Raw genomic sequence first — 65,700 nt, forward strand, 5'->3', positions numbered from 1 at the left:
TTTTATTTTTTGTATTGCTTTGTATTGAAGTGCATTCTAAACTTGGATCAGAATAGAATACAATTAAATTCTATTCAAGTGCTAAGCTGAGGTTAAAATCCTAAAAAAAACTTATTAAAATCTTTTAAAATAATTTTATTTTCTATTCTGTTTATTTCATTTAGTTGTTACAGCGCCTCAAAGTGTCTTACGCGGGAACACAATTAATTCTATTCTATTCTGTTCAATTCTATTTTAAACTTTGATTAAAATGGTTAAAATCCTTTCTATTTTTAAATGTTTTAATCTGCTGTATTCTACACATTTAATCAATTAAATATAAATGGTGTTTTCAAATGCTTTTATATTATTTTAATTTTTATTCTTTTCTGTTTGGCTTCTTTATATTGTAGTCTATGTTATTTACTCTTTTCTGTTCATAATTTTAGTGCACTTTTATTTTAGTTGCAACCAACAACTAACTCACAAAGTACGTTAAATAGGGACATAAGATATATTCTATTTTTTCTATATTTAAAATTCTTCTGTTTTGCTCTATTTTTCTGTCTCATTCTATTCTCCTTAAACTTTACAGTGTTGTGTCACTTAATTTTGTCATAAATACTACAATTTAAAACGACTTATTTTTTCTACAGACATTATTATTCTATTATATTCTATTATATTCTAGCGCTGTTGTTGTTATTCTGTGACCGGTTTTGTTCTGTTCTATTCTGTCTGGTTTGCACTGTTCTCTCATCTGTTCTGTAAGTTTTATACAGCTTTCCAACTTGCTTGTATAGCAGCTTGTTGCCAGTGCACGGACTGCGTTTTGCTTTAACTGTAAATTGATCTCCTCCACAGTGGGTGTCACTGGGCCCGAATGCTGCCCCGAGCTGCCCACAGGTCACTCTTCACTGCCACTCAGAAACGCATGAAACTCTGAAACCCGACACCCAAGGACAGTTGCGCAACCCATAACCGCTTAGCAGCCTGTTGCTAAGGCTGGCTTTTTATTCGACTCGAAATGAATTAATGAGTGATAATGAACAAGTAAACAACTAAATATATATATAAATTATAAACTAAATAATAACAATAATAATAATAATAATAATAATAATAATAATAATAATATGCATTAGTAGCCATAAAAAACGAAACTAAAATACAACTATTTTACTGAATAACTTTTACTTTTGACTTCATTGTGCATGTAGCCATGTTCGTTTCTCTTGTCCAGCAGTCTGTGATTTCCGAGTCCTAAAGGTGCTGATATTCCTTCTTTTTTCGGCATATTCCACCTTCTTTTTTCCAGAGGTTTGTGGCAGGCTGAGCAGATGTGCGCGAAGAAGAGATTGTGAGTGCATATCTTGGAGCAGCGGGGGTGCAGAGGCAGTAAGTACACCTCTTTGGAGAACATATAGTATTACCGAGCCTGATCATGATGTAGCACTGCCATTTACGCGGTGACTGGAGGTGAATTATAACCATGCGAAATCCGGGACTTCGGGCTAAATAACTTATGCCTTTTGAATTGAGATCTGTAATCCTGTTTTAGTTGCACGGCCATACATTCACAAGTATGGGTGAAAACTTCCCTTCAGTGCAGTCATGCTCCCCTTCTCTGGAGGGTGAGTGCATTTGTTTAGGAACTGGCGCACAACCAACAGCCCTTTGCCTCTTAGAAATTGTCTCAAATACAACTGTACACTCTTAAAAATAAAGATGCTACAAATGGGTCAATGTGTGGTGCCACAGAAGAACCATGTCTGGTTTCATAATGAATCATATTGTTTTAATAGAGATGTGTGAATAAAGAACATTGAAAGTGGTGAGCCAAAAAGGTCGTTGTTGTATGGAACTGACACCTGAATCCTTTGTAGCACATGTATATTTCATGTTATAGAGTGTATAAATAATAACAATGAGGGTGCATGCAAATAAATAAATTAACAAATAAATAAAGGTAGCCAGGTTTATCCAAAGTTTGTGACTGCTTATGCCATGTCTCCAGCCCAAATCCCACTCACCCACCCACCCCACCTCCAAAAACCCAGAAATGTGTCTGCACAGAGAAATATGAACCAAAGAGATGATGAATTGCATAACAGAAACACTTAATAGCTGAAGGGCACATTCCGCCATTCATTATCATTGGCCCACGGTGATGATGTATGGCTCACTTATATCAGTGTGATGTTCCCACAAAAACATTTCATTAGCTTTTAGTTTGCATTATGCTTATTGTTGCATTGGGCTACACTTAAACTTGGAGCTGTAGCATTGATTGATGTCCCTTTTGTACTGATGTGGTGATTGGCCTATCCAGAAAACAAGACTGCCAATATTGGCCACTCAGTTTTGTCTGAATGTAGCCAAAAGGAAGATAAGTAATATGACAATGTATGTAATTGAATTGGTTTGGCCCTGTGGACACTGTACACTTGATTAAAATGGGGTGGACGTAGGCTCAACCAATCTCGTTCACACATGATAATGGGGATGGGACGGGGGTCTTTATGGGTGAATCAGAAGATTTATATTTATAAGGGGTATGATATTTATTCCAGTGAACAGAAATAGGATAGTTCTTTTTGATGTTGTGATGATATCACGGTATGATATGATGACTTTAATCATATAGTGTTTTGTAAAAAAGGGAATACATATTTGTTTTGAGCTCATTTCTTGGATTGTCTTGGGCTCTTATTCACCACAAAAAGGTTATTTGGGTTCTTTACCATAGAAAAAACATTTATGTTTTCATGGATATGTTTATAATAGAATTGCTTGTAAAAGGATTGTTTGTGTAAGAACGTTTACCCCGAGTGAAGGTTCTTTAAGTCATGTAAAATATTCTGCACAGTCACACTGTTACACAGTTAACCTTTACATACATTGTCAGACAAACCAAAAGTTGTCCTTCTATTGCATTGTTCAAGCAACCCTTTGTAACACATTTATTTTATGAGTGTGGACAGGTTATTGTCTAAAGCCTATAACATGGCTTAGAGTTTAAAATGATGACTGTGAGGTGAGTAAGAAACCCCAAAACAACCAGATGACTTGTACAGTCAACTTCTTTCATTGTACTTCATAATCATTAAATCTGTATATACGTTTCATAACAAAAAAGGGGAAAACGTCAGTTATTCTGCACTCATGTCAATATTCCCAATGTGAATGTACATATCACCAAATATATACACTTATACATGTACTCTTTTAGACAAGAGTAGAATCTGCAAAAAAAGGAAAGTAGGAAAAGAGCTTGAGACCTTGTTTTTTATCTGGCTAATTGCTTAAATCTGCTTTACGCTAAAACCCAGCCTACAAGAACCACAGAATACACAGTGATGGAAGTCGTCCTCACATCCTCTCTCTGGTTCATGTCCCCTACCAGACGCACATTTTTATCACCAGTAGAAAGTCCTCGTTACAAACTATACGAACAAATTAGAGAGGAGGAAATGTAAGATCAAAGGAAGCGAAATAAGCACGGGGTCGCTCGACTCATTCATGCAGCTGCTTTGAGATTCAAGGCCAACAAGCGTATCTTACATTGAAAGAGGGCTCCCATTCAGGGTGCAGGTGCGAAGTGCTGTGGTACATTCTGTCACATTATGTAGAGGTTGTTAGAGATCAGGGGCTGTTTCTCTCATTGGGGAGAACTCGTTCATCCATGAAAGTAAAATAACTCAGCGCCTGCGATTGTGGGATGGTGGTAATCCCACCACTCAGAGACTGATTCAATCAAGGCACCTCATAAATTAGCCATGTCTCCCTCTCCATCTCATTCTCTTTCTCTCTCCATTGCTGCCCTTTTTAATGTTGTCTCGACAACACGTTATGGGTGATGATGTAGGTCACAAGTCTATACTTCTATTAGTATGTGTTGAATTGGAACATGGTTAAGTTGTTGATGTGGAAGTGCAAGTTTGATATGGTAAATGTCATTGATGTGCAATGGAAGGATTAACATAAAGTAATATAAAAAGATTGAATTTGCAATTAGTCCTGCATCAGTATAGCAACATACTGTATATATGAGTATATATATATATATGTATATATATGAGTCGCACTCAAATAGAAATATTGATCAGAACTTATGCTATGCTTTCATTTTTCTACCCCAGCCTTTCTGGCTGATGGCAATTCTTCAATTGGCAAAGAACGTCTATGATCGGTATTAGCTAATATTGCGATGGTCGCTGTCCCATTTGCAAGTGCTGAAAAACTTGTCATTTTGTCTAAATGTATTATATATTTTTTTTTACTTTGATGGCAAACCTGTCAATTAGGCAACAAATCAATGTAGAAAAAATAGCTTTTAAATTACAAGTTTATATTACCACTTCTCTGTACATCTCAGAGGCATGGCAATGTTCATTCACATTGCTCTGTATGTAGTCTTTCATATAGCTATTGTCATGCAAAAACCTCTAAACAGAAAAATGATAACATTACAGGAAACTAAAAAAATGCAATGGAAGTCAACATATAAGGATTATATTTCAAGTAATTCCTAATTAATTCTCAGTGTACATGATGATGTATTGTTCAATTGGTTACACGCAAAAATACAATATTTTACATAAACACAATTGCTAGGCTGGAAGTTTATTGACATAACATTTTATGTTGGTGCAACCACTTTAATCTGCCCATTTAAATGTAAATGCTAAACATAAATTTAAATAAACGTTTCAGTGTTTATTTAGATCCCAGGCTATCTGTCTGCTCTGTCATGCAATAATGTGCTGTAAGAGATTTTTGAAAATGTGTTTTAAAATTTAAAGACTATTTAAAAGCACATACCATATCATACAATGTGCAAATCCTTCTGTAAAAGGTACCAGATGATAATATAGCAAGGAAATCAAGATAACCAACTCTGTAACCCTTTACTCTCTAGACCTTTTATTTAGGTATGAATTATTTAGATTAATGTTCAATAACTACTATAAACTATATGGTACAAACTATGTAAACTGTGATTTGATGAACGCCAGGAGTCCTGGGAGTCCTATGGTCCATAAAGCATATATATATATATATATATATATATATATATATATATATATATATATATATATATATATATATATAATGTCTACTTAAAAGCTGAATCAGATTCAGCTTAACAAGAAGACCTGGGACGTTGACGTTGACTAATGTATGCATGCAGCTTAACGTGTATAGGCTCGTACAATAATTATACCGTGTCTGCTTTTTCTGACAGTGTTTCTGAAAACATGTTAGTGCTGTTTTTGGAACCAGTTTAAACACACGAGACTGAAACATTGTGGCGTACATACGCTTTACAGGAACTGTAACATCTATTACACTTACAAGGAAAGTTAAACCAGGGGCCCCATTGCAGCATCCGGTGATTTAAAGGGGAGGGACAGGACTGTCTGAATTAGTGCTGTTTCTCAATCAGAGTTTTGTGTTTTAGCCTACTTTATGTATTTATTGCCATTGCACCTGTCCTGTCATTCTGCATGCGAATTCAAGTCACCCCGTGTCGTGTAATTATGACATGAAATAGAAAGCTGAATAGTGAGAGGGGATGCTTTTTTTCTAGGGAACCGCTAATCCCCTATTAAAGGGGCTTTGTTAAATAATGCAGGACGGTTTCCGGAAGTCGGATTATCGCCTTCATTATTTTACAAAGAAATGATATTTCACACTCAAATGAGCCTTAGCTTTCCAATATAACAAAGAACCAAACTAACCACTTCTATTTCCACTCAAGAAGCCATTTTTCCACCAAGGGGAAAGGCAATAAATGACCACCATTGTTTATTAGCTTGCTACAAGTGGAATAAATTAATTTAATTAAAAAAGCAGCAGCCAGTCAGATTAAATACAATTTTGGTAAACAATGTTACTGCAACAAAGTTGCTAAATATTGATTTGTTTATTTAATTAATTATTTCTTAAAATGTTATTTTCACTGTTAACTGTTAATAAAAAATAGAAAAGGGTGCTGCAGAAAAAGCTCCTGTTCTTTTCATTTTTGTATATATTTACCAAAAATCTTGTAATCTAGTTGTAATCTAGGCACGTGCACGGGCAACAAGAGGGAGGATAAACAGAAAGTAAAAAAAAAAAAAAAAGAAACATCTTCTCTCTTGCGTTTATTTACGAAGCAACACTTTTTTTCTTCCTCCTCGGTAACATACACTTGATTCTACTCGCATTCGTTTCCCTCTCAGTTTGATGGGTGGAACTAAAAGCTTGAGACGCTTTTTGAAAAGATGGGGGCGATCAAATTGGTGACAAAGAAGTCTTTCCGTGTCATCAACGTCGTTTAGACTACATGCAGGAATCCTTCTGATAATAACCAACACTTCAAAGGCTCCTCGCTTCAATTGAGACCAAACTATCCCTCTCTCCATTCATGCACAAGAGCTGGTACTATGGAGGACTCAACTGTTTAGCTATTTCTCGTTGTGTTTATTTTTTTCTTCTATTCAGAGGAGCACTGGATAGTGCAAACAACAAGACAATTACCAAAGGAGACGAACTAAAACGTATCTCATCGTGCAATGCGTATCCACCCACAGCCTCGTGGCATTCAAATGCATTACGCTTGAGTGAAAACGAAGGAAGTTGGAAACAACTTTCTAAGCCCTGCCTGTTAAACTTAGCTGTTATCAGCTTAAAAATGGAGAAATATCGATGTTGTAACGGATACATAGATAGATAGATAGATAGATAGATAGATAGACAGATATAAAACACTTGATTGTATTTCCATTGACCTCTTGTCGGTTCTTGTCGAAGCAAAGCTAAAAGAATTCTTTCCTATGAATAAAAACATATATTAGGGTTTCCGACCCCATGGGCTGCAAATATTGCATTCTTTAAAGCAGTCTTTTGAGTCCACCTCCCCGGCCCCCATATTATTTGAGTCTGACTCGGCGATTGCCATAGAAATCCTAACTCACCATGAAGATTCACCGTCGTGAAGAAATAGCTCTTTGTATAAAACGTTCTTTGATGTCTGGGGGAGAATACGCAAGCCTTTCATCAAATGCTATCCACGTAATCGGAGTATAAAACAGGGCTACCTATGTGTATATAAGAAATATAAAGGGATATAAAAGCGAGGCATGGCCATGGAAACTGAAAACTAGGGGAGGAAGCTACACGATTTGTTTTGTCCCAGAATAGGCAAGTCATTACTATTATTTACAAAAAAATGTAGAACATCAATCAATAAATAAATAACGATATGTTTTTCCTATTTGGGATAGAAAAATTGTACATGCTTTAATTTACCATTTTCTGATCTTTCCTTTTCAATTTTATTAGCCCTTTGCAGTGTTCTGCTGCTGGCATAAGTAGTATCAGTTTATGTCACTTTGAAGCTGAAGTCTACTCGTGATTATTTTTGCATGTCATTGTACACAGTTTATTCAAAATACTGACAACTTACAAGGCATTTCGGTACACATTTTAAGGTCTCCTTTTATAATTGTTTTTTTTTTGTAAAAATGAGTTGTTGACGCGATTTACAAAAATCACAAAATGCAAAATGTTCACATTTATCAATGACTAATAATAAATGAAATGTCATATCAAATACAGTAACAATACTTCCATCAAACTGTCTCGGCTGCAGAAAGCACAAGAAGATATTGTCTACGTCTTTATGAAATTCAAATTATTCAAATGATACCAAATATTATTATAATTTTTTTTACAAACAATAGTAGCAAACATTTAAAAATATCTGAAATACTTAACCTTACAAAATTACCGTTGACACATACACATTAAAACGTTGTTATTTACAAATGTACACTTTTTTAAGTTGAAGCACTTTGGTTCGATAATACAAAAAGAAATTCAATACTGGTTCAAAAATAAATTAAGAAGTTATTGAAGTCAAATTAGAATTTACAAAATAATACACCCACATGCGGACGATCGACCAGTACACCATTCAGGGAAATGGACACTCGTGATATCAGTTCATAGTCAGCCATGTGGGAAACAAGTTGGCTACCTCAGCTTGTGGTTTGGCTGTGACATTAGCTGTCATTGCGCCAGTGCATTGTACGGTTGGGCCACGAAAACACAGGCCAGCGTTCCTGACTGTCCTCAGCCTGGGAGAAAAAGTAAGAAATTAAGCTGCAAAGTCACTTGGCCAAGGGAATGTTCTGGAGTCAGCGGTCTGAATTCCAGAACGCATTGGAGTTCTGCAGAAGGCAAAACCTTCAAATAGCTTTAGTGTTTTTGCGTTCTAGAACGCACTCTAGTTTTGCGTTGTAGAACGCATTCACTTTGTGCATTCTAGAACGCATTCACCTTTGTACATTCTAGAACACACTTACCTCGTGCATTCTAGAACGCATTCACTTTGTGCATTCTAGTACGCATTCCTTGCGCGCATTCTAGAACGCATTCACCTTGGTACATTCTAGAACACACTTACCTCGTGCATTCTAGAACGCATTCACTTTGTGCATTCAAGTACGCATTCCTTGCGCGCATTCTAGAACGCATTCACCTTTGTACATTCTAGAACACACTTACCTCGTGCATTCTAGAACGCACGCACTGTATTGTAGACGCGCTCGCCTTCTAGTACACCTTTACACTCAGTTTTCTTGAATACACTTTCTCTCTGAATTCAGGAATGGAGAGTCCGCATCAGTGTTTTTTTTTCTGTCTAGAACGCGTCCCCTCTTTCAGAATTCCTGTACGGTGGTCCATCCGAAGGGTCGGGTGTGGACGAGCCGCTGGGGGGGCTCTGGGCACCGCTGGCCCCCGAGCTGTGGCACACGTACCACTCGCTCAAATTGGCTGCCTGCGAGCCCGAGAGGGACTCAGAAAGCGCGGAGGGTGCTGGCTCTCGGCCCAAGTCCGACGACGGAGAAACCAGAGACGGGGTCGATGACTCGTAACCCGAACTCGGAGGTGGGGACTTGCAGTGGACCTTCATGTGCTTCCTCAAAGAGCTGGGGTGCGTGTACGATTTGTCACAACCTCTCACTTTGCAGTTGTAGGGTTTATCGCTGGTGTGCACGTGGGAGTGCTTTTTCCGGTCACTGCTGTTTGCAAAACGTCTGTCACAGCCATCAAACTCGCATTTAAATGGCTTTTCGCCTAAAACAAGAAAACAGAGATTACATCAGTTGTGAAAAAGGGCATATCAACGTGTCATCACGACCACCACTTCGGGAAGTGTTTAAAAAGAATGAAACCCAACTGCATAATTGAGTGAACAAGAGACCCTCAATCAGTCCCTCGGGGTATAACATTTAAACCGTTGGCAAACTGTGCACGAACTGTGAACTCCAGTGTCATAGATTTTTTAGCAGGTCCTGTAATAGCCTGCTCTTCTCCTGCTCTTCTTTCACATTTGCAAATTGTTAATGTCACACACCTCGTATGTGATGTTTTACAGCACACTCACGTAAAATAACGGGCTTGCATTATATGTCATATTACTATACACTATAACACTAGCATAATAAACCTGCCTCACTGGCGGCTGCATGGTCGAAGGTACATTTTGTATTACTGTAAGTACAGCAGGGGCTTGCAACGAGCACTAGGTGCTGTGAATGGTTGAATTAATTACATTCAAATCACAAGACATTGATTTTCGCCGCACACGCGCGAGCCAGTCGCTTATGAGAATGTGTAATTGCTGCTGTCTAATTAAACTCGCGTGTTGAATATCAATTTGACCTTCAGCTGTTGGGCTGAGAGAGCCAATCAAGGGTATTAGTGTAGTACAAGCGAGAAACGAGCAAAGACACCCTTGGGAAACTGCATCCATAACCAAACACTGAGATTCCACTACGCAGGGAATCAGCCCTTTTGCCATGGGGGATGCCAACAGGAAAGGCAACAGACTCGTTGGCTAGGGAATATTAGGCTAAGGCTTGGCAATATTAACTTCTCTTGAAAATAACTATTGTCGTATTGAAAACCATGAGCAGGTATATCGAAACGCCGTGGCTGGGGGATGGGAATTAAAGCAGAGGTCTCAACAGCTTTAAAGCTAGGCTTGTGATCTAGGGAGGCCTCCCAAGAAACAAGTTGCCATGTTGGAATGAATCATAGTAATCACAGCTTAATAGTGCTGAAGAGTCAGAGCTAATTATAATGGGAAGAGTTCCATATAGCTGAAGAATCTACACGAAGGGTATCCAGTGAACTCAGGCCTTTGGGCTCTGTGCCCTAAACGACTTGTTGCTTAAGGTTAGATATATAGGCTTTATTATTACTAGTATAATGAACTTAATTGTGACTAATTATTACTATTATTCAAATACTAATTCTTAAAAGTCTACAAATGATATACAAAACAAACTTAAAAACAGTATGGGGAAAAGAACAAAAACATTATCATTAGCAAACATAGCGTTTAGTATTTTAGCTTTTTCTAAAAAATAAAGACAATAATGTAGACGTTTAAGAAAAAAGATACATTGAAGCTAGCAGAAGCTAAGCTAAGTAGCAAGTAGCATTTGTGCTTTGTACATAAGGGGTTAATTTGCGAATAAAACTTAGCCCTAAGTTTACATTTACTGTCAAGACATCCAGTCGTAAAGCACTAATAATTATATATTGTGTTAATTAACAATTTCAAATGTCATCAGTAAAAATGTAACTGTATCTGAGAAAAACAGCGTTAAGAGTTTCTCTCCCATATTTTATCAACAGGCATGACTTGGACGCACTCCATGTAGTAGGCCCCAAGACTGGATTCAAAAGGAAAGCAAAGCATTTGCAGAAATGTGTCATGGTGTTTATTGTGCTAAAGAATTAATTAAAAACGTAATTAATATGAAGTATAATAATAATAATATGATTTTTAACACGCAATCAGAAATTCTTCAATAAGCTACAGGTGAAATTGTTGCTATTAAACTGGCTATTTTTCCCTGAACCTGAAAAAAACGTGTGAAACTATCGGAAAAATGTCCGAATGGAAATACACGTGAAATTTACACTCAGATATCATCGACTACAAGAAGTGTGATTTCAGCATTTGTCTCAATTGCCACGATAACTTAAAAAACAGGGAAATACAATTCTAATGCTTTAAATTTTATTTAATCAGAAAACGACGAGAAACCCGAATAACCCAATGGATCAGCACTGTTTTTATTTTCAGTCGTCTATTATTAACTGTATTTCAATTAATTCAGTTTTAAAGCATTGGCAGATCACACACACACACAGCGTACGTTGCAGGAACCATGCAAGTCACTGACCTGTGTGAGTCCTCTTGTGGATTTTCAGGTTCTCTGAACGCGCGAACACTTTGCCACAGCCGGGGAACGGACAGGGAAACGGTTTCTCTCCCGTGTGCACACGGATGTGGTTCACAAGTTTGTATTTGGCCTTAAAGGGCTTCCCTTCCCGAGGACACTCTTCCCAGAAGCAGACGTGGTTCGCCTGCTCGGGTCCGCCGACGTGCTCCACGGTCACATGGGTCACGAGCTCGTGCATGGTGCTGTAGGTCTTGGAGCAAAGTTTCTTGGTGGAGTGCTCCGGTTCCAGCCACTTGCAGATGAGCTCCTGCTTGATAGGCTGCCGCATGTAGCGAAGGAAGGCGCCGGCGCCGTGGTGGTGGGGGTGCTGGTGATGCTGGTGGTGGTGGTGGTGGTGATGAGCGCCGAGGTTCATGTTCAGACTGAGTCCGCCGTAGCCGTGCAGAGGCGAGGCTGCGAACGGGTCCGCCCTGGAGCTCGCCACTGGAGTCAAGTGATGATCAGACCTCACGTACATGTCTCCAGGTATTCCCAACCTTATTTGTCCGTTCAGGGCTTGGCCACCTGGCGCTCCGCTGGACGGCTGCTCGTGCTGGAGTCCGGGGAAGAGGGCGTCGGCGTGCTGACCATAGTGTCCCGGGTAGCTGCTACCTGTTGTCGAGACAAACATTCCGTGATGAGAGGTGGAAGCGGACGCCGCCTGCTCGCTCAGCACAGGCATGGCTGGAGCGGTCAGATCGCGTCGGATGAGGAAGTCCCTACCTGCGGATAATGCCTGGGCCGTGTGAGACATAGAGTAGGGCACCGTCGCCGCTTGCACCGGGCCAAAGGCTCCCGTTTGACTGGAGACCACTTCGCCGTGGCCTGCAATATGATGATTGTGGTGGTGGTGGTGGTGGCGGTGGGAATAATGATGGGCTGGGCTGATTTTGAGGGCCGCGGAGTGCCCCATGTGTTCTGGCCCGAATGGACTCGGCCCCAGGCGGGGTTCCGCAGTAATCTCCCCAGGGTGCGAGTGAGCCATTGAGTGGGGATGGCTGCTGAACCCCGGGAAGCCTGTCACGCTCTGAGGGGTATGGTGGTGATGATGGTGATGGTGGTGAGCCCCTGCCAAGTCAACTAATCTCAGCGCCGTGTTCCGTTTGGAAAACGTAGGGTCCATCACGGGGCTTCCCAAAGCATCCACGCTCATTACTCCTAATTTTTTTTTTTTTTTGAATAACTTGACAGCAGGCAAAATAATAATGATGATGACAAATATATTTTAATCGCTTTAGAGCAGAGGAAAAAATGCGGGGGGATAAAAAAACAACAAGAAAAAAAATAAAAACTTCCTAAAGTTTAGTTCCTATCTCTGTGCCTACATGGAATCCCATTCGGTTGAGAGGCAGCAGCAGGACGCTTTGATATACTGAATAGAGATTCATGGTAGGCGCTGCAGCCCGCCGAGCCGAACAATCATCCCGCTCTCTAATTGGTCAGAGCTCGGTGATTGACGTCACTTGTGACAGTTTCCAGTGTGAAGGGGGAAAAAATGTTTTAGTGACAGCGAGAAGGAGCCAGGGCGCCTGCGCCGAGATATAGAACACAAAAAAATAAAAGTTTATTTTTTGTTATGCAAAGATGATTGTAGTTTTCTCTTTTTTACCTTAATCCCAAAGTTACAGGTAGCCAAAGCAGTCATTGGGAAATGATTACGATGAGGAAGGTCGATGTGCTGCTGCATCCAAACTCGATAAATAGTTTAGGCTTCTCAAAGTTGGCGTCCAGGGGTTCAGCCCGTTCCTCGGCGATGTTGCCCAAAGTCTCAGCAAAGTTGGATTGAAGAAAGCAATACGACCCGTTTGATAAGACTATGCGCCTATGCGCACGGGGGTTTCAATGCTATGCTAGCATTAGGCTATGCATGGTCTTGTCTAAGAAAGCTAAAGAAACACTTTTACGCGTACCCTCTTTGTCCTTAGTAGCGATTTCGTCCGCGCCCCCAAGGGACCCGACTGCAGAAAAGTGTGCAAAAAACTTCATGTGGAGATGTCTGTTGTTGTGATCGGAGTTCATTTTGCCCCCTCGCCCCGTCCGGCTCTGTCCATGAGCGGCTCAGTCGCGCAGAAGGAGGCGCTTAGTGAAGGCAGGGGCAGCAAAGCAGGGGACGCTTGCTGAAACAGCAACTCAGTAAACAAACTGTGCGTCCAACAAATAAAACGTATTGATCATCCATTAGGCGCGCCATTGACTCTACAACTGGAGGGGCAAATACTTGTAGTATGTATGCTTACTAAAACGCATTTATTTTTATTGAACTGAATCAAATCTAAAACCTATTAAATCTTTCATAACAATCAATTCCCTCGCATTCTAATGCGTAATTGTGTATATAAAGACATTTCCAAAATCTTAAATACAGTATATACTTTTCATATAGAACAGTGGTGCACTTTTACAGTTATAAAAGATGTTCTGGACTGGACAGGACATGCGAATAAAATAGTTGTTTTTTTTGTGCAAGAACTGCAGCATGGAATTTTCCGTAATTTGATAATTTTGTGAAACAGAAACGTTGCATGGGATATAAATAGGCCAAGTATGTGTACATCTATACGATACTGAACACATGGCGAAAGTTTTTGGAACTGACTAATTTTGTCTTGTATGTGTATGCAAGTATTTGCATGGACTCTAAAAGGTGACAGAATATGCTGCAATGTCTGGAAGTTTCTAAACAGAATATATACGTTGCTTTATTAAACTATAGTTCGATACAATACATTTATAATGTGCAAAAAACGTACAACATGTAAGCAAATCCAAAACAATTCCAGCTATAATAGTGTGCTGATATTAATTAAAAATATATACACAACGGCTTTAGGCTACAAATCATGTAAATGAGTTTAGTGGCCTAAAATTGCTCAATTTTCTCCTCGCATAACTCTCGATTAAATTAATTTTGCATATGGAAAGTCTAATTGAATATTCTTACCTTGATCATCACTGCTTGGTTGCCGTGTCTTAATCAAATCAGCCAGAGTCAAACAGGAATTGTTGTGTGCGGTGACCTCGAGGGGGAGGTCAAACAGTAACCATTAGATTCATGTCAAATATCAGATGTGCAATCTCCACACGCGTTCAGGCGGATTGTTTAAGAGTGATGAGTCACTTCTGACGCTGCAAAAACACTCATGTCTTTTGACAACATGTCACAGCAGCACGTTAGTAAACTTGTAGCCAGTGCCATGCAACGCAATCCCGGGTGTAGTGCTCACAACTATGGACATGGCCCAGCAATTATGAGCACTGAAAGTTACCGTGCTACCACTTGTCTCTCAGCCATAGCAAGATCGTTTTAATAAGCATTTTCACCACACAACGTAATTGCACTTATATGAAGCACATGGTATTGAGCACTGCTGAACACTGAAATACGTGATTAGACGTTTATAAAATATATCGTCATTGTCATGCAAACACGTGGCCATTTTACCGTATTTCACTTTTGACATCATTTGAATCTGGCAGTTGTTGTTTACATTGTGTAAGAATTTGGAATTAAATATTTTTTACATTGTCTTCCATTAAGTGTTAATGAAGCTACTGTATTTTGGGGGAATTAAAAAAAAAACATTCCATTAGCAACAGCCCACTGTTTCAAGTTGCGTGTGCACCCTCATGCGTGTCGTTTCCCTAATATTGGATATGTATTTAATAATTGATGCAAGTCAATTGAGACTCTCCTGAGAGCTCGGCTGAATTGATCTATCAGGCCTTTGGTGACACTGCCAGAACATCCGTGTCATAAATAAGTAAACATTGTGTGAAGTGTGACAGATAGTGAAGATGTTAGTCGAGCGGAGTGTGATATGGGTTGCAGCTGCACTCCTTCGGCATTTCAGAGCTCGAGGCCTTAAACGCATGTTTGATTTCTAAGCTTCTCTTTGGTTGTCTTCCGTGTCGAATAAAGCCTAACTGAACCTAGTAATGAAAGGAAATTAAAAAGGAGCACATGACGATTCTTCAGCAGATTGAGATTTTTCAAGATGCATACAGCTTTGGAAGGTGTCTGGCCATGACATAGACTTTAAGAAATAATTACAATATCCTAATTTAGTGATTGAGCTTTATTCAAACTTCATAAAAATATTGTGAAACAGAACAAACACAGGGCAGATCGATTGGATTTTGTTCTGGGAGAGACACTTAACCAGGAAATGGTCATTTCTGTACTAAATTGTACCAATTCTAAACTAAATAAAGGGAAAAGCAGCACATGCAGTTATTCTCGACTAGGTTTGGAATCACTTTATTGCATACATGGAAGTCACTTCCAACTAGAACCTTTGTTGTGTCCTCCTTACCGTTTTCCACCTGTTGAAGACATCCTCCACATTTCTTTTAGAAAGTCAAGTTCCTTCAGACAAAAATGTTGAAAATAACAATCCCACGTCCTCTCTCTCTCTCTCCCCTCTCTCTCTCTCCCTCTCTCTCCCTCTGTCTGGAATGAGTTGGAAAATGCATGAAGCAGAAGGCTGCAGTCCGGATTTTATTCCGATGGCTCGTATGGCTTTGAACTCCAGCCGCCCGAGTTTCCTGCAGAGAGCGCCGCAAATCCCACTTGATAACTTCGACAACCCACAACTTTTAGAGCACGCAACAGTGATACATTGCGGCCTCGCTCTTTCCCTCTCTTAGATAAACACAGATGATAAAAAGAGAACGACCTAATTGTGTGTTTTGTATTAGTAGTAATAGTTGCTGCAGTAAAGCATGGATGTATATTATCTGTTTTCAAAGGCCACTTTTAGCACAGAGGGTCACCACTTTAGGCGCGCGGGCTGTGATTCATCGATCAGAAAAGATAGGGAAATGAGGAGAGAAAAAAAAATTATATATATATATATGCGTTTATAGAATGAGGACTAGGCTTTGGTGCAGAACTTGAGGGTCTACATTTGATCAATAGCACATATGGATGAACTTCATCTAATTGCCCTACAATTAGGCCCTTTGTGGTATGGGTCGTTTTGTTTTATTTTAGTAGTGTTTGGTTGTGGTGTATGTTTGCACAAAACTGATGATTAAATATTATTAACCATAATAGCTTGCCAGTTAAAATTCTTTTGTCGCTACTGCTCCTGGGGAAAGTGATCGATATAAGCTGTACATATGTACATGTGGTCGAGACCCTACACACCAAATGCCCCGGACTGTTTACTAAACTCAGGTGCTTATTTACCTTGGAGAAGCCCTGCGTGCAGACTGAGCGTTCGGTGGAGAAACAGTGGTGCATGATGCACAAACACACGGAGATCTGTAGTGCATACATGCACTCTTTTTTTGGCGAATTTCATCCCGAAAAACGCAGTCATGCAACCTGACGATCGCGGATTGATGATGCGCGCGGACCAATCGCGCCGTTATTCGGTAAGTGAGCGGTAGTGGAGGGTGGGGTGGATGTGTAGGGGGGGCGCTCACCCTCTCCAATGGTCGCCCGGGCATGGGGTCACGTGCTACCCCCCTTCTCCTCTCTTCCTCCACATCCCATCCCGTCCCTTCTCTCTCTCTCCCCCCCACCCCAACACCCCACTCCCCCCATTCATCAGGGGTCGGACTGTGTTGTCTTTTCAATTCATTTATCTGCAGGAATGATTGCGACTATCAGTCTGGAGCTCACCGCCTGACTGAGGAGGTGAAAAGTTGCGCCGCGGGAAAGGCGAACCGCAAAAAAACAGCACGAGACGAGAAAACCGCACATGATTTGCGCCGCGCACCGGACGGGCCGGACTTTTTTCGGGGGGAATTCCTCTGGGCTGAAAAAGAGGGAGCGAGAGAAAAAGCCAAGAAACAACAACGCAAAAAACTAAATAGAAATAGAAGGGGGATTGGAGTTGCACTCCTTTTTTGCGCAGCCCGCTTTAAGCCCGCGTAAAAAACACACCCTTCCAGAGACAGACTAGTCGAGAGGAGAGTGTGTGCGTGAGTGTGTGTGCGCGCGCGAGTGTGTGATTCTCGCATTCTTCGCTCGCCGCAGACGCTTGAAGATGCTGCTGGACGCCGGAGCGCAGTACCCGGCGATTGGAGTGACTACTTTCGGCTCCTCCAGACATCACTCAACAGGCGAGGTGTCGGACAGGGACGTGGCTTTGGGGATAAATCCGTTCGCCGACGGCATGGGCGCCTTCAAGCTGAACCCCAGCTCGCACGACCTGGGCTCGAGCCAGGCGACGGCGTTCTCATCACAAGCGCCCGGTTACGCGGCCGCCGCGGCCGCCCTGGGCCACCCGCACCACTCGCATCACCCGCACCACCCGCATCACCACCACGCGGGCCACGTGAGCTCATACTCCACTTTCAACTCCACCCGGGACTTCCTATTCCGTAACCGCGGCTTCGGCGAGGCGGCGGGCGCGCAGCACGGCCTCTTCGCGTCTGCCGCCGCGGCCGCCGCCGCTGCCGGGAGCTTCGCGGCGCCTCACGCGCCCTCGGACGCGGCGGGCCACCTGCTCTTCCCCGGACTGCACGAGCAGGCGGCGCCCAACGTGGTCAACGGGCAGATGCGCCTGGGCTTCTCGGGCGACGTGTACGGCCGTGCCGCCGCCGAGCAGTACGGCCACGTGGCCGCGAGTCCGCGGCCCGAGCACTACGCACCCGCACCTCTTCACGGCTACGGGGCCGTGAACGTGAACGTGGCGGCCGCGCACCACGGCGCCGGTGCCTTCTTCCGCTACATGCGACAGCCCATCAAACAGGAGCTCATCTGCAAGTGGGTCGAACCCGAGCAGCTCAGCAGCCCCAAGAAGTCGTGCAACAAGACGTTCAGCACCATGCACGAGCTCGTCACGCACCTCACCGTGGAGCACGTCGGCGGACCTGAGCAGAGCAATCACATCTGCTTCTGGGAGGAGTGCTCACGGGAGGGCAAGCCCTTCAAGGCCAAATACAAACTGGTGAACCACATCCGCGTGCACACGGGAGAGAAACCTTTCCCCTGTCCGTTCCCCGGCTGTGGCAAAGTGTTCGCGCGATCAGAGAACCTAAAAATACATAAGAGGACTCATACAGGTAAGACGATTGGAGATGCTTGGGTTTTAAATGTTCTGGTGTGGGTTCGTGACAGCACTAATGCAGTAATAGTAATAATAATAATAAGAGTCATAATAATAATAATAATAATAATAATAATAATACGACAACCGTTTTAAAAGTGACACTAATAAGTACAAGTAAAATATGCTACGAATGATAGATTTACTTTGATCGTATTAGATAATACTACTACTAATAATAAAAATAATAATAGTAATAATTAAAACAATTTAAAAGAAAAGGAAAAAAATAATTCGTATTTATAGTGAGTTATTTGCAGTTGATTTTGCAGCATGAGCAGTCTAAACACACTTTTTCGAATTGCAGTGTTTTTGTTTTCAATTATTTAGTCAGAGTTATTTATGTACACAAGTATTATGATTAAAGCTGTCTTATAATCTGCTTAATTGCATATATAAATTTAGTTTTAAAAATAGTCATAAATACGAGAACGATTGTTGTTTTTTTCACCCCGTTTACATGTGCTTATATTTATATTTATTTCAAGTGCATGCTGTATTTAATTGCAAGTATTTGTAGAGTTTCTCAAAGCTTGTTTTGGTCGTGTTTAAACGCAGTTCACTGGTTTAAATTAACTGTTTTGTGTTTCGCTTTGTGCTTTAGGTGAAAAACCTTTTAAGTGTGAGTTTGACGGCTGTGACAGGAGGTTTGCTAACAGCAGCGACCGAAAGAAACACATGCACGTCCACACGTCAGATAAGCCCTATCTGTGCAAAATGTGCGACAAATCGTACACACACCCCAGCTCCCTCCGGAAACACATGAAGGTAGGAAACAACAGCAACAGCCAAAGTTTTTTTTTATTATTATTATTTATTGATTTTATTGCTATCCCTTTCCTTTCATGTTTGTAGCTTCTTTTTTCACATTTTCCTCAGTCTGAAGCAGACAATACATATTTATATATATTATATGTCAGTATATTTTTACAATTGTGATTTTTTAAGAAATTCATACATTAGCTATAGTTGTGTGTCATCACGGTGGAACCACGAACTATATGCTACTTAGCCTGGCTTTAGTACACCAACTCAATGACTGACTCCCTTGCTTTTGCTCTTTGTTTTAAAGGTCCACGAGTCGTCGTCCCAGGGCTCCCAGCCGTCCCCCGCAGCCAGCTCAGGCTACGAGTCCTCCACGCCCCCTACCATCGTCTCTCCGTCCACAGAGAACCAGAGCAGCAGCTCCATATCGCCGGCAGCCTCGTCCACGGTGCACCACACGACCACTCACAGCACCCTGTCGTCAAATTTTAACGAATGGTACGTGTAAATATTTTCAAAACAAGAAAGGAAAGGAAACAGAAAGACTGCAGAATTAAGACTGCTTGGAAAATCAAAGACTCAAAAAGGCAGCCCGATCGCAAGGACCTAAAAGTGAGAAAGAAAAATTGAGAGAGAGAGAAAGAGAGAGAGAGAGAGAGAGTGAGTGAGAGATAAAGGGGAGAGAATGAAGAACCTCATATAGCCTATGTGTGGTTTTTGGTAAATGACTGTATAGCAAAATCGTGCATGGACGTGGTGCAAGGCGACAACCAGCTTACCAGTCTTTCCCCCCAATATGCATACATATATTTTTTATTTTTTGTTTCTTTGTTTGTTTGTTATTTTTAAGCTTTTATTTTTTTATTATTACCCCTCCCTTTTTTGAGAGGAAGACTGTACACACCGGAGATCAGTTGCATGACACCAGCAGGTCAAAGCCTGTTTTTCGTTTTTCTTTTTCTTTTTTGTACATAAAGATTTACCTAGTTTCAAATGTAATATTTTATTTTGTAAATAGTCATAATACAGTTTTAAGGGAATTTCTTTTGTGAAAAAATTGTGGTCCCTAGATATATGGAAAATGAGATGGCTTTACGAATATTGCGATGATTAGTCTTGACTGCAAAGAATGTTATAGTTAATGTGTACCAAATGTGAATTTACTCAGTATTATACCGTCTACACGTTTACCTAACCGATTACTAGTATTAATGTGCTTTTGTATCCAGTGCAACATTTCGTCTCAAGTCCAGTCTGAGTAGCACAGTTGTTGTTATTTAATGTCATGTCGATAAAAAATGTGTAGTGAAAGCCTGAAACTCCGTGTCAATCTTGTTTATGTAAGTGATAAAATATAAAGCTATCTGTTTATTGCAATGCCAGTCGCAAGAAAATTATTACTTGTACATAGCTCAGTTTTCCATATTTATCCGCATGTAAAGGACCGGTAACTCATGTTAGAGCTAGGCCTAATCGGTATTTATGGAGAAATGCGTTGGTAGGGTTATGTAAAATTTAGTTTTCCAAATCATGTTTGGTTACATTTCGTACTATATTAAAGAATTAAACGTACAACAACAACAACAACAATGCCTTTTACATTTTATTTCTCTGCGCCTGACTGGAGAAAATAATACAAATATTTTTTCCACTTGGAGCATCTTACGCTTCTGCAAAATATAGGGTTATATGGTTTACATTTTGCACACAAATACACACAAAAGTTTTTTTAATTTATTTTTTAATGCAACTAAAGTAAAAACGAACCAATTCCCAGGATGCCCCTGATCTTAAAATAGCCATATGATAATAAGAATGTAAAGCAATCTAAACTGTAGTAGTATGCAATTTAACCCTTAACGTGTGCATGTAAGTGCGAACTGCAAGTCAACCACACGCCAATGGGACTCATTCACGCAACTCATGGCAGGTCAAGTCCACAATGCAGTAACTCTATATTCTGTTAGCGTAATTGCATCAGGTCACATCACGGCCTCTTTGTAGCCCACATCGCCCAATTTTTCTCAAGTAATTGCATTTTCTACTTCGTCCAGCTCGAGCCTGTGCGCCCAGATCCCTCGTGCAGGCGGATGTTCGCGTTCAAAACGACAAGTCGTGACGGATTTATTTACCAACGTGGCCCTGCTCTCTAAACTGTTGAGGTTACTTAATTGTGGCGCCTAATTATCCTCGATCCAGCAGTTTGTAGGAGTTGGTGGGGGCTGAAATGTAGAGTCAGTACTGGTCTTTGTTCCTGGCTGCAGCCCTTCTGAGCGCCCCATTAGGCAGAGATCACATCAGCCATCATGACTCGCACACACCAATGCACTGCACAGCGTGGATTTTATTTTTTTTGGTGGGGGTGTTGAGTTTAGGATAATGAAAAATGGTTGCTTTGAACTTCTGGATGTCAAAGAAAATATCAACCTTGAGTTTAGCTCACAATTTTGGATTGTTTTGCTGTTGTTAAAGTTTTGTTTAAGAGCTAAATATAGAAATAAACAAAACTTGGGCTGCTTTTGGTGGCGCGTGCAACTTTTCACAATTGGAGGCTGTGCTGGAACTAATAAACCAATCACTGCAATATTTCTTAATTCGTGGATGTTTGTGTTTATTTGCGTTTTGCGTCAGCTAACAAATAAGGGCCACGACAGTTCGCGAGCGTCTGCAATACTGCAAAATCCAGAGGGCTGAGGTATTAAGGAGCGTGCAATAGCCTGCAGTGTTTACATTCCCTCCCCGGGGGTGTGCAGGAGCGCGTGCCCGCGGGTGCACCGGTGCGCGTGCATGTGAACGAAAGGACGTGTGAGTGGCCAAAAAAAAGATATTGACTGCAGAAAAGAAAAGAGAATGAAAAAAGAGTAAAACACACATAAAAATACATTGGCACATTCAAACACTAATAAGCAATAGGGCTGGGATGCATGATGTCTGAGGTGATTTTTCGAGATGCATTCATATTCTCTTTTTCACGGGTTATTAGCTTTTGAGATATGTGAGTGATGGTAATAAAATGAATTGTTCGACTCTATTTAACACTCTATCTATTCTAAGGTTCTGGTACATTTTCATTCATGCACCGTTAGACTAGCAATAGAAAGTGTTATGTATTGATCTGTGCAATACAATGCGCCTTTTTTATGCTCTCATTTCGACGGGAAGCGATTGTGTGCGTCCTCACTCCACTGTTGGGCTCGTTGAAAATGATAGAAATCGTTGTTTTTGTTTTTTTTGTAGTCACTTGGTATCGAGCACTATTTGAGTGGATGGTTATTTAACGTGGTGTACCTGGTGGACCCGGGGTACACCATCCTTTTTTTAATGTTGCCTCCTGTGTACTATACATCTGCGTACATATTCATCATTCATTTATTTCTTCATCACGACTGCACTGTCTTCTTAAAATAACTTTATGAAGTAACCTTAACCAGTCGTTTAAATGATTTGGACTTAAAGAAGTGCTACAAATGGTTTTGAAAAGGTATGAAAATAATGCCAATTGCAAATATATTAGTTATAATAACATATTGTACATGCATATATTTTATATTATAGCTAATATATTTAGTTCAAACATTACGAACACCACGATCCAACCAAAATTGAACTCTAAAATGTGTTATTGCACGTATTTCAGGGAGATTGTGAAGTAAAATGCAGGTTTTTAGTTGTTTGGACGCTGAAAAATAGACCATAACATAATAACTACCGTAGCACTATAATAAGACCACTGTAGATTGCAGTGCTATATTGCTAGAATCCTGCAGGCAAAAGTAACGAGCCTTCATTATAAATGCTGCAAACTCTGCTTAGTCACTATTGAGTTCGTCATGTACAATGTATTATGTATTTTTCTAATTGTTTACCTGCATTTACCTAGAACCCAGTGGTATCCAACCTAGAACGTGCATGCATTTTCATGAATAGTAGCTCCTAAGTGATTCATGCTTGTGTGGCTAGCTACTAAACTCTGTGGAATATCAAAGTCTAACACAGGAGTTTAAATCAACTGGCAAGGTTGTAAATGTAAATGAAATAGCAGGACTCGTTTAATAAGACGAGGTGTTCTAATATCATAAGCAATGAAGGTTGAATTGATTTAGAGGCAAAGCTTTAAATAGACGTTAAAATGAAAATGTGACTCAATGTGTGAATATATTTACTCATTCAAATTTAAAATAACAATTTCTTATTCAGCATGCAATAGTCTGATTGCAGATTTCGTTAATAGAGTTACACATGTCAATGTCTAATCGTCATCTACTTCAGTATCTAAAATAGTTTTCAGCAGCTTCGTTGAAGGGAAGGAACATAGCTTGAATAGACATCTATCAGTCACGTTAAGCTCTTAACATTCCTCCACCAGGTTACATAACATTTAAAGGAACCCTTACATTATAGACCAACATGGTTTCAGGCAAGCCTAGCATATATAAACTCAATGATCGTCCCTTTCAGAGTTCCTTCAGTCGCCTTTTCTTCTTTATTTTCGTTTGGGCATATACTCAGCTGCAGGCTATAAACTCAACAATGAATTTCTCAGATTGCTGCACAGCTGTTGCCCAGAGTTGTATTGCCTTTTTTTCCCCCTGCAACGTAAAGGTAGCTAGACCCCCCACCCCACCCCCCCACACACACCACCACCACCACACACACACCACCACACACACACAGGCACACATTTCATTCACATATGACCCTTGGATGACTCCGGACCTGTCTAGTTGAATGTTGAAGTGTTTTTTAAACTGAAAACCCTTGTTGTTATACATGGACAGAAGATGAGCGTCAAACTCTACCACAGAGCGCGAGCTGGTGGGAGCGGACCGACGCCCGCTAGCCTGCAGACTCAGACTGTTCCTCTGTGTTGAAATACGTTGTATATTTTCCCTCAAACTCGACCAATGTGCACGGGCTAATTTATCATTGCTTTTTTAAAGGAATGTCTATATTCTGACGTCATAAGATTTATTTTGTGTTATTCAGCTGAAAAGTTTCATGGATAGTGTATGGCAAGACCCTTTCCCACGACACTGTGCTTTAGTTTATTAGAAGGACAGACACTGTGTAGCCCTATTTTGCTACCCAGTTGACTAGCAAAACTGAAAAGTAGAATAGTGCACGTTAGTACAATTAATCCAAGTAAATGGTTAATTGATAGGCTACTTCTAAAATCGAGATGCAAAAATAATACAATGGAAACCAATCAAGACAAAATAGTAGTAACAGTCGTGGTGTAAAAACATTATAAAGTGAAATGAAAACAATTAAGACAAAATCACGTGATCAGAAATTAAACGTGTAGGTTTTCTGCACAGCTTTAAACTATTTTGTAATAGGTTTTGAACATCTACCATGTCAAATACCAAGATATATTAGCATCATATTCTTTTGAATAATATATTTTAAATGTTAAATACTCCTTCTTTACGTTATTTACGTCAAACATGTGTTAATTGTGACTTTGCTATCTACTGCGTTTGTAAATGGATGTGGCAACACTGAAAACACCTTAGTTAGTATGATGATGATGATGAAGGTTGAAATCAAGATAAAATTGTAGGTCGGTGATCAGTTAGATGTTTAGGTTTTATGCACATCTCCAAACGCCAAGCCTATGCTCCAGCCATTCTTCACCCTAATCTCTTTGATTCACACTCAGCTAAAGAAAGAACCGTCAACTAACATGAGTCATAAGGGTTTTTCGTGACCCATCTAGCATCAGTCGCGGACATCATGACACGCAATGGCCCACAGAAGATTAGTGAAGGCGCTGACTTTGTCTCCTGACGCCTTTGTTAAATGGGGTCATTCCAATTAGTTGTTTTGCGACAAGGGGTGCAGATTTCTCGAAGAGCAAAATATATATTTTTGCACCGATCTATAGTATAATGGGGGGCACGTACAAAACTAATCTTTTCCCCTTTACTCTAGCTTATTATGCAAATCACAAAAACACACTTAACTGTTAAAAATCTAAGGATCCACTGATGGTACTGAAGGTTATTCTTATTATTATCATCATCACACACTTCTATCTGAAGAGTAAGTCAGCTAGTTTGCAGTGTAGTCAGTGTAGTTATTCAATAATAAGCATCACGTTGGACTACGTCTGGGTTTTAATGGAGTTAACATAATGGAGTTATGTGCACTATAAAAAAAACTAAATAATTATAAAAATATAATAATGTATAATAATTACATTACCTGTTCTGACGTCGATCTCTGAAAAAAAACTTCCTCTCCTTTGGTTTCTCATTACGTCGCTTGGTATTTTATTTACTCGTCACAGATGAGGGCAGCTTGTGGACATCTGCTCTTTTAATTGCATCTCATCAGTATAATGAATGATAAAATCTGGAGGTGAAGCACTAGATTGGAACACTCAGATAATGGCGCTTCAAATGGAGCCTCAGAAGGTGATTCGTTAGAGGAGTAATTCGTAAACTTAATGCACTTTATAAATTGGGTTATTTTGAGTGTGTGTTTTTGTTGTTCTATATGAAATGCATGGCCACCCCTTGCCGCACACATTAACAAATAGCCTGCATTCAGATGATCTTGTTCTGAATATTCTGCTCTTTGCAATAGGTACGTTTTCTGGGCATCAGTGTACCGTTTTATTTTATAATGGACTTTAGTTATGGGACTATATGATGCAAGTGTGGAGTGAAGAAAAAACAAAGACCAAAATAGCAAGGCACTAGTCTGACTGGGGATCACTCACGCCATGCTTTTGTCAAAGACCACGAGCTGTTCAAAACAAGAACTGTGTCCCAGGGACCTGCTGTATGGAAAATAACATGCATTTCAGACATCTAAGAAACTTTCCAAGCTCTTGATTAGACTGAAATACAGAGAACTAATTAAATGTGCTGTAAAAAAAATCCCCAATTAACATAATCATTGACCTCATTAATATTGTGCATTGAACCATGGAAGAAAAGTAAGAGCTATTTGTAATTAGATACTGAAGATATGTTTACATCTCAAAAACTGCTGATTTCAACATCATACACACTTGTGGTATGATGCAGTTGTTTTAGAATTATATTTTAGGGCATCTAACATTTCACACACCAAAGCAACTTAGCCTACACAGTTTAATGAATTATGAGTTTTGGATGGTGATGTGAAATGCTCAAAATATTCCTTCCTCATAGGTCAAATGTACAATGTACAAGTACAAGTGCAATTTCAAATGTTTTTCACTCATAAATGAATGTGGTAATACTGATTGGATGTGGGTTGGTATGAGGACTTAAAGCTCGAAATCCATGGCATGTTGTAGGGTGGGCGTTTTGTGAATGACTGTTGACAAACTCACATTTGTTCAATTAAAATGAATCAAGAAATGGGTCTACATAATGTAAAAAGCATTCACTACACCCTGATCCAAGAGTTGGTGTTTTGTACTTTCACCTCCACTGCAATCCTGCCTTACTAAATGTTGTTGTAGAAAGAATTACTACAACATTCAGGTCTCTCTAGCTTTGGCACACCTTGAAGAAATTTGATCTTGCAAGCTTTTGAGGAAGCAATGTGTCAATGTGTCAAAAATACCTTAATTGCTATAGAATTTTTGCAATTGTGACCCTTGGCTCTTGTGGTGGATCACAAGGAACTCTATTTGAAGAACCATTTAAGAGCCAGTTATAAACATTTAATTTGGTAATGGCTACATTTAGAACTCCACAACTTCAACCACAAAGTTCTTCTCTCTTTAAAGGTGTAGGTCTCAGTACGCAAGGCTATTGTAACTGTTACCAACGGAAGGGAAAGATCTGATGAGTTTTGGTTTGGAGAACTTTTAAATCAATGTTATTGTAATGTTTTTGGATTTTGAGAGCTTTGTTTTATGCTTAGACGATAACATAAAGCTAAAGCTATGCTATACCCATTAGCTGGCACTAACACCCTTGAGTTGTGATAGCTGGTGTATCACTAGTGTGATGCAGTCAAGTCTACATAAGAATTCTCATCAACTAAAAATAGCATTTAAGACCATTTAGAAATGTATTTACAGTCTAGTATGATAAACAACGACCAACTGATATCTTGTAAGGTAAGTCAGAATTTTATTTCAATATTTTTGACATTTATATCAATAAATGTTTGTTGACGTTGTAGGTTGATGTGGTAGGTTGACCCCTTAACATACATACACTACACATCATTGACACTCATCATGTTCACATCTTTAAACAACATTACATTTCCTATTATTTTTCTCACAAATGTGAGATTTTAAAAGTTAAACAGATTATGAAATACAAGCTTCTCTGATACATTACTGATAAATGACAAGCTATGATTTATGTATTTTGTTCCAATGGACATTTGACCTGTTCCCTGAAGTGTAGTCCCTCCACATAAAGTATTTCTGAACTGAATTTATTCAAGTCCATATTAAGATTTCAGTGACAGCAAGTGAAGCCTATTAAACATTTACATTATACTGTGAATGTTGTCCAAAAGGTTTAACTTGAGGCCATGCTTTCAATACTCTATACCACCATAGGAGTTTCTTAGTCATAGAACAACAGAAGACTGCACCTGCCTAAAAGGAATTGAAATCTAAAATATAATCTCATATAATAATCTCATATAATCTCATCTAAAATCTCATATAATGTTGTACATCTACATTTTTAAAAGCTTAAAACATCCAATTTGTGATGAATGGAAAATGTAAAAGAAGGAATTTAATAATCATATATTTATAATATATTAATCGCAATAATTAAAAATTCTAAATTTTAATTTAGACACTATACCACAAACATAAAAATGATAAACCATAAACACACAAATGCTTATTCCTGCTAGATTATATTATTGCATCCTACATAAGCAATGATTATTTTTGAACAGAACAAGCCTGCAGTGATGTAGGAACAATTTGTGTGAGCAGAATGGGGCTTAGTAGCCCGTAGTTGGCTACCTGGGCATGATTGATAATTATCATCCCAAATGCTTTGGCTTGGTCCAGGTGGCAGTCATTTTTTCTGTTTCTTTTCTTTGCTCTAATTAATTACTAATTGTTTTTTAGCACCTGCATTGGCAGAACAGACCGTACTCATAGAGGCATCTTTTTGCAAGTAGAAATTCAGTGCAATGTAACATAATTTGCTATTTTCCCACCCGCCTGACCTGAAAAACAGCCATTGGTTATTATTAATGTGTATTTTTTAGGTTTAAATGAATATGTCACGTGTGGTTAATGATGGCAATTTCACATGTTCATGAAGTTAATTCTTGTGAAGCAATAAATAAATTTATAAAGAATGTAAACAATGCTGTGTGAGTAAGACCACGAATTCAGATGTCTTGAGGGTGTTGAGTGCACATTCCCTCACCACAGCATGAATATGTGTGTGTGTGTGTATTTCTATCAGCATCTGTCTTTGGGAGAAAACAAAATCTGGCCTTTACCAATGACAACAGGAGTCCCTGTTGTTTGATTTCAGTCCATCACCGTGTTGATTCCCTGACAGCTCTGAATTTAGATATGTCAAGAGAGGTAGTCTGGAGCACATGCTACTACACCCACCATATGTGTATTTTAACATTATTTTTGTGCTCATATATATATATATATATATATATATATATATATATATATATATATATATATATATATATATATATATATATATATATATTCTTGTTCCTTTTTGCAACTTGGGAACATGCTTAAGATGAAATGAGTCCATGCCAGGAATTTGGTCCAGGAATTTTTCCAGCTGGCTTCGGTGAAAGCCAGAGTTTCTTTCATAATCTCTGAAGGACAGCTGGGTCATGCGACTATGCATATTATTCTTGCTGGATCACTTCACCATGTTTTAGTGGCCAGGAAATTCCCCACCTAACCAAAGTGCAGTGAATCACACCATGATAAACTATTACTATACCAAGCATTATATCCTATGCTGCATTAGCGATAGGTCTCTTTGCAGTGTGCAGCCAATACAATGTCACAGCTTTCTTCTGTGAAATTATTATGTGGGACTCTTGCAAGATCTGTGAGTTGTCTTTTATGCATTTCTATTATGAGTGTTGCTGCTTGGCTAAAAAAGCCCATGAAGACACAGGGAAGAAATATAAAGTGCCTAAAAGTCTCAGCCACTGATAGGCTGAAGAAAAATACTAGAAATTACTAGAATACTAGACAGAAAACATTTATAGCCCAAAAAAGCAAATATTAACCTATTAATAATATATAATATAATAACATATTGAAGAATTACAATGACAATACTATTATTTTTTGTTTGTTTGTTTACAATTTATTTTGTAAGAATTTCATTATGAGTCTGACTTTTGAAATCCTTAGTGTTTAAGGTGACTGGACAGTTGTGAGAAATATTTTTCAGCAGACAACCTTCTCCTCATTAATCAGTAAAGTGGGATCCTATAATCCAGGCTGTCTGTAAGGATCGGGTCAGAGGATATTTCTCTCATTCCTCCCACGGATCAGCTCCTCCTCTCAGGGTAGCTGGCATTTTCATTTCAGCAGCCCTCTCTCACAGCTCTATCATAAGAACTCAACACCTCAACCAGGAGCAAACTATTAAATATCATGATATCTGATCATGAAAAAGGAGACACAAATATCTTACATTTGTGCCGTTTACTGGCGTCAGAGAGTTAAATTTAGGGATAGTTGATAGTACCCTTTGCCAAAGGACATAATTGACAAATAGCAAACAGACTCTAGCTATTGAACTCTAGCTACACACAACACAACATTCCCAGCAAATTCTATTGCACAGGTAATGTGTTTTTCATACCAAAAAATAATCTAAACATCAAAAAATTTACTTTGGCTATCCACCACTTTTCCATGGTTCCAAAAACTTAAGTTTGTTTCTTCATGTGGTTCATGCTGGTTTATATACAAGGTGTATTTTTTTTCTCCAAATGTACCTTTGCTGAATTTGGTTCTAATTTGACTTCATCATCCCAGATCACTAATCGGGCTTGTCTAAATCTTCTGTAGCATACTTTGCACATTTAGTTTGGTAACAAGGTCACAGTTATGGTTGCATAATAGAACGGTGCACAACCCTCTTGAGCTATATCTTTCTGTAGGTTGTTCACAGTCAGATGGTGGTTTTGATTTGCCTTTCTTACCAGCATATGAACAGACAGCTTCCAGAACTTATCTTCACCTTCACAGTTCCCCTGAACTGCCAATTCTTAATAACATTGTGAATTGTAGAAACACAAACTGAAAACATTACATTTTACTATTATAGCCTTACGCTACCTTGTGGGCATCGATTTCTTTAGGTCTTTTGACAGTTGCTGAAGTAAGATTAAGTAAGCACAAAGTTTACAGAGAATTTATAAAACCAGGATTTGATTCAGCTGGCAGTTATCCTGTTTGGTACCAGGTATCACACTCACTAACCAAAGTCAAGGATTCCTACAACTATAGAATTCTGTAGAGGGTTTCTTCTGGGTGTTGTGACAAAGATATTAGACCACGGTTATATTTGAGGTTTAGCCAACCCTTCCTTTTTTGGAAAAGCTGAAGGTGTTTCTAATATAAGTTGTTAATTTTCTTCTACCAAATCAAACAACCACAAAGGTGTCAAGCAAGGATTTACTACTGTCAGACAAGCATTTTTCCTGGCCTTTGTAGTGAATGCCACAATTTCAGACCCATTTCACTCAGTTCCACAATGAAATGAAACATGATCCAGATGTTCTTGTGGAAACACAATCAAGTCTACTCAGTGATAAAAAAAAATCTATGTTCTAGGAAATCAAAAAATAAGATACTTTCAAAGAATGTAATAAATTATTAATGCCTTAGTCAAATTAAAAGTGTTATTAATAGTATATGCAAATGTGTTTAACAAATAAGGGCTAAGCTTCTTTTAACTGTTCGATAATACCATCAATGTAATGGAATACAGCAAGATTATTGTTTGAGTTAAAGCTGTGGCTGGAATATCTGTTTATAAATGACAACTCAAGCACAGGGACACCATACCCTTCAGGCCGTGCCAGAAAGGCATTCCTTCATGTTACGGTGTCAGTAACTCATAAATAACATGAAATGATATAATTTAGTGGCTTTATATGAGCCATAAAACAAACATATTTAATATGAGAGCGCATGTATCCTTTTAAATCATGGAAGTGTATTCTATGGCTCTATTAAAATGCTGGAAAATGTATATGATATATTTCTTTTTTAAATTGAAAAGACACTAGAAATGTTTTATATGGTGGGTTGGATTTACTTAACTGTCACCTGTGAAAGCAGTTTTACATTACTTCTTTTTTTCATTTTTCCTCTATGATCTATGCTTACCTATTGAGATTTAAGTAGCATGTCTCATTCAAAACCAAAACTACAGAGATTAAAAAAGCACATGCATGTGCCGTAAGGCCTGTTGTTAGTCTTTGTAGAAGTGCAGTAATGCAAACATTCCATTGTGGAACATTTCATAGCACAGAGAATCACTGGAGAGGAGCGCTTCCCTAAATCAAATAAAAGTGAGAGCCTCAGTCTCGGCCAATGTTCAGGAGTCCTGGGGTGAGTGCTGTGGGAATGAGATTAGGTAAGACTCCCTAGGTTACACTATCTGCATTTTTATACATTTATACAATTACACAAGCTTGTGAAAGTGTAATTTGGACTTGCTTTGTCAAATTAGAATTTGATTTGCATTGTCAAAAAGTCAAGGTCCTTGAACCATTCAGTGTCATTCATAATAGAAGTTGATTGTGGCAAATATGGAGCGACAGATTTATGAGTTAATATTACTCTATGAGTTGCAGAAGATTATATTACAAATTTATGTTGATGAGCATAATATAAAATACATGTCCAATATAATGAATAAAAGTCTTAGCTTATTTAAATGCATTTAAAATTTGGATTTCAAGAGTGAGAACTGACTGACTTTGCAGTTAACATTCTACATTTACATATATAACTTCCTCCAGAGCAATTTACAAACGTGCTTGACTGTTCACTCAAATACACACAAATATCCTAAATTGGTGTGAATAGACTAGAGTCTATCTAGATACCACTTGTCACAAGTTTAAATACTGCTACATAAATATCAGTACGGATACCTAAAAACAAAAGATGCACAATACTCATCGGCATACGTACACTTGAATGTCAAAAAAATCTAAGTAGGGCAAGTGCAATGAAAAGCCTTTATTAGGTGTGTCAGTTGGCATTTGGACACCCAGTTGTTTGTTCCACTAATTTATTACTTTTTTTTTACTTTCTGATTAACATAGTTTTAATTTTACATATGCCTTTTTTTAATATAGCATAGTTTTTTTGTTTTTTTTTTGCAATTTAAGTTTTAAAAAACATGCAAAAACCTTGTATCTCCAAAAGTGCAACTTTACATAAAAGGGCCATATCAATTTGTAATGGAAGTCCATGTAAAATGTTTCCCATTCATCATCAAATCTTGACACAATGTAAAAAGAACAACTGCCAGATTCATATTAGATCAAAACTGGATATTTTTTTGCAGGAAAGCAACAAATTATTAACATTCTTGGTTACATCTTCAAACATTTCTACAATTTACAAACAGATTTATCCTGTGCACTGATTTGCGTTGTTTTGACTTTGTCTTCCTACAACCTCTTTCTACTACATAATATTTGCAGCTGTCTTTTTTGACATCATATGAAGAGAACAGTGGCCCACACCGCTATGACATGGGGAAAGCCGAATGGTTGGATAGACGCAGGGGAGCCAGCATTATACAACTGGATGCCCTTCATCCTCATCTCTTCTACAGTCCAAAGTCAATTTCTGCTCTCAGCGTGCTCCTCTCCTGACCCGAGACTCAAGCAAATCCAATCAGCTGTCTGTGGAACTGGAAGCAGTGTGTGTGAGTGTTGGTGTCATGGATGATGGAGACTTCATGCTACTTCATATTTTATTATTATTTTAATAATACATTACCATTTAAGATCTTGCCAAAGTTTTATTTATCTCTAAAAGCTAATTAAGCCTGAGTAATTAATGCACATCTGTAAACATTTTGAGCGATTATGGATAACACCAGCATTTACCAGCATGATTTTTACCTCATCAGCAGACCCACCCCCCAATATGACAGCATTATGTGAGAATCTTGGCAGTGAAGCAGCAATCTGGCTCATCTCCTCAAGCCACCTGACTTTACCAGGGTACCCTCATTAAGCCTCCATACAGGCTCCTGCATCCCTCATTCTACCTGGGTCTACCTTCATTTACAGGCGGCACAGCCATACTCCGTACAACCAAGCCAGCACCTCACTTTCTGAAGATTTACGTGCACTTCCAGGGCTGCGAGCAGGCTTTGATAAGGCATGTTATGGGGACAGTAGGGGGCTGGGTGTTTTAGCCGATCAGCAAAGAGGTGGTTATTTATGTCCCCCGTGTCATATTTTCAGTAGGGCCACCAGGGCAACAGGCTCTAAATTCAGCAGGGCATAGCTGGAGTGCTTTGGCACACCAGCCCAGTGTAAACCCTCTAACCACTGTGGTTGCCAGACCCCAAATCATGCCCCCCCACCCCTTTGGATTCAGTGACAGAGGGTAAGGAACTTACTACAGCAAGACCTGATACTGCTTCGGAGGCTGTGTACATGTTAGACAGCCTCCACAGTCTTCCCCTTGACAAGCGTCCACCTACCAGCCTCTTCACTCATCCTTTGATTGGCTTGATTCCACCCTCATTAGCATGTCCCATTATCTTCCGGAATATTCAGGAGACTCTCTCTGGTTCCTGCCATTCCAATTATTGTAATAGACAACATGGTTTATGACTTTCAAGTTGCTGGAAGAGCTTCAGGTTTTTAGTCAAGGTCCTCAGTCACATGTGGGCTGGGGTGTGTGTTTCTTTTTTTCTTTTTCAAGGGCATCTGGTTTGGGCCGTTCCGAAGGGAAGGGAGGGCAGTGGTTTGGGAACAGTGGAGGGAAAAACCTGGAAAGATCCACCCAGCATTTGTTGAATCAAATTCCTGCACCTGGATATAATTGTAGCGCTGCTGTGCAGGGATTTGGTGCAGTAACGTGCTTACAAGGAGAGCAAATTAGTGAAACAGAACCTTGTCCTCCAGTACTGAGACACAACCTCACCTGGCATCATGTTTTACCCAGGAAAAAATGGAAATGGCATTTGTTAAATATATTTTTTACAAAGTTGAAGTAAGAAATATTCTGTTTCTAAAGAGAATCAGACAAGAATTTTTCACTTTTTGGCAAAATGACAACTTGATACTAGTTCATTATATTGTCTCAACATTTCATAGTGACCAATGGACTAATAGAAATACTCAAAAATTACATGGAATTCTATTCCTGAACGCAATTAATGGAAATAAAATGAAAAAGATTAAGAATTTCCCATTCTAACAACACCAGGGAAAGATACAAGCAAAGCCAATACATATATGCACATACAGTACCACTCAAAAGTTTGGACACATCTGGTTAAATGTGTGCTTATCATCTTAAAAATATTTGATTTGACTGCTAGAGTGACCATATTTTGGTTTCCAAAAAAGGGGACACTGAGGACAAACAGGTATCCACCATCGTTAGGCTGCCGTATCTGGGGGTGTTCAAGTAGGCCTAAGTTGTAGGACTGTGGCAATGTGTGTGTGTGAGGGTGGAAGTACCTCCCGAACCCTGCAGCTACAGTTTATTAATATACATTAATACATATGCATGTACTCATTTAGCAAAACCAATAAATAGCCTTACAAGACTATATGACCAAATCAGCTAGTTTCTGTTCAACTTACGACTTATTAAAAAACCCCAAGCGATGATATCTTAACTATGGTGGATACCTGTGTGTCCCCATTGTCCAAAACTCTTTTTATACTGACTTCCATTGAAAGTTAATACGTTTTTTTCAGTTCTTCCTTAAGGTCCATATGTGTTTTAAGGGGTTACAGTTGCCATTTTGGAGATATGAGGATTTTATGTGGCAGCAATTTAAAAAGTCATGTTTCGTGACACGTTTAAACCCTTTGAAAAAGACTTGCTATGTAAATAATAATCATTCCATTCTTTTAAAAAAAGCTATTTTGTTTCATTATAGGATGCAATGCATATCTTATTTGGTGCATTACTGTAGTGAAACACAGACAAAGAAGACAAATGATGGTGAGACAAATGATGGTGAAGACTTTTGGAAGAGATCAATGTGCATTCTTTTCAATCGCATACCTGAGACAAGTCTAGCACTTCATGAAGACATCTCAGGCAGGGGAAAATAATCTAAATCAACTGACGTTTCTAGGAATTTGGGAATTCGAGAGCATGCTACTTGGACACTACATTCTGTTCTCTGTTGAGCAGTGTGAAAGTGGGCCAAATCTCTGGCAGACAGAACCATGCAGTGCACATTACACACAAGACAGACCGGTGGCACAGTGGAGCAGCGGAAATTCTATCCTTAAGAAGCCAGGCCCTAATCTCTCCGTGTCTAAGATCAAGCAGCGTGTTTCAGCTGCAGTTTATTAATCTATAACCTAAACAGGCCAAGCCGAAGCAGCCACTAAACCAGTTTGATAGAGAATGTGTACAATCTCCTCATGCATGTCACTCTGTTTAACAGCTCGTGTAGAGAAAACAGAATTACGCCTTCTTAACTAAATAACACAGTTTACCAAGATGACAAGGAAAACAGATTATAGCCTGGAAAGGGGGTGAAAAAGGGGGGCCTTGGGAATATGTTCCAACATCGTGGAATATCATGCAAAATTGCACAATGGCTCTGAATTTAATAAACCGAATATCCACACTGAATCCTTGTGTATTCAAAGAATAATGCTTCATCACTCCACCTACTGATTATATGGGTTTATTAGTCATCTTAGCAAATTGAACTCTGGCTGTATTCTCTCGTAATTACATGGATTGATTCGCTTTTTAACCACTACACTTGGATTAAATTAAGAACTGTAGATGGGGTATTGTATTGATGGACAGGCAGTGTGGTCCCCCAGCTCAGCAGCGATAGGGTACGCGCAGTTCTAGTGTGTCTGTGTATGTGTGTGTGCCATTGGGGGTAGAGGCTGTGGGCCGTGGTGAGCTTGGCAGAGGTTGCCTTGAGCAAGGGCTTTGTTTCACTGAGTGCTGAGCATTAGACCTCTGGGGAAGGCACGCAGCGGGGGATGGATTAGCCCCTAGTTTACTACAGCACGTGCTTCTCAGTGCATGGCAAACTTGCTCTCGCTCCTCTACCCTCTTATTAGAGAGGGAGACTGAGTGAGAGAGAGAGAGAGAGAGAGAGAGAGAGAGAGAGGGAGAGGGAGAGAGAGAGACCTCCTGGGACCGTCGATTCCAACTCCACTTCCTTTTACTCATTCGCTTCACACACTTGTCCCATTAACCGTCACTCACCTGCGATTTACATAATTGAGTCGAGTTGGGCTTTGATCCATTTTTTTAAATTAAAGAGCAAATTCTTACAAAACGTGTGAAATACTTCCAGGTGCTTTGCCTTTTTTCTCCTTTTCTTCTTCTTCATGCTCTCAAATGAATAGACGAGTGAAAGAACATGTCTTTCTGGTGCTCTCTCAATTCAGCCCTCTCTTTAACCTTATTTAAGCCACACTTTTACCAAAAAAAAGGTATAAATTTTATGTATCAAGTGAGCAAACCAGGCAGCAGTTTGAGTTCATGTCTGTCCCTTTTACACCTGCGCACCTGGAAGTTGCTTAGGGACCGGCCTGTCTGACCCAGGTGCTGGTTAGACTCAGAGAGATTGGTGCTCTCTCTTAGGTTGGTCCCATGACATTGCCAGGCTAAGCAGCTGCCAGGTGTTCCTGGGAACCCTCTCCCTCTACCAGGTTGTGTATATTTATTGTTTGTGCTGCTGGGATGCCCTGTAGCACACTCTAAAAATTATGGTTTCTAAATGGTCCTTGACTTGATGTATAGTTCTCTATTAATGGTAATTTTTAATAACATTATAATGTTATGGAAATGTTTTTTAAACTTTGAAGAAGGTTCTTCACACTCCACATAAATTTGGAATCCAAAGAATGCAGTATGGTTGTGCCTAAAGAAGGTCTTGAACTATACAGCATTTAAAAAAGAGGTTCTTTGTACCATGCCATAAAAGATCCAGCTTAGCAACCATGTTTGTTGTAGAGTGAGAGCGTGAAGACTATTTAAGTCAATAAAGAACCTTAATAATCAAGTGAAATGTTCTTTAAGCTGTTAACATGTTCTTCACAATAACTCCCTACAACAAACAAGGTTCTCAACAGAACCAAACGTGGTCCTTCTTTGGCATCACTCAAAGAACTCTTTGTAGCATTTTTATTGTTCAGTGCACTCACTTCGTATATTAAACTTAAAAGCAATCCAGTATCTTTTATCGATTCAGTCATGTTTTTATAAAAACCTCTAACAGTGTTCCTGCCACCTAATTAACCACACTGACATCAGTTTCACAGTTCTCATTTAACTTAAGTGTCTTGCTCTTCACCACTAGAAGTGAAGAAAGGTGTTACTTGGTCTATTCCCCCTGGAGGATTTGTCTACATCTGCCATCACTCTACTTAAAATATATCCTCTTCCTATACAGAAATCTGATATATGGTAATATGGTAATATATGTGGAATTGCCACTGAGATACTTGTGACATAGGTGCTAATTTTTTTAATTGACCATTTTCAAATATGAGAGATATATTTCAATGGTCATTAACATATGCAGACATACCTGTGTAAAACATATACTTAGCAATGTAGGATGATAAAAGATTGTTTGATGTCATGCAAAAATATCTCCAAAAAGGCAACTTTACATAAGAATTTATCTTGGAATTTTTTTTAATAATAGACTAAACATATCTAAAGGACCATAACAGGTTCTAAGTTATGAGTTTATATGGCAGTAGAGCGTATTGTGACAAAAAATAAATAATACAATTAAATATTACTAAATGAATCAAACATACAGTGCTTTTTTTCATTTAAGCTCTATAATCTAAATTCCATGAATCAAACAGCTGCTGTCATTCATTTGACAAGAAGTGAATCAGGAAGTTGGTATTTACATTGTGCCAAGATTTCATGACAAGTGAAAATTCATGTACCATACAGTTGACCAAAGTTAACTGAAGTGGATTAATACTTTGATTTCCCAGTATTTTCAGTAGGGGACAGATTTCCAATCATCACACCTGTTTGTTCAGATTAATCAGTCAGCTTGAATTGTTTTCTGTGCATTTACTGAATAATATGTTTTAGGCAGGAAATTAAAAGAGTTTAACTCTAGAATATACATGTTCTACATCACTTGAATAGCTGCACTGCTGAAATTCCCCTGAGCTCCACACATCACACTTGCTGTCACTAACCACATTGGCTGTAGTTCAGAGCTCATGCAGGTAGCACTAAATGCTCTCAAGGGTTTTGTATATCCCCATGTCCCTGAAGACTTGCAGGCCAGGTCCCTTGCCACTGAGTGTCCCGCCAGCAAGTGTGATTTGATTTGTCGAATGGGGGGGTGTTGGGGTAGAGTGAAGGCCATGCTCTAATGGGGCAGAGACAATAGGCCATCACTAATCAGGGACCTCAAGGTTGCAATGAGGTTAATTGTAATGCAGGTGGCACTTGGGGAGAGGGTGAAAAAGAAGTGTTGACTGCTTTACTGCCCTAGCGCACATTGTGTTTTTTAACGTCAAGCCCCCCAGGCCAGGATTTGCCTTTCTCTTCTTCTCTCTCCCCTGTGTCCCCTTCACCTTTTAATCTCTTATTATTCATCCATTCTCATTCGTCCCTCCACGGGTTAAAGAAAACCTTTCACCAAACGTCAAAAAGGAAATGTAAATATTGAGCCAGTCCTGCCTTGCAATGACTGTTGTGATGCAAGCAGAAGCCATTGTTGAACCCATAGGGGCCTCTGCACTGCATTTTACATTCGCTGGAAGTGACCCTTTGTATCATTGTTATTTGTTTAAATTGACAGAGTTTGTGTGTCTTTGAGGAGCTCTGAAAGAGCATCTCCAAATAAGAAGGCTCTGGTGAAAAGAAGATGGCACGACTTACCTCGGTCGTTTACATTAGCTTTGTTAGATGTCTTAACATCAATCTCTACTTAGTTTGCTTTAGTCTCTGTAGGTTGTAAGGATTTATCCTAATTAGTGTGCTGTGAATTTTTAAGTAAAGATAGTCCTCAGAATAGTCTTCAGAATGCCCTCCCACAGGCCTGTTTTTAATGTTCAGGCTTGGTAACAACATTAGCAAAATAATGTACTGTAATGTACTGGAGGAACCTTTCAAGATGCTTTAATGAAACCTAAGAAAAGGTTGTTAGAAAAAGAAGATTATTTCAAGGTTTCCTGAAGCACCTCAATAGGTTCCTTCACAGTTTCAAACTGAAGAACCTCCAAAAGTTCCTCAAGGATCTTGGCCTGCACTGCTAAATACTAAATACTAGTATATTGATCTGTGTAATAACACTAATCAGTGTATGTTTTAGAAGGTAGCACATGTATGCAATTTGAATACAACACATTTTAAAATTCTCAGGTGTCAGTTTTTCAGTCACCTTTCCAGGCTTAGATTGGGACTAGTGTTCAATTAAAACGTTCATTCAATACTTTTTCACAGAGTCAATGTGATTAGCCTCAATGTGTGTTTAGCTCATTGATTAGCATTTATTTGACTAATACACTGTTTCTATCAGAAAGATAGAAACAGACAGTTGACCTGCTTTGCTTAATTGGTAGCTCTTCATGCCTGTTAAGTGACCCATGTCACTCCTTCTCCACATCTTCTCCCCCAACTCCCCTTCAGCCCCTTTATTCTTAGGCAATAAATACTGTGACAACACTTCAAAGCCCTCTGTTAGCGTCTCCTTTTATGTTGAACATGTTTGATTAAGGCCTGGCCATTGGTGATTTCATACAGTTTAAGGAAATGGGCTAACTGGCTAAAAGTGCTAGCTAGCACTTCACCTCAGTTCCCTAGATGGACAGAAGAGAAGACACCAAATTAAAAGAGAAGAGAAATATGAAGAGACAGAAATAGGCAGAAAAAGATGGAGAGGAGAAGAGACAACTAGATGAGAGCAGAGAAAAAGAAAGATGAGAAGAGACAAAAATGAGAAGAGAAGACAATTAAGAGCAAGATTGAAAGAGAAGAAATGAACGTATGGACAAGAGAAGAGTAGAGTCAAGTAGAGAGGACAAGACGAGAAGAGGAAAATATGTAGAAGAGAAAGATTGAAGAAGAGAAGAAGAGACACAAAAAGAAGAAAAGAAAACGAGGAGAGGAACAAAAGAAAATTAAAGAAGAAAAAGAAGAAGAAGAAGAAGAGAAGAAAAGACACAGGGGAAGAAGAGTTGAGATGTAAATAGACTTCATGAGAGAAGAAGAAGAAAGGAGACTACAGGAAAGAAGAGAACAGACACAGCAGGAAAGAAGAGACTAAATGAAAAGAGAAGACAAGAGAAGAAAAATAAAGAAGACAAAAATAAAAGAAGATATTAAAGAAGAGAAGAAAGACAAAAAAGAAGAGAACAGAAGATTTGAAAAGACAGAAGGGAAAAGAGACAACAGACATCAAGAAAAGAAGAAAACAAGAAAAGATGAGAGGAGAAGAGAAGAGAAGAGAAGAGAGGAGAAGAGAGGAGAAGAGAGGAGAAGAGAAAAGAAGAGAAGAGAAGAGAAGAGAAGAGAGAAGAAGAGAAGAGAAGAGAAGAGAAGAGAAGAGAGGAGAAGAGAGAAGAAGAGAAGAGAAGAGAAGAGAGGAGAAGAGAAGAGAAGAGAAGAGAGGAGAAGAGAAGAGAAGAGAGGAGAGGAGAAGAGAAGAAAAGAGAAAGACAAAAAAGAAGAGAACAGAAGATTTGAAAAGACAGAAGGGAAAAGAGACAACAGACATCAAGAAAAGAAGAAAACAAGGAAAGACAAATGAAGAGAGGAGATACATTAATAAGTAAAGACATGAAACCAAAGAAGAAGAGATAAAACCATAAAAAAGTAAAGTTCAGAAGAGGAGATTTGAAAGGAGAGAAGAAAACACCCTGAAAAAGAAGAGAAGATAGATAAAGCAATGGAAGGCAAAGAAAACAGCAGTGAAGAGAAGAGAAGAGAAGAGAAGAGAAGAGAAGAGAAGAGAAGAGAAGAGAAAAGAAGAGAAGGGAAGAGACATCAAGAAAAGAAGAAAACAAGAAAAGATGAGAGGTGAAGAGAAGAGAAGAGAGGAGAAGAGAGGAGAAGAGAGGAGAAGAGAAGAGAGGAGAAGAGAAAAGAAGAGGAGAGAAGATAAAAGAAGAGAGGAGAAGAGAAGAGAAGAGAAGAAAATAGAAGAGAAGAGAGGAGAAGAGGAGAGAAGAGAGGAGAAGAGAAGAGAGGAGAAGAGAAGAGAAGAAAATAGAAGAGAAGAGAAAAGAAGAGGAGAGAAGAGAAGAGAAGAAAAGAGAAGAGAAGAGAAGAGAAGATAGAAGAAGAGAGGAGAAGAGAAGAGAAGAGAAGAGAAGAAAATAGAAGAGAAGAGAGGAGAAGAGGAGAGAAGAGAAGAGAAGAAAAGAGAAGAGAAGAGAAGAGAAGAGAGAAGAAGAGAGGAGAAAAGAAGAGAGGAGAGGAGAGGAGAGGAGAAGAGAAGAGAAGAAAAGAGAAGAGAGGAAAAGAGAAGAGAAGAGAGGAGAGGAGAGGAGAAGAGAAGAAAATAGAAGAGAAGAGAAGAGAAGAGAAGAGAAGAGGAGAGAAGAGAAGAGAAGAAAAGAGAAGAGAAGAGAAGAAAAGATAGAAGAAGAGAGGAGAAGAGAAGAGAGGAGAAGAGAAGAGAAGAGAAGAGAAGAGAGGAGAAGAGAAGAGAGGAGAAGAGAGGAGAAGAGAGAAGAAGAGAAGAGAAGAGAGGAAAAGAGAAGAGAAGAGAGGAGAGGAGAAGAGAAGAGAAGAAAATAGAAGAGAAGAGAAGAGAAGAGAAGAGAAGAGAAGAGAAGAAAAGAGAAGAGAAGAGAAGAAAAGAGAGAAGAAGAGAGGAGAAGAGAAGAGAGGAGAAGAGAAGAGAAGAGAAGAGAAGAGAAGAGAAGAGAAGAGAGGAGAAGAGAAGAGAGGAGAAGAGAGGAGAAGAGAGAAGAAGAGAAGAGAAGAGAGGAGAAGAGAAGAGAAGAGAAGAGAAGAGAGGAGAAGAGAAGAGAAGAGAGAAGAAGAGAAGAGAAGAGAAGAGAAGAGAAGAGAAGAGAAGAGAAGAGAGGAGAAGAGAAGAGAAGAGAAGAGAAGAGAGGAGAAGAGAAGAGAGGAGAAGAGAAGAGAAGAGAAGAGAAGAGAGGAGAAGAGAAGAGAGGAGAAGAGAAGAAAAGAGAAGAGAGGAGAAGAGAGAAGAAGAGAAGAGAAGAGAAGAGAAGAGAAGAGAGGAGAAGAGAAGAGAGGAGAAGAGAGGAGAAGAGAAGAGAAGAGAGAAGAAGAGAAGAGAAGAGAAGAGAAGAGAGGAGAAGAGAAGAGAAGAGAGGAGAAGAGAAGAGAGGAGAAGAGAAGAGAAGAGAGGAGAAGAGAGGAGAAGAGAGAAGAAGAGAAGAGAAGAGAGGAGAAGAGAAGAAAAGAGAAGAAAATTAGAGCTAAATCAATAAGAAAAACATGGGAAGAGAAGAAAAATATATAAGAAAAGACAAGAACAAAGAAAAGAGAGACAAAAGAAAAAAAGCCAAAATGATAAAACAAGAAAAAAAAGAAGAATAGAGGGCTGAAAAGAAGAAAACACAAGATGTAGGGGAAAGGGTCTGAAAGACAAACATGGCTGTGTCTGCCAACCTAGTTGGGCAAATGCTCTCTCTCTCTCTCTCTCTCTCTCTCCCTCGCTCACTCTCTGTTTATTCAGCTGAGAATTGGACAGTGGCCAGAGCATCTCAGTCTCAGGCCATCGTCCTGCGCCGCAGCATATGTGAGCAAAATACTTATAAGTTTGCATTTGATAACATGACAAATGAGATGGCATGGAGCTGCGGGGCGGGATTGTGATGTTGGCGGCCCAGCGGAGGGAAAGAAGTGAAGCGGGAGGACGGAGTGCCACTTTATTCCGAGCCGAGCCCTTTTTTCCCTGTCAGGCCCGGCGCTTTGAGAGGGGCCATTTCACATTCAAGTCACTGTTGTTTCTTTCATAAAATGTTCTGGGAGAAAGACATGCTCAAAAAAAGAAAGCAGCAGGGAGAGAGGGGTGGGGGAGCGAAAAGGCGGGGAAAAAATGCTGTTACAATGTTTTTTTCTCTTCACCAAAGAGGAGAACAAAGGCACTGTAGAGTGAATTGTAACAGACAAAAGGTGAGTTCCACTATGTCAGGGAGTCAGTGAAGACACAGAGGGGATCTTGTGACTGAGCTTAAAGTCTCCAGAGCTTTTGCGGCGGCTCGAGTGGGCCACATTACTCACAACCTTCTTCTCCGGCTCCTAGTGACCGCATCCTGCTCTGGAAGAGTGCATGGAGCCATCTCCTGCCGGCGTAGGGACGAGAAATGCTAATTATCCATGAAGCAGCTCTTTCATTTTAGGTTGACTGCCATAACGTTGCACTTGGGGGAAAAACATGCATATTTTAGTCCTCGCTTTCGGCTTAATTTTAATCCAAGAGTTGCAAACTTACACCATCCCAATAGTATTAACACAGCGATTATGCGCTAGACTTTGAGACCAGAGATATCATCCACAGCTTTCATGTCAGCGTGACCAGGACCGGGGGCGATAAAAGCCACACTGTTTTAGCCATCATCCCGTGTTTACCATATTAAAGTGGATCTGTGACAGGGAGCGGGACGGGCAGAACCAAGCGTCTGATTAAGGAGCCCGTCATTACCTGTGCGTTTTGAGACATCCGTGACTCCCCCCAGCGTATCCGCCTTTGAGCAGACGTGGGCAGGAAATCCGTCTCTCTTTTGACTTCTTAAATGTCTCAGAATCATCTCTAGTCCTTAACATGTCACTGCATGAGCCATGCCTGCAAAAATAGGTGGTATAGGTGCTGCTCACCTGAGTTCAGGATCAGGTTGTGACAGTTTAAGGGATTGGTGTTCCGGACCTGTCATGGAAAAAAAAACAAGGCTTTTGAGGATGTTTCAAGCGACACGCTTTCACTCATTGCCTTCTAATCAATACCAGCATTAGCTCTCAGCTCCACCAATGTGCTTGCTTTATTAATATTCATATGTTCATTAGCATGAGGCTGACGCTGGAGCCGGCGCGGTCTATGGCGCGTGCTAATGTAACCACTCGATGCACACATTGTTTCTAGGGAAACGGGCTTAATGAGTTGCCTACGGAAAGGGTGAGACCGTAAACTGATAACACCTCCTCTCAAGGCTCCGCTTACCTGTGCGCATGCAGGCACACACACATACACTCATACTCATGCACATGCACGCACTCTCCCAACCTCTTGAGATAGCACCTGCAGCTGCAAGGTGCAAGCTAACAGGAGTTTAAGTTAAGAGTGTGAAATCCTTCTGAATGTGAACTCCCTTTTTTCATATTTGTTCGACAGACGCCAAAGAAAAAGGTTAGTCTTCTATAGGCAAAGCAGCTTAAATCCTCTGTAAATGCATTAATATGCAATAGATGTGTAAATAGATGCTTATGTTTAATGATGTCTGATTTTTTCATATTTCATTTTCCAGCCCCATGAATTTGGAGGAAAACTGGGACGATCTGCTTTTCAATAAGGATGTGCGAAGTAAGGATATGCAGGCTGATCTTACATACAAAGGTCTCAATACAAAGTGAGAGTAGAGATAAGGTCAAAGGTCAAATGAAGGCCAGTGCTTTGTTGCTTTGCTTACAAAAATTGATCACAATCTAGCAAGACACAACCACTAACTGTATATCTGCAGTTACCCTCACTCAACTTCAGCCAACATATGACTTGACCTAAGTTGTTTGGCTTGACGCCACATTTACCATTTTATTTTTCTTAATTCAGTTTAGTTTTATTGTTGTTTTTATCCTGTTTTGATTTTTATTATGATCCGGTGTCGACCTGAGGAGGATGGGTTACCCTTTTGAGTCTTGGTTCCTCTCAAGGTTTCTTCCTCTTGACCTGGGGAGTTTTTTCTTGCCACCACTGGCACTAGCTTGCTCAAAAAAGGCTTGGACCTGGATCTCTGTGAAGCTGCTTTGTAACAACATTTGTTGTAAAAAGCCTATAGAAATAAAACTGAATTGAATTCAATTGAATTGAAGTTGAGATAAGGGTATGCATCAATCAACCATTACATTAAAACCCCATTAAAGCCTACCTAAGGCTGTGTAGGTCATTCTTGTACTACCAAAACAGCTCATAAAAGGTAAAGGTGCACATATTTGTCACTGTACAGTGTACAGCGAAATGGGTCCACCGCATTTAACCCATCTGTGGTAGGGAACACACACTCACACACACACACACACACGTGAGCTAGGGTCAGTGAGTACACACACACACACACACACACACACACACACACACACACACACACACACACACACACACACACACACACACACACACACACACACACACACACAGAGCGGTGGGCAGCCCCAACTCCAGCACCCGGGGAGCAGAGAGGGTAAAGGGCCTTGCTCAAGGGCCCAACAGTGGCAGCTTGCCAAGCCTGGGAATCGAACCCACAACCCTGTTATCAATATCCCGGTGCTCTAACGGCTGAGCCACCACTGCGTCATGAGACATGGACTCCAACAAAACCTCTGAAGGTGTCCTGTGGTATTTTGCACCAAGGTGTTGTCAGCAGATCCTTAAAGTCCTGTAAGTGGTAGTGGTGCCTCTACGGATCACATCAGTAAGCCTCCATCCTGTTTGTCCATGACACTGTCGACGGTTCACCAGCTGCCCTTTTGGTAGGTACTGACCACTGAATAACATGCACTATAAGCAAGGGGTTATTATATTTATATTTAGCAGAAAATGACACAAAAGCTCCAACAACTGCATACAGTATGATCACATGTTCACTTTCTAGCATGTCTACACTTTACCTTTCTTAGATTTCCAAGACTCACTTTCAATGTTTCTGGAGAAATCTGCAGTAAGATTCACATTTCCAAACTTCAGTCTTGAGTTGGGGCATTTTCTGCTTCTCATTCTCCACATATTCCAAAATACATTCAATGATGTTGAGGTCTGGGCTTTAGGGTGATCAGTCCACTGTTCTAAGAACAGTAGCAGTTTGATTTGATCAGATGCTCCTTTTCTCAGTTAGAGTTTCTTGTTCAGATCGTGTTGAGCTGTCTTCTCACAGTGGAAGGATGGACACAAACATCTGTGGATGTCTTTAGGCCTGAAACGAGAGTGGTTTAAAGTGGCTCAAAGATGAAAGTGTTATTTGGAGTTTATCTAATCAGGACACTTTTGATGGTCTGCCAGGTCAACGTCTCTGTTTCTATTTTCTGAGCTCAAGTTTAGAAACTTCTGATTCTTCTTATTTTCTTTTGGCACCCCCCTTCCATGTGTAAGTGGATTATCTTATATCTAATCTTCTCTGGAGCATCTCTTGAAAAAAACTGTTACTGGCTGTTTTGACTGGAAAATATTTCAGAGAATTGTCTCAGACTTCTGCTCAATACTATTATATGGTCAAACGAAGCCCAGTCTTTTGTTGCTTTGTCTATGATAATAAATAAGGTGAGGTAAATTAGGCTTACGGGAAAATGTGGCAGTACAGCATTCAAAATGAACATGCGCTTGTCTACACACCTACGAAGTGAAATAATCAATACCGTGTCAGTGTAGTTGTATTAGGCCACCCTACCCTGAATATGAAGTGACTGTGAGAAGGCTTGGCAACAGCAATAATAGGCTAAAGGAGACAGAAGCACAATGCCTTACCTCAGCGGCCCAGACGAGGAGGGGTACAAGCAAAGTGGAGGCGTGGAAACGCTGTAGGTTGGGCTGGATAATTGTGTCTGCTTAGCAGATAAACGATGTAGTAAAAGCCATCTGGCATACAGCATCCAGGGATTAAAAAGAAGAGAGGGAGAATTGATCCAGCCGAAAGCGCGTCCGGCTGAAAGGAGGAAAAAAGAGGCGTGCTGAATAGACGTAGAGATGTAGGTGTGTAAATATAATCCTCTATGAATGAAGGGTGCATTACAGACAACTGTATTTAAATTTCCGTTTGTTGCCGCACTCTAGGAATGAGGGATGAGGCGTGCGTTTGTGTGCTTAGATTACCAAATTCAGAAGCACATCCTGCTAGACTGGGCATTCGTCATAAAAAAAAGGAGAAAAAGAAACAGTCTTTCTTTATAAACAGACATACACACACTTACCTACCTTCTTGCTGGATCCCCCGGCAGCTCACAGGTGCACACAGTGAGGGCAAAAGCTGAATGAAGGTCAGTGCTTAGCTGTTTTGTTTGGAATCAATAGCTCTTATTCACCAGTGTCTTTCCTAATAATTCTCTTACATTTGTTCTTGAGAAAAGACCTAACCAAAATTCTTCATCAGATTCTTGATGTATTTTTAAACCGCAGATAATAATGTATCCTATTCTCTGTTGTCCTCGTAAATTGAACACCCCCCCCCCAAAAAAAAAAAAAAAAGTAAATCTTCATAAAAACTACATAAGTATGTTTCAAGAGGAAATTTTGGTAACACGTCCTAAACCCAGTATTAACAATGCATTATGAACATATTTATAAGGCATTATATGTCATACATAATACCTTGCTGTAGCAAGAAACATAACATTTTAAAAAGTACAAGTGTGTGACTTTATAAAGACAGGTTTCATAATGCATTATAATATCTGTTCATAAGAACATTGTGCATACAAATGTAATGCACTATAACGCAGGTCTGTTATAATTATATGCAGCATATGCAGCATCTCAAGGGAGCATCTCTAAATGGGAGCATTGGCTTGGTAGGACGCACAGGTACGGGATCCTTGGACGACTTTTCTGTGACATTAAAAAGTTCTCCAAACAGCCATAAACAATTCACCCCCAATTCAAATATGTACTGACAATATGATTTGGTGTGTGACTTATGATCTTATGATATTTTGAGATAGGGTATAGTATTTTTAATCACTTTTATACCCTTTATCTTAATCATGTTTTATTATTTTACACATTATTGAAGTATTACATTGTATGTGACTTTCTCACTTCCCTTAAAGTTAACTTAAAGTTTCCTTCAAATGTAATGGCATTACTTAACCACTCCTCATTTACAGCCAGTATAGAGCGCTTAGAATGATCTATAAGGCATTATATACTATGGTGAAGCTTCCTATACATTTAAAAGGCATTTTAAAACTCACTTCTCTTAAAGCATCTACTGACCTTGCCTAATGCTTTGTGTTACATACTTTTATAAATACTTGAGGAATCAGAGCCTTAATGGTATTATGCATGCCATATGATGCATTATAAATGCATTCATAATAAATTATGATCACTGGGTTCATAGGAAATGTTACCAAAGTTTTATTTATAAGAACGGATGGTAAACAAGGCCCATTGTTTGCAGCATAACATTCAAGGCCTCCAAATTCTCCAGATCTCAATACCATCGCGCATCTGTGGGGTGAGCTGGAACAAAAAAACCTCACCTTGCAAAATTCAGGATCTGCTGCCATCTTCTTGGTACCAAACTGACACCACAGAGCACATTCAGACCATGTTGTAAAAGCCAATTTTTCAGTGGGGCAGAGATGTTTTGGTGGCACATGGGGAACCAACAGACTATCCCAAAGGGGGAAAGCATGTTTTGTCTCACCAGATGAAGAAAATGCCTTTGTTGTCATTAAATCTGTAGAATAAAATGAAATTCACAGACCTTCTTTTCACAGAGCACAGTGTCAGTCATGCTACAGCGCTGGAGCCGGCAGGGTTAAGGGCTTTGTGGCAGTTTAAGTGAACCCGGGTACTGAACCCACAACCCTGTAATCAATAACCCAGCACTCTAACCACTGTGCCACCACTGCCTTGAGGGTATGATATAAACAGACATTGGTCAGAACATGCAGACAGAGTTGCTCTAACTAAAGGTTGTAGATGAAAATTGGACACTGTGTTAACTCTGTGGAAATCATGTAATATGCAGGTCCATGTAAATCCTGTTTCCACACCATAAAAATGATGGCTTTGAATTATTAAACGTAATACATACAATCTGTACATGGAGATCATTTTGTTCATGTATAGCTATAATCAAATTTTAATTTCCAAGTAAATCATTTGAGAAATGTGATTAATCACTATTAATGACACAAATGAATGTCATTAAGTAGTCATTAAATTTGTTGACAGTTGCTTCATTATTTAAAGTTTGCCACAATACAATATTTCTTTAAATAATTTTTTATTGTATCCCATTTTCTATTCAATTTGGAAGGTCAATCAACCCTCCCTATCACTAGCAATGCCCTCAATGGTAAAGACACATGAGACATAGCACATGTCTCCTCCAACACATGTGACGCCAGCCACCTCCTCTTTTTGAACTTCGAACCTGTGTCCTCTGTGGAAAGTGCACCTCCCCAGTTCCAATCCGATACAACAGCTAACAGACGCCTGTGCTGGCCAAAATCACACTAGAAGTGATGGGGGGAGGAAGTGCCATCAACCCACCCCTGAGAAAGCAAAGCCAGTTGTGCCCTCTCTGACTCTGGCTGCTGATGGCAAGGAGCATGACCCGGGGACTGTGAGCATTTTGCACTTTAACTGGAACTCCCTAACAAACAGCAGACCTGGTGTACCTTAGCATGCTACACCTGAACATACTGTACTCATGTAAATGCTAAATACTTGGTTGTAATTGCTGAACTATTACATATTAACAATTTGCATATTAAATCACACCTTTGCCTTATTGTACTGTACATATTGTCTATTTTCCACTTCTTTTACTTATTACTGCACCAGAAACGTGTTATAGAGTTGAATTGAACTGAGTTATAGAAGTACGACTAGACCCATAAAATAATGCAAACAAATTGTGACCCACCAGCATTTTATAGTGGAGCCAGTTTGTAACTACACAAAGCTCAAACATTGACTGTGATGTTTGTGTAATTTAGCATATTGCTTATATTATTATGTTTATCACATTTATATTTCTGGACCATGCACATGCACCATGACAACCACCCACGCTCACACAAACACACATACATTCATACCCACACTTCTATTACTGTATGCCAGAGCCTAGCATTTTTAGCAAAACCATACAGAAGGTTAGAGCGAGGCTGCAAAAGCAAGACAAAGGCGGTCCAGCTGGCCAACCTTTCGCTCCTTCACCCCTGTGAAGTCATTACGCTCTTTATGCCATCCGCGTCGGAGAATAATACACTCTTTGAAGTGGGTTTACAGTATCGTACTGTGGCATCACTAAGGCCACTACTAAGCCCTTACAAAAATGTCCTCTGGGATTACAGAAGGGCTCGGCGGGCTACGCTAATAAATCGCCCGCTTTTTAAATCAAACAGACGGACGGCCCAATAGCGCCGCTCCAAAACGCCACTGAGGGAAGTTCATAAAAGACGTGGTGACAATTTGCAGGACAGTCCCTCATCCATCGCCAGCCTGGATGGTACACACATACACACACTCGCAGGATCCGTCATTAGAGAGAGAGAGAAGAAGAGGACGACAGGCTGCCGAGTTGTTAAGGCTTTAATCTTGGAGCTGAAGAGGCCAAATCCAAGCTTCTCTCTTTTTCTCTGTCTCTCTCTCCCTCTCTCTCCCTCTCTCCCAGAGGGCACTGATCAATCACAGACTGACTCCCTCAAACTGTTTGTGCTGAGCTCTACATCTGTCACCAGGCCCCGCTCTGTCATGTCCAAGTGCAGCCCAGGAAAAAAGAAAAATCGCTTTCAATTAAGCAACGAAAAGTTAATTCGCTTGGCCTGGTTTATAGAATGCTAATGAATGGTTGAATGAAGTCTTTAATGGAACTGAATCATTGCTTATTGTTAAACTTTAGGAGCGTGTTGTCTTTCTGATGAGCAGTGATCGATCAATGGTAAAACATGGACTTTCATGTTACGTAAAAAATCCGAAAATGAAGGACAAAGTAACAGAAATCCTCTCAACAGTAATTTCTCTTCTCCTCTTAGGATGAATACAAACAGGTTTCTCATTTGATAGAGTATGATCACTGATGGCAAACAGAACAGTTAAGCACTGACCTTCATTCAGCCTATTAGAGCTGTTGCCAGGCCACCTTACATGAACTTCATATTAGTGAAAGGTGGCATAATACACTATACTGACACAGTTTTGTTTATCTCAGTTTATAAGTGTGTAAGCTAGTGCACAATTTTAAATCAATTTAAGTTCAGGAGCATGTTGTCTTTCTACTGAGCAGTGGGAGAATTAACAGAAGAAGCTGGAACTTCATCACAAGGAAGAAGTCAAAATATGGAGGTCAAATGAACAGAAATCCACAGTTCTTAACCAGTTCTTAACTTAATGGCCTTCTTTGCCTTCCTGGCATCAGATTCACTGGTTTACACTGATCTATAAAACTCTACTTGGTCTTTCACCTCCTTGTTTATGCAAGTATTAATGTCATCTAGAAATTGGGCGTCCTGATCTCCCTGTGAAAATGTTCACAATGGTTGTTTGTTTTGTCTTGTAAAACAATTAATTTTTTCATATTCAATGTGACCTCTAGTGACAAAAAAAAGACTACAGGGACGGGGGAAAAATAGGTGTAGATTAAGATAAACATTACATTTTACTGGTTTGTAGTTTTTGCTTGGTCACAATAATGTTGGACTTGAAGAATCGACTCTGTTGTGAGTTGATTCTCAGTTGTGAGTCAGTAATCCAACATTACCGTAACCAAGCAAAAACAGGAAAACTTTAAAATGTAATTTTATCTTAATGTACATCTAATCTGGATCTATTCTTAACCTACAACTTAATCTACACCTACATCTAATCGTAACCCTTCTAAACCATTATTCTAACCTTAACCAAACTAAAATGATGAATTCTTACTGTTTTCCTGACCAGTAATTTTGGTCCAGTAGTGTTTTTAATCTCCAAAAAGTTTATAAACAGAAGAATTTTTCTCCCAGCGCTGTTTTATCAATTCTTCTTTTGTGTGGGTGTTTGTGTTTGTGTGTACTTTGCTAAACAGCATGGTTAGTAAGAACAAGAAAATAACAAATAGGTAGTATTTTTGGACTGAAACAAGCAACCTATAAGGTAATTTCTATGCGAGATCATGTTGAAGTGGGACATATAACTCCAGGTCATCTCATCAAGTTAAAAATAATAAAATGGATTTCTCATTTGATAGATTATAAACATTGGGTCTCATTCGCCAATCATTCTTAAGAAAATTCTCACAAAGATTCTACAAATACCATAAGAGCAGAGCTCTTCAGAATAACACATCTGAATCTGATGTAGACTTTCTGTTAAGACTTTTCTTAAGAACTAGGAAGACATTATTGAATGAGGCCCCAAGTGTGCAGTGTGGGAGCATTATCCTGCTAAAAGAAGCCACTGCCATTGGAGAAGACTACTGCCATGAAGGGTTGTACTGTATCTTGCCCATAACCATGCTTATTTAGGTGGCATATATCAAATTGATGTCTACAGGAATGCCTAAAACCAGGATTCCCAGCAGAACACTGCCCAGAGCATCATGCTACGTCCACCATCTTGTCTTCACTCCACATTGATGCTTCCTGGGGCCATCACTCCCAAGCTAAATGGCATGCACATTTACCTTACCATGTACCTGATGTAGAAGAAACCAGGAATCATCTGAAAGCAGGCAGGGGTTAGGGTGGGTACTGTAACCATCTGTAACCATTAGGCATAATTAATGTCACACTGGAGCAGATGGGTTAGCCCCCATGATTGTACCCTTTCGTTCTTGTTCATAGAGCTGGTGGATTCCTGTTACAGTACAGTCTCTTGAGGGGACCTGAAGCTCCACTTTGCTGCTGGCTTTGTTAGCTTGAACCTCCAGTTCTACAGCAAGCACTTTTTTTAAAAAAATGGTCAAACAGGCTTACAGTGTTTAATGAAAAAAGCATATATGCTCTACTTGTTTTTGCCATATTAGCCCTAATCTGAAATATCGTAATCCTCTAAGGGCGTGGAAATATTCACTCTGAAGGGGCATTTATTATTCAAGCTGGCGAGCATGTAAAAAGCCATAGATCCAACACATGGCATATTGGCTGTTAGTTACATAGAGGTTGAGGATAATATGGTAATATGGTCATTAAAAAAGTAATGACAAATAACTGTCTAAAGTCACAGTATTGGTCCGGATTCAGGATTAGGACTCAATTGATGTCCAGAGCCAATGTGATGACATATTCTTGAGCATTCACACCCATAAAAAACACACCCTAAGATTAAAAGAACTATCCATTACTGCTGTCTACCCACAACTTTATATGCATGCTTAGTTGAACAAACCAGTCTAATTGCAAATGAAGTCTGGAACTGAGAGTTTACACAAATTAAAGCCACAAATTACAAAATCTGTAACATCTTACACTTTGTTATTGTTATAGGAAGTTTATTTTTAATATATAATTACTGGCCTAATTGTTTTAAGTGAACTGTAAGATCATTAGGTTTGTATGTGTACCATACAAACCTATACATAAAGAAATGACACGATTTGGTTATGTACATCAGATATGAGAAAACCACAACAACAAATGGGGGAAAATCCTTCTCTCAAAAGACATATAAATAGCTCTGTCCACCACTCTGTGTCAAAGTTAGGTCACTCAGTGGGGTGCAGACTTCAAAGCAGGCAGGGAATTCTCCAAAAACAACTGACGGCAACTTCAAATCAACACACGTTGCTTCTCCTCCCAGACCTCAAGCCAGAAAATATTTTCTCCATCAGTAGAGCCATACATGGCATTGCATGTCATTTATCTGAATATTGCAACTTATTATGAATACTGCAGATTAATTTAACTCTGTAATTTCATGTTGTATTCTTACTCCTGACAAAGCAAAATTAGAGAAGAAAAGCATCCAAAATCATCCACACACAGGGGTCATCAGAAGGACATTAAATGAGGATGAACTGGATGAATGAAGTACGCTCACATGAGAATCATCAGAGCAGTCTGTTGTGAAGTGGTCATGGAGCAATGAAAAGAGAGAGAGAGAGAGAGAGAGAGAGAGAGAGAGCAGCTACAGAGGACCTGCCTATTTTGCTTAACAGTATGTGGGAAATGAAAGTGACCCAGCAGGGTTAAAGGCCAAAAAACATGTCAAGAATTTCCCAGGATATATTTCAAGGGTGAGCCAGATGACAAAAAGAAGGTTTGCTTTTATGTAGCGCCTCACACCCGGATATATGTATTCCGGTGTTCGCTAAATGAGAGGGGGAAAAAAGAGGGCGAGGAAAGGCACATGAAGAAGAAGATTATGCTCCATCAATAGAGACGCAAGGAGACGCGGTCATTGTGTGGAGCTGATGGGCTTGGCCTGTGTTGCATTGTGGGTAAGCGGGTCTCGCTCTGGCCTCAGCAGGATGCTGGCTGCTCTGGCCGGTCCTCAGGTGCTGTCACTCTTCCCCTCCACCATATTAATTATGGGATAAAGACTCTAATCCCTCGCTTTTGAAGCACCAGCCTGGTTTTCAGGGCTCCACTTTGGAAAAGAAAAAGAGCGAGAGAGGAAAAGGGAAGGAGAAATCCTATACGGCTTCAGCGTGAATAAAATTACACCAGTCTTTTTTTTCTTGATTCCTAATATGAATAAAAGACATGAATAAAAGGGTTTTTTTTATATCTGACATGAATAAAAATAGACCAGTCTTTCTTGTTTTGATTCGCAATGTAAAAAAAGACACTTGTTTTCCTTGTTTTGATTACTAAGGTCATTAAACTTTTGTTTTGACTTCAAATGTGATTAAAAAACTTACTGTCTAAAAGACATCTTTCTTTTTTTAACCCTAATCTGATAAACCAAGACACTAGCTTTACTTTGACTTTGGTTTTGATTTCTAATGTAAATAAAAAGACACTAGTCTTACTTGTTTTGAATCCTGATGTAAATAATGACATGAGTCTTACTTGTTGTGATTACAAACATGATGGAAAGACACTAGTCTGACTTGTTTTGACTCCTAATGTAAATAAAAAGACACTAGTCTTACTTGTTTTGACTCCTAATCTAAATAAAAAGACACTAGTGTGACTTGTTTTATCTCCTAATCTAAATAAAAAGACACTAGTCTTACTTGTTTTGACTCCTAATCTAAATAAAAAAAAAACACTAGTCTTACTTGTTTTGATTCCTAACGTAAATAAAAAGACACTAATCTTACTTGTTTTATCTCCTAATGTAAACAAAAAACACTATTCTTACTTGTTTTATCTCCTAATGTAAACAAAATACACTAGTCTTACTTGTTTTATCTCCTAATCTAAATAAAAAACACTAGTCTTACTTGTTTTATCTCCTAATCTAAATAAAAAACACTAGTCTTACTTGTTTTATCTCCTAATGTAAACAAAAAACACTAGTCTTACTTGTTTTATTTCCTAATGTAAACAAAAAACACTAGTCTTACTTGTTTTATCTCCTAATCTAAATAAAAAGACACTAGTCTTACTTGTTTTGATTCCTAATGTAAATAAAAAGACACTAATCTTACTTGTTTTATCTCCTAATGTAAACAAAAAACACTAATCTTACTTGTTTTGTCTCCTAATGTAAACAAAAAACACTAGTCTTTCTTGTTTTATCTCCTAATGTAAATAAAAACACTAGTCTTACTTGTTTTATCTCCTAATGTAAACAAAAAACACTAGTCTTACTTGTTTTATCTCCTAATGTAAACAAAAAACACTAGTCTTACTTGTTTTATCACCTAATGTAAACAAAAACACTAGTCTTACTTGTTTTATCTCCTAATGTAAACAAAAAACACTAGTCTTACTTGTTTTATCCCCTAATCTAAATAAAAAGACACTAGTCTTACTTGTTTTGATTCCTAATGTAAATAAAAAGACACTAATCTTACTTGTTTTATCTCCTAATGTAAACAAAAAAACACTAGTCTTACTTCTTTTATCTCCTAATGTAAACAAAAAACACTAATCTTACTTGTTTTGTCTCCTAATGTAAACAAAAAACACTAGTCTTTCTTGTTTTATCTCCTAATGTAAATAAAAGACACTAGTCTTACTTGTTTTGAATCCTGATGTAAATACAGGCATTAGTCTTACTTGTTGCGATTACAAACATGATAGAAAGACATTAGTCTTACTTGTTTTGATTCCTAAGGTAAATAAAAAGACACTAGTCTTACTTGTTGTAAAATCCGATGTAAATAAAGGCATTAGTCTTATTTGCTATGATTACAAACATAATAGAAAGACACTAGTTTTACTTGTTTTGATTACTAATGTAAATAAAAAAACACTAGTTGTACTTGTTTTAAATACTGACATGATAAAAAGACACAAGTTGTACTTCTTATGCCTCCTAATGTAAATAAAAAAAAACACTGGTCCCTGTTTTTCATTCTGAACATAGATAAAAAAAACAGGCTTTCCTCTTTGCTTTATTTTTCCACTCCATCTGTGTAAAAGGGCATGCATTCATTGCATTGTAATTGTATCATTGATGTTATTACTAAGATAGTGTGTTTGGTGCTAAGCTAAAACAATGAATCACAGAATCAATGCTTTTTAGAAGCACTAAAATCCATATATAATTTAATCTTGGGATTAGTTCCCCCACATGCTTTAGATGACAACATCATTAGCTTTCTGCTGCAGCATATACATAAAGCCATGAATGATTTTTTTTGCCACTAAATATTCCTCACACACACACATACACTATGCACATATAAACAAATGGACAAGTACACATTTTAACAAACACACACAAAACTAAGCATTCCTCCGTCGGTGCTTAATCATGTGGGCCATTACTTTATTAATAGCTTGATATATCATTCATATTCATCATTCAATTAATCTGTGCTATTATATTGACATTTCTTATGGACTCATTTGCTCAATTTAAGACAGATTTGCTGAGACTTGCAAGCTCTCTCTCTCTCTCTCTCTCTCTCTCTCTCTATAAATATAAATCCAGCCCCTCTGCAGTTTGCCCAAATGAAAGAGGAGCTTCTCAAGGCCATGTCAGAGACAAGACCCTGCAAAAAGAACTGGACACCACTGTGCCAAGCCAGGCCAAGCCAAGCCAGGCCAGGCCAAGCCCAGCCTATGACCCTCTCTAGAGCTCTGGGAAGACATGTCAACCTGCTGTTCCATTATAAAGGTTCCTGAATGGTTCCTGGCTGGCTGTATGCTTCTAGGAAATGACCCCCAGTTGGTATAGACATTTTTACATCTTGAGGAGGCTCTTTAAAAAAAGGTTCTTCACACTTGCACACCTCATTTCTTAACCCCCTTAAGCTGTAAGGTCCTGTAGGTGGACCTACGCCTCTAGGTCTACACTACAATCTCTCACTCTCTTTACTACATTACTTGTTTTGATGTATAGTAGTACTACAAAACAGACCTCCAGTTTAAGAGGTTAAAGAACCATCCACCGAAAGGTTCTGCTCTTCTCAGGAATGATGGTCCCAGAGAACCCCTTTTGGCACCTTTATTTTGAAGTGAGTGTGTGTATGTGTGTGTGTGCGCATTTGGACGGGGGTTGTGTCATGGCTCCCTGTGAGAGTCAGAGACCTGTAGGCTGCAAGTGGTTTTTATGGCTGTTGTTTCAGGTGGAGGCTGTGCTGAAGCCAGTCCACACTGAACTAACTGTAGGCTTGAATGCTGCCCTCTTGTGATGATTCATACACTCACTGTAACTGCTGAAGTGTGTTCAGTGCTCGTGTTCTTAGGACTCTATTTTGGTTGCAGTGTAATTTTCTTTACTGTAGAACCGTTAGAACAATCACTCAGCAGAAATTCACACACCATACTTTTCAATGCCTGCCATACATCTATATAAATAGTGGAAATACAGACAAATCCATCATAATAATAACAAATAATAATAATGTGGCTTAGGTGGCTTAGTTTGACTGCCAGATAGGATTGGCTGCTGTATCAGATAATTTGGTTACTGTGTTAATTAGCATTAATTCCAGATAGGACATAACATAGCCATGATATTTTATAATTGAACAGTCTGGTGGTGTTGTGTGCCTTTAAGATTGATTATATCGGCGTCATGCAAAACAACTGTATTCAAGATGGCAACTTTACGGGAGATGGAAAAACCATATTTAATTTTCAATAGAGGTCAAGGTAAAAATATTTAATTTCAAGTCATTTTGGAGCATTTCTATTGGTCCATTCTTCATGTCATTTGGATACAATGTAAAAACAATGGCCAAAATGATAGAATTGTATCAAAAAGTAAAAAAAAAAAACATAAAAATACAGATACAAGCTTTTTGCATGTAAATAATCTCTTTTCTGATTTGCTAAATATGGTATTGAGCCTCATTTAAAAAACAAAAAACAAACTTTAACTAAAAACTTTTGTAGGTTGAACTGTCAAATATATGCAAATGTGTTGGTTGTGACTTCACAGACCCGGTAAATACAAGACATGCAGAACAGACTGTTTTTCCCAGCTTTGTGTCCTTGCATGGACCAATCGTACTAAAAAGTGAATGGCACGTTTTGAGACATACTACTACACACTCCTTCATTTCCCATGACACAGGCCCTTTAATTAACATAGCCCATAATGAATACGGCATTGAAAAAAACATGTGGCTTTTGTTTGATCAGCCAGGCCATACACTACAATACTACAACACTACACTACATGATGCTATGGCACAAAGCCATTTGCTCTATATTCTGACATGCTTGAGTCAGGCATCATTGTTTTGACATCAAGAAATGGTTTGGCAGGAGTAATGCAATCGATACAGCCCTACAAAAACACCAAAGATTCTTTTGACTTTAAAGAAAATATAAAAAAAGAGTCATATAGAGACAGAGACAGACTAAGAGGAGAAAAAAATGACCTGCCTCTTTCGTAAGGCCAAGAAAAGAACAGGTGGAAGAGGGGGAAATAATTGTTTGATCTGTCCTTTGCCTGTCGCTGCCCTAATCACTCAAGACTGATTCAGAAAATGCAGGCTTGAATGTCAGAGGGCCACCTGCAGAGAGCTAGTCCGTTTCCCCCGGCCTTCTGCGCGCATAGCCCTGTAATCACCACTCTCGGCAGCGGCTTGGCACTCCAGCACTGCCTTGATTGAGCACCTCAATCTAACAAGGTATCCACCAGTCCTGCCAACCTCTATTGGACGATTGAAGATGCCCCTGATGATCTCAGTGCATTGCCCTTTACAGTCAGTCCTGTGGTCTTGCACCTTTAAGGCCAAACACATAGGTTGTTCTAATGGACAGAAATGCCAAAATGTCCTGGGAAAAAAATTGGGTCATTATACTAGAAAGCAGGTATATTTTGCAGTAAGTTGCTGAAGTCAGAGTCCAATATGCATACGACGGCTGCTTGTGCAGACAGAGTATCACTCGAAAACAACAGAAAAACATTGTTAGCATGTTTGTTTTTTAGCATGTAGAAGAAAGCCCTGTTTGTTTGTTTGTTTTTAAATGTGAAAAAAAACACCAGGAAAGTGCAGAAAAGGAAACAGATGGCCTCAGACATGAAGCTTAAACATATTTCACTTATTTCAATAGCAAGAATACAAACATTAAAATTGGCATGATTTGCAAGTTAATGTTACTTTCAGAAAATATGTTTGGTGCTACATCCATTGCATCCAGATTTCCAGTAACTTCACCAAAATAAGACATTACATCCTAAAAGAAAATAAATCTCCCAGCACAAAAACAAATGAGAAAAGGCTTGGTAAAGAATTTACCATATATATAATAAGATAATACTAACGTTTGGTCCTAAATCTCAAAATCTTAGTCTATTCACAATATTGAAAAATTGTCTTTTTCACTACTGTCAGGGACGATGCAGTTTTTCACTCACCTCTACACCTGTGTAATGTGACAATACATGTGATTTTATTTGATTTGATTTGATTCTAATTTGAAACTCTGAGCACTCCGGGTCAAATTACATTTTGTGAAAATATGTTCACATCCTTTATAGACATATAAATAGACATATCTATTATATATGTGTATGTATATATATCCTATGTAGACATAGACATTCTAAAGCGTGATTATATTTGCTTAATTTTACATACTGCAACAAAAGAATTCTAAATGTGGCCTGGGCAAAAGTAATGGCCCTCTGCACATTGTTTTCTTTCTTTTTTTTTTTTTTTGTTATGTTAAATTCAGAAAACAAATATGATTTATTGACTTTTCTTTTCCTCCACAAACAACAAAAATCAACAAAATCAGTTATTTTAACAGGGGTGCTCATATTTTCACATAAGACAGTCCTTAAAAATTAAATAAAAATCAATTTGTGCACCTAAATCCAAATTAACCCAACTTGCATTTAAAGTAGAGAACTAAGTCCCATTTTTATTTATATTTTCTGTTTTTTCATTTATCTTTTTTTGTATTTTGGTGGGTTTGTATTGGCAGTTATTTACCCAAAAATATCTCTGTGTTTTGTCATAACATTAAAAGTTTTAAAGCTACAACAAAATTGAAACTGTTATACTTGCAATACATGTGATAGTTTTACCATTTATCACATCAATATGAGGATTTGAGGCTCTATTGTTCTGAACCTTAATGAAAGCCAATTAGCCCATTACATGCACCATTACAGAACTGGTAACCATATACACTGCTAACTGGTACAAAAACATGAGTCACAATAGGTTTGATTTGAAAACCTCCCCAGTGTCATCAGCACACTTCCATGCCCCCTGTTTCCATAGTCATTGATAATTAGCTAAAACAAGCTATAGTAACGATTTCTAACTCATGCACTACATCCAGTGAGCCTTCTGTGGACATATTCAATGATAGGAATATAATGCAAGGATCCTTAACTTAAAAAGGAAATTATTTTACATTTAGAAAAGTATTAAGTGCATTTTGTCCCTGATAACAAATCCAACATACTAGGAGACTACAATTAGCCAGTTAGCTACAAACTACATATTTTACACTTCTGTCATGTTATAGTATAAAGTTCTATAACATGAAATTGTTGACTGAAATGATTATAAAAGAAGGTAATTCATTTGATAGCCTGGGACCTATAATATAATATTAGGGACCCCAAACTATGCATATTTCTGTTCTTCCCCTCACCTGGCATGTCTGATTCAGCTCATTAACAAGCAATTAACAAGCTCTGCTTATGTGCAGAATGAGGTGCTTCAAGAAAACACCTCCAAAATCTGCACCTTACAACAAGCTACATAATACATAAAGCTACATGTTTTCAAACAGCCTTCTGCCTCATCGACAGGCAGGTAGACCTACTGCCATATACAAAAGTAAGGCGTGTAGATGATCACAGCTGAAAATTAGTGCTCTAAAAAAAGAAAATTCTTATGATTAAGAGGCAGCTTTTAGTTATATGAATTTAGAGGCAATTGCTATAATGAGGTTAGCTGAAAAATTGACACTGAGCTGAAAGTGACTGTATTTTCAGTTTCATTTTTTAGCCTACACACATTTTTAGCCTATATTTAAATAACATAATTTTAGCTTTTATCTCTCCCCACTGCACTGTTTACTCCTCTAGAGGCAGCCTAAATGACACTCATGCCAACAGGCACTTGTGAGGCATGGCACTCCAAATTTATGATCAATTACAGCTTTTATAAAGCTGGATTTAACATGTGACATGCGTCTACTGCTTCTCTTGGATATAATGGCTTTGAATGGATTTGAGAAAGTTGAAATTTATCCTCACATTGCCGTGGGTTCCTTTAACCTCACATCCGTTTCCAGCTTAATATAATATTGTTGATTTAACAATGATGTATTTCAACCCACAGGCGGTTTCTTCTCGGTTTTGAGATTAATAAATGACTTTGCAGGGCACATAGGGGTGGTACATTATTCTAGCGGGCTTGACGGAGAGCTAGGGCCGGGACATGGCGGCCAGTCCATCAGTGGTAGTTATATTCAATTTCTGAGGGGAACATTTGTCAGACGGGACAGGTAGTATTAACCCAATGAAAGAGTCTTAAGTCGTTGTAAGAGCAGCCCTGCGAACAGCATAATCACCCACGGCAGCCTCTCTCTTGCCGCCCAGGCCGCAATAGCTCCAGAACCCCTCATAATCTGATGGAGGATTGATTAATTGTACATTTAGCTGGATGCATGGCCCTCTTCTCTGTAATAAATTATGGTCATTAATCAATAAAGCGCTGCGTAATTCAAGGAGTTGGGGGACATGCTGTTTCCTAATAGAAAAACTGAAGCGCGAGGCTGCTCTTCTGCTGCCAGTGACCACTCTGGATGAGCTGTTCCACATGTGCCTCTGTCCAATTAGATGACATAATTAATGAGCCTCCTTTATCGCGATAATGGGATTTGTCATTTTGCTATCCTGCCCATAAATTTTTGATGGCCAGCAATTTAGCAACCTTTACCAACTTCAAAAGTTTTTCCAAGCATCAAACATCTCTGAAATGCCACGACAAGACTAGACTTCTACTTTCTTTAAAGTCACATGGGGTGTTTTCCTGCCGTTTTTTCCCCCCGTCCATGATATATGATGGTAAATGCGATGGGCAGATGTTTTGTGGTAAACAGCAACAATGGTGCCGAATAAATGTTTAAGCTCTCTCAGTGGTCCCTCTCAGATGAGGAGGCAGCAGGATAAGGCTGATGCAGATGGCACTCCCCAGAAACACAGCAGGTAAGGAAAGATACGGCACGAAACAGCCCTCACGGATCTAAAAACGGCTATGACTTCTATCATGCGTGTAGAAACCAGAACAAAGGTGACGTGAACTTATCAAAAAGCCACAATACCAGCAATTCCTCATTGATCTCCATCAATTCAGGCAGGAGCTTACAAATGACTAAAGCCCTAATAGGACTGGGTGAACGCTGTATTAACTATACTGAGGCCAGCTCTGCAGAGAAGCAAGGGAGAAAAAAGAAAGGAAAAGAAACAGATAAATAAGTAATAATAGAGGGGGGAAGACAATTAAGTACTACGGTTGTGGATAAATGACTTAAAAGGTTTGCCCGGCTACCTGAAAGGCACTTTCCCCATCTGAAGCTGTCACCATGTCTGAAGCTAACCCTGCTTGATGGATGGTAAGCTGAGGGGCACAGCTAGGAGCTAAAGTCTCAATTATGGAAAGCCAGTAACTAGTGTAATGTTGCTGATGCCCTTATTGCACTGACACTGGTGAAAAATCGCAATATTTCTAATCAGGGTTAAAGCATTAATCTTTCATTTATTGGCGTTTCCTAACGTGCCGCTATGTGTCTGGCCTCTTGCCTTTTCCTCCTGACTTCTGTTCTGGAACTCCTTCAGGCCAACCTTCTCCATTCTCTCATTCTGGCCTTCAAGACATTGAAGTTAACACTTAATAATTTATTTGGAGGTCATGACCCTCGCTCTACACCTCTACATCTTAAGTGAAGGAAGAATCGAAGTATATACTCTTAAAAATAAAGGTGCTACAGAGGGTTCTTCAGTGATGCCATGGAAGAACCATTTATAATTCCTCAAAGAACCACTTTTAGACAAGTAATGTGAGTGTGAAATTTTCAAATTGGGAAAAAAAACCTTAGATCCACTTCTTTAAGCCAAAAACATGTTCTTCACAGCTTTATCTCTACAAAAATGGTTCCTTATGGGGCCGAAATTGGTTCCTTTGCAGCACTTTAGAGTGTATAGGGAGCATAATAGCCTAATATAGGTAGATTTTAAAGGTTTGCTTGATTTAAAAGGTTGGATTTTGTTTGCTATTTAATTGTGCATACTAAAAATAAAGAACGGCATCTGTTTTCCCAACACCAGCCAACGCATTCCCGTAAATGGGGCAGCTAACCATATTCCTTCATTACGTTCTGAAAGGGTTATCGTGAGTTTGTGCAAAAAGATAAGTGAGTTTAATATGCACTGGAGGGTAAAGAAAGGATTCTATTACTGCGCATAAAAATTACCTCATAAAACAACTAATATGGCAATTCTGGGAGCAATTTTAATGACGTCTATGATGCACAGTTGTAGTTATGCTAATGAAGTTGTCGTTTTACTCATATTCTGTCTGTAATGCCAGCCTTATATTTCAATTTCAGCAGATTAGCGCTAGCTAACTGTTACTAATGAATTTCATTAATATAATGAACAAGAAGGCATGTTATCCAGTTCTGCATCGCTCCTCTCTCCTCCATCCCTCGTTCGGAGGCCATGTGCAGATATAGCGATGTTTATGAGATTATAAACTTCAGTGCGGTGTGCTGTTACAGTGGGGGTGCTCGCTTGGAGATGGGACTTTACCGAATCCAAAAACAGCAGGCAGCACTGCAGTGCTTGCTTTATGGCAGAGTGCTGGAAATGGCTTATCCTCCATTCATCTCAGATTGGCGTTCTAGACGCGTTCATAAAGCTCAGGGCACTGGCACGAAGTGAACATCGATTCCTTTGCAGCTGAATTTTTGCCAAACAGATACATGTGCTCTTTTCCATGCGAATGTGTGCGCAGGTTTCTTGCAGAGAGATTTCATTCGCAGGCTCCCTCTTGCTTTCCACCGAAGGCAACTTGAGAAAGTTGTCGGGCAAACTTCAAACTTTCTGACAAAGCACCAAAGCCTTAACAGGAATCCTTTGGATACCTTTGCAGAAGTTCACCAGTTTTGAACTCCTTGGTTATAAATGGACTTCCCTTATTGGTTTGTAAACCCATTAAATAAGTTATTGTTAGTGCATTCATGCATGTTTACCTATCACTGCTGTTGCACTGAACCTAACTCTGACATGGCTATTTATTTATTTTAACATTTTTGATAAAGGGAACATATTATAACAAGCTGGTATCTGGAAAATGTAAAATAAGGCAACCCCATCACATTTTTTTGGAGCTGTTGATGATTGAATGTATGGGATTCAACATGGCGTTCAGATTTAGTTCCCTTTCTTATGCCACATGTGGACACATTAGACCTGCTAGACCCACTAGCATTATGCCAAAGCTCTGTTGTGGGTCTGTACAGACCAGCACAAATCAATACAATGTCCCTCAGCCTCAGAGGACAGAAGTTACATGTGTAACAAGGCTACATGTGTGCTAACCACTTTGCGTCTTACTGCTTTTCCATCCTAGGTAACTACAATACGGTACTAGCAGCGAATCGTTTTCTAAAAAAGAAAACATTTAACTGTCTGTGGCAAAACTACAGGCAATAATTCCTGCTAGCTATGTGTTTCCTTTGGTTATTTAGCACTAGCTAATGCTAACAGCTAACAGTACGAAACCTGATGTAATTTTAACATCAAATTTTAACGCTGATTATTTGTCAGTTGAATGACTAACTGGCTGTGGTTGGCTTAATTACTTGATAACAGAGCTTATTCTACAGGTCTTGGTATTAGCATTAGCCTTTCCGTTGTTGTTGAGGACACAGTAACCTGTTGTCTACATGTTTCTGGCTTTGCACCGAGCTTTTGGTCCAAAAAAGAGGGAGGAGACGGGGTGGAGGTGGGTGCAAAGTTTGTTTAAGAGGGGCTAGACCGTGA

The 65,700-nt window shown here is 39.2% G+C and overlaps 2 protein-coding genes across 3 annotated transcripts; one reads left to right on the forward strand and one right to left on the reverse strand.

The window, feature by feature from the left end:
- Positions 1-7,381: 7,381 nt before the first annotated feature.
- Positions 7,382-15,759, reverse strand: zic4 (zic family member 4). 2 transcript variants are annotated; one of them, XM_072679324.1, is made up of 5 exons: positions 15,584-15,759; positions 14,212-14,239; positions 11,994-13,412; positions 11,232-11,882; positions 7,382-9,108 (listed from the first exon to the last, which is right to left on the reverse strand). In XM_072679324.1, exons 3-5 carry the CDS (start codon positions 12,421-12,423, stop codon positions 8,672-8,674), a joined length of 1,518 nt encoding a protein of 505 aa, XP_072535425.1. In that variant the 5' UTR covers positions 12,424-13,412; positions 14,212-14,239; positions 15,584-15,759; the 3' UTR covers positions 7,382-8,671. The 2 variants fall into 2 exon arrangements, with proteins under 2 accessions (XP_072535425.1, XP_072535424.1); XM_072679323.1 differs by having other exon boundaries at positions 11,232-13,412.
- Positions 14,335-21,690, forward strand: zic1 (zic family member 1 (odd-paired homolog, Drosophila)). The gene is made up of 3 exons (XM_072679326.1): positions 14,335-18,287; positions 18,936-19,099; positions 19,404-21,690. Exons 1-3 carry the CDS (start codon positions 17,267-17,269, stop codon positions 19,602-19,604), a joined length of 1,386 nt encoding a protein of 461 aa, XP_072535427.1. The 5' UTR covers positions 14,335-17,266; the 3' UTR covers positions 19,605-21,690.
- Positions 21,691-65,700: the final 44,010 nt, after the last annotated feature.

Source organism: Salminus brasiliensis, chromosome 5 (genome assembly GCF_030463535.1).
Source record: "Salminus brasiliensis chromosome 5, fSalBra1.hap2, whole genome shotgun sequence".
NCBI classification, from domain to species: Eukaryota; Metazoa; Chordata; class Actinopteri; order Characiformes; family Bryconidae; genus Salminus; species Salminus brasiliensis.

Coding starts and splice junctions, on each gene's coding strand:
- zic4 (XM_072679323.1), bottom strand. CDS start 12,423: ATGAGCGTGGATGCTTTGGGAAGCCCCGTGATGGACCCTACGTTTTCC. Junction 9,109..11,231: donor CCACAAGAGGACTCACACAG/GTCAGTGACTTG, acceptor TTCTTGTTTTAG/GCGAAAAGCCATTTAAATGC.
- zic1 (XM_072679326.1), top strand. CDS start 17,267: ATGCTGCTGGACGCCGGAGCGCAGTACCCGGCGATTGGAGTGACTACT. Junction 18,288..18,935: donor ACATAAGAGGACTCATACAG/GTAAGACGATTG, acceptor TTTGTGCTTTAG/GTGAAAAACCTTTTAAGTGT. Junction 19,100..19,403: donor CCCTCCGGAAACACATGAAG/GTAGGAAACAAC, acceptor TTTGTTTTAAAG/GTCCACGAGTCGTCGTCCCA.